The 72089-nt window shown below is 40.3% G+C and overlaps 1 protein-coding gene, 1 non-coding gene and 1 pseudogene across 2 annotated transcripts in view; all 3 read left to right on the top strand.

Moving 5' to 3' along the window:
• LOC120106117 overlaps positions 1–1279 on the top strand; it is a 2790-nt gene extending 1511 nt beyond the window's left edge. The window contains exons 3-5 of the mRNA XM_039119004.1: positions 121–204; positions 309–443; positions 995–1279. Coding sequence (XP_038974932.1) covers positions 121–204; positions 309–443; positions 995–1003 — 228 coding nt within the window. The 3' untranslated portion in view covers positions 1004–1279. The remainder of the gene's footprint in view (positions 1–120; positions 205–308; positions 444–994) is intronic.
• Positions 1280–32095: 30816 nt separating this feature from the next.
• LOC120106120 lies at positions 32096–32201 on the top strand. Its single transcript, XR_005508358.1, has one exon. It is a non-coding gene; the product is annotated as a small nucleolar RNA R71 (small nucleolar RNA).
• A 26769-nt stretch (positions 32202–58970) lies between these two features.
• Positions 58971–59068, top strand: LOC120106119 (annotated as a pseudogene).
• Positions 59069–72089: the final 13021 nt, after the last annotated feature.

The following is a 72089-nucleotide window of genomic DNA, read 5'->3' as shown; positions in this document are numbered from 1 at the left end:
TTATATTTTCAGTTATAGCCATAAACCTGTGGACTCACGTTCCTCAGTCATTTTCCCTGTTCAACATAACTTGTGTATCCATAAAATTTGTGTATTTATAAGATGTTGCTATTTCTCCAGCTGGCAAGATTGTCTGATCAGCTTGAATCCTTACAAAGAGAGAACTCAAGCATAACCATCGAGCTTCAAAGAGCGGATCTGGAGGTAAGATAGAACAAGTTTTCTCTTGTGTTACCAATCATAGAAGTCTAAGTTTTTTTTTCTTCTTACAAATCATAAGCATCTAAGTTTCTTAATTTTTATCCAAGGCCGAGGCACTAAGCAAAGAGATAACGGACCTGCAGATGCAGCTACCTGAAGAAAGTGACTGCCTCCTACCTATTGAAAAGATAAACATATCTCCAGCATCTGAGAGCAAGCATTCCACAAGTGCTTCTGCTGAAGTGAGAAATATTCTAGACATAATGTGTGTGAAGTCCTTTTCAGCAATGAATTTGTTTCGAGAGTGGTGCATCTGGGGCTCGTATCTTGCTCTTCATAGATTTAGACGGACTCCTTTTCATGTGAAAAATTAAATCATTAGATTCTTCAGAGAGAAATTGTTGATAATCACTAGTGGTAATAATTCTTGGAGTAACAATTTTCCAGCAAAGAATAATAAGTAGATTTCCTTCATGCTAAACATTAGTTGCATCCAATCAGTGATATAATTAGACTACTGTGAATCACACGTTTATGCTTCCCTCATGTGGTTAAGACTCTTGGTATTGAATGATTAACTGAAGTATCACTTTATTTTCTCTTCTGACTTCATCATTGACTCTTGACTTCATAAATATAAGTTATGATGCCTAACACTTCTAAAAGAGTTGCAATGTCCAAATAATATCAGGAACCCAAAATAGGATAAGAAATGGGAGATATACTATTATTCCATTGCCTCATCATGATGCTTTCTTGTTTAATTTTAATTCTATGTCCAACTGGTATGCAGGGGATGTGAACTCAAGCCTAAGTGAAAGGAATCCAACCGAGAGGGCACTATATAGCGGTGCAGTAGAGAGCCACTTATACCTCCGTAACAGTACCATGGTTTTATACTGAGAAGTGCGACTTGTTCTTTGAGCAGTGTCTTCTATGCCATGTGGAGCTCTTCGACAGATATTTGAAGAGTGCTAGTGCTTCTTGTAGTGTTTTCTAGATTCAGCTTCATTTCTACTTCTTAAGTCTCCGTTTGGAGTATTTGTTCTTTTACATTCTTGCATCCACAGTGATAAATGAAAATGAATACCAAGCTATATGTTCTTGTCAATGTCTCATCATTGGTCCATGTTTTACTATACGTTTGTGTGATGGAAGCACTTGGTTGCCCAGTTTGGTTTGATACTTTCTTGATCCATGTGTTGTGTTGGAGTTTTAATTAAAAAAAAAGATTTAAATTTTTTTTATCTCCTAACCTTTAGTTGTTTTAAATGTTTTGAAATACTGTTATGTGAGACATCTCTTTCAGAAGAGTTGTGACTCTTCGGAAGAGAATGCTGGCTTCCGGAAAGATACGATGTTTTCGAAACATTATGTATTTTCGGAACCATTGCGTCTCTTCAGTCTTCGGATAGAGTCTATAATTAGACTTCTCCAGGATTAATCCTAATTTAATCTAATCTTTCTCTCTCACTGGTACTTTGTCTCTCGAGGATTTCTTCCACAGACAAAGTTCTTATAATTTTCTTCTATTTCTATATTTTTTTATTTTTTTTGGGTAATTGAAAGAGACGGTTAGGTCAAGCCTTCCTAGCGATCGTATTCGTCAGAAGATAATCAGGCGGAACCGAGTTATTGTTCTTTAGGGATGAGATCGCCGCAAATCTGCACGTAGGGGGCAAATCACGTTTTTAGAGCAGTGTATATCACACGCCTCGATCTAGGCAAGCTCTTTTCAATCTTCAGAGTTTATTTTAGTATATTATTCATTTATAATACTTCTATAAAATAATGATATAACAATTTCTAAGCACTATTTCTCCAACAGCTTAAGAACGTGATTTTAATAGAGAATTGTTGTAGCAACATTGTTATTGGAAGCTTGCTTGATATACAATTTTTTTTTTCTCTTTTTTTTTTTAATAGGATGATTCCATGGCCTATGACATCTGATGATTTACTATATAGTACAAAAGGTGGCTGCATGCAGGCAGTATCCCAGCTTCTGGGATCTGCTTTATGCCTCTTAATTCACCCAGCATCCCCATTAGTCTTTTCCTTACCGAGCATGCGATAAAAGATGTCCGTGGGAAAGGGAGATGCCAGAGAGGTGAATATAGATAAAATGTTTTGTTCCTGATTAGAAAGGGAATGGACAAGAAAGCCATTTACTTTCCTAAATTAAGAGGTTAATTTTGGATTAATTCCACTACTCACATGTCCTGAGAATGTTATTAACAAATTATCCAATTTAAAATGCAACAGTTAACTGTAAACACAGTACCAGACTTGGCTTCTATACATAGACAATGTTATCACATCATATGTGCATGCTTACCTACACAAAATACACAGTAACGGAGACTGGAATATCATATGCATGCAAATACATACAAATAATAAACTATAGCAGAAATGATGACAATCAGGCTAACATGTAAACAAAATTACTGCTGTAACCTGGTTCAAACGAACGAGTCATGCCAAGATTTTTGTTCCTGAGTGTAACCCAACCCATTGATAAATTGAGCGAACCTAACTACAAATGGGTCAACAAGAAAATTGGTCAATCTAACTTGATGTGCACCGCAGATGGAAGTGACTTAAACGTGTAAATTAGAGAACTGCGCGGCTACCAAGAGAGCTACGTAAAGCACTGGCCTGTCCATGACCGTATAAGCTGCATTAAAAAACAAGGACCCCAACTGGGAATGTGGTTTAACTATAAAGAAATCCTTAAGAGATAACACAGTTTACCAAGTCAACCATTTAGTCAATGATGTGAAAGCAGCGTTGCTTACAGGTTGACAAGGTTGGTGAAGCAAGGTACCAACATAGTGATTAAGAAAACTACCTAGATGACAAAAGTCAAAGGTAACCCAAATGTTGCAAAAGATTATAGGCCAAAGTTGGCTTGTTGAATTCTTTAACTCTGCAGTTCTTTGTCCAAGTGCCCAAGGTTCAATCTGTCATATGATTATGGCATTGACTGACTAAGAAATTTCAGTCAAAAATGATATGCTGTATGTATGGCAGTTGGTCTGAGAAAGGCAGCCTGTATGGTGCCAGATAATGGAGGAGCAATGGAAACCGAGTTATGTTGGTGATTCGTTTTTATGAGTGAGATATCTTAATTATGGTAAACTTGCAGATGGATATAGTTACCATCTGCTTAATAAAGGGCTACATGGTGTTTCATTATATGTAAAAATCTGTGATAAAAAAAGAGCACATGGAACTACCTTTGGACAAGATTATAATCAATTAGATAGTCTTTGGATATTTGTAACTGAGAAATGCATTTTAAATGAGATTATATTTGGTTGTAGTTGTTGCATTTACAAATATAATTTCAATGCTTGATGTAGTGGTTTTGTAGTTGCAGGAAAATAACATCACATATTTGTTTTCCCATATATAATAACTGTAGATGTATTTACTTGTATTACAAAATTGGTATTAATTATGTCTGCACCGCCCAGTAACCTTGCTAGGATTTAAACCTATCATAAAAATGCTTCCAAAGATTTTTCTAGTCGCAGTAGTTTGTCCTATGGCTAATTTGGCTATAAAACAAAATACCACAAATGGATCTCTAAATGTAGTTTGACCTATATAAAAGTCATATTGCTCTAAAAATTGTGCAAACAGATTTTTTGCAACTTTAAAAACTATACAGAAATTTTCTATAGATTTCAAATATTTGTAGAATTTTTTCTTCAACTTTAAAATCTGTGCAAAATTTTTTTGTAGATTAAAAATCCATATAGAAAATTACTGTAGCTTTAAAAATCATGGAGATTTTCTACAACATTAACTTATGTGCAATCTATTTTCTGCAATCTTTAATTTCTATGCAGAATTTTCTGCATTTTTAAAATTTGTGCAGAAACTCTTGCATTTTTAAAAGCTATGCAGAAATTATTATTGCTTTAAAAACTGTGCATATTATTAGCTATTCTTAAAATATATACTGTTGCTTTGAAAAATATACAAAAATTACAAAGTTACATTACTTGTTATATTTCTTCGTGTGGTTATTTAATTTTATTTATATTATTGCTCTTAATTGCATTTATTTCAAAATTTAGAATCTTACTTAAAATCTTACAAATCAAAAGAGTACTAACAAAAAGATGAACTGGCATATCCGAATTCATCATAAATTTGTAAGACAACTCAAAATGAGTAATGCCATTTTCTTGAAATTTGTCAAGTCTAAAAATACTTGGCAGATCTTATAATTAAGGGTTGATCTAGGAGTGGAGTCCTAGATTCATGGAGGGGGATAGGGCTTAAGTCCACTATTTGGTCACCAATAGTGGAAATCTAACCTCTGTGATTGAAAATCTCATGAAAGAGGTTCAATGTGGTAGAAATGAAGCTGATTGAGTGATTGTGTTCGGACTTATTTTTTGACGTATATCTTCTCCCATCCCTATGATGAGTGATCTTATCAGTGACAAAAATATATATTGAAAAGATTGAGTTATACTCTTAATAAGTCCAAGATATAAAATTTGTAGGGTATTAGGTCACAAATACCCTTGGAGGACTTACCTATGTAAGAAGTATTGTTTAGGCTGTGACTACGAGGTTGGGCAACTGAAGCGCAAGGCCTTTAAATGGCACTGACCACATAAAGATCCAATTTATCTGTACTATGTATGTGATCAGTAGAAGTCTGAGTCAAAGGACCTAGTTCAAGGTCTAATTCACTATAGTTTCTTCAAATAGATATTATCAATACTAAGTGAGGTTCAAGTCCATGAGACACCTCACCCATTGCATAATATAAGTTGCCTAAATATTCTACTATATGATGTTCAAAAAATTTAAATCTTTTGTGGGGGATTGTTGGAGTTTTAATTAAAAAAAGATTTAAATTTTTTTATCCCCTAACCTTTAGTTGTTTTAAATGTTTTGAAATACTATTTTGTGAGACATCTCTTTCAGAAAAGTTGTAACTCTTCGGAAGAGAACGCTGGCTTCCGAAAAAATACGATGTTTTCGAAATATTACGTATCTTCGGAACCATTGCATCTCTTCAGTCTTCGGATGGAGTCTATAAATAGACTCCTCTAGGATTAATTCTAATCTAATCTAATCTCTCTTTTACTGGTACTTTGTCTTCCGAGAGTTTCTTCCACAGACAGAGTTTTTTTTTATTTTCCAACTTTTTACTTTCTATATTCTTTTAAATTTTTTGGGCAACTGAAGCAGTCGGTCGGGTCAAGCTTCCCCAGCGATCGTGCTCATTAAAGCAGGATCGGGTTGAGCCAGGTTGTTGTACCTTGAGGACGAGATCGCTGCAAACCCGCACGTAGGGGGCGAATTACGTTCTTAGGGCAGTCTATATCACACGCCTTGATTCAGGCAAGCTCTTTTCAATGTTCAGAATTTATCTAGTATATTATTCATTTATAATACTTCTATAAAATAATGATATAGCAATTTCTAGGCAACTATTTTTTCGAACAAGTTGTATCAAAGCTAGTTGCACTCCTAACCATATTTGCACCTCCTCTTAATCTGCTTGCCACTCTCAACCAGCAACATGACATTGAATAGGCTTCATACAGTCAAACATTACGTGTATCAAAATGCTTTGATGCCAGAGCTCTGGTTTTGTTGGAACATTTAGGGTTTATTAATTTACACGGAGGGAAATATTTAAGGTTCCTTTCCATGTGGTCATTTACGTGAATTTATCCAACAGGTTCATTCATCTGTCATCTTAACTAATCTATTAATAGCCCAAGTCTATGATGGATCAGTCATAGCTAAATTGCCGATTTTTTTGCTGAAGCTCAAAATTTCAGGCTCGCTGCCAAGTTCACTTCCTTGTAGACAATCTGGAAATATGCACCTGCACTGAGAAGAGGTTGATATCGTCTCACCATCTCCATAGTCTGTTTCTTCTGGGAAGACAGAAACAATAGGGTCTTCAACAACCTTTCATCTTTGATTGGAGACTGCATTAGGAAGTTCTCATAATTTTAATGCAATATTTTACTTCTCTGTACCTGATATTTTAGCTTTTCTGATTCTTCCTGTCTGATCACTTCTCTAACCATCCAGACCCCTAACCCTGTTTCCTCCTTTCCCCCTTCATTTTACTTTCACTTTATGCTTATTCCATTTGTTGCTGGAAATTGGACCCGGGAGTGACCGCTCGGCTGAGAAGGAGGAGCTCCGGCGCGAGATGGCGGGTGGCGGTCTGTCGGCGGGCGGCGTCCTTCGGAGGACCTGCAAAAAGCCGGTGGCCGGGGTTTCTGGCGCCGGCCCTCCGATGCTCAAGTCGGAGGGAGCAAATATGTGGAGGGAGAGAAGAATATCTCAAGAGTTTCCGAGTTTTGCCAACCCCCTCTCTCGGAGGAGGGGTTTTTCTTTTATAGAGGGATATAGGTATACCTGTGATGTGACGGAGCGAACGGGTTACCGTATGATTGAGCATGTCGTATGAATTAATGCATGATCGTGTGAATTAATGCCTTGCCATATGAGATCAAGCTGACGGCAATGAGTCGTCGTGGTTGATCAGATGCAGCCGAGCGGACTTGCCGTGGAGGGCTTGAGATCCATGGATGGCATTAATTGTTGAGTGAACCGAAAATCAGCAGAGGCCATGCGCTTTAATGGTTGAGTGAACCGGAGATCAGCAGAGGCCATGCGCTTTAATGGTTGAGTGAACCGGAGATCAGCAGAGGCCATGCGCTTTAATGGTTGAAGGCAGTGGCAGGGCATGTTCCCTGGTCGAACTGCAGGAGGATGTGACCGCAGCAGGTGCGGTCGGGGGGCCGGGCTCTCAGGGTCGAGGATGCCAAGGTTGAGTGTTCAGACAGGGCGTCTCGAGGTCGGCCACCTGGTCGGGCGCCTGGACGGGCGCCTCCAGGTCGGCTTTTGATCGGGAGCCTGGTCGGGCGTCTTCAGGTCGGCTTCGATCGGGCGCCTGGTCGGGCACCTTCAGGTCGGCTTCGGGCCGAACGCCTGGTCGGGCGCCTCCAGGTCGGCTTTCGGTCGGGCGCCTGGTCGGGCGCCTTCAGGTCGGATGTCGTCAGGTACATGCTAACCGCGTGCCCTTATGTTTTGGAGTGGCTCATTTTTCCCCAACACTACCCTCCGTCTTCTGAGTTCGAGCCGCTAGTGGGCTCGGGCGTGGGAAGTAGTTGTTTCTACCGCATTGATGCGGGCCGGAAGATTTTGAATTATTTCGGCGCTCCGCGCGCTTTAAGGCGCTTTTAATGGGAGGAAATGGAGCGACACCCTTTCGCTTTTCGAAGTGTTCTCGCTTCGTGAGCTCATGATGGGGCTTCGCGATCCGATACGGCGCTTCCCTGATTCTGTATTCAAGGCGTCGGTCTAAATTTAATATGTCGTTTCGGTTTTCGGGGCCGATGCGTGGCACGATCTAGGCGGGGAGCGGGATCCTGTTTCGCCAATCCGGACCATCGGAGAAGTCTATATGAATGCCCTTTCTGGCCCCAGGGGCCTTTATTTGGCCGCCGCTATAGTCGCTCCTTGTTCCTTCTCTTTCCGTCCTCCTGTTCCTTTCGGCGACATCCTGAGGCGACCATCGCGTCTTTCTCTGATTCGTTGATATTTCCGGTGAAGATTTCAGTAGGTGCCTTCTCCCCCCTGTCTGCTCGGAGGTTTTTGTTTTTCTTCTTTTGATCATTTTTCTAGGATGGGTCGTGGTCCGGATGAATTCGGGTCCACTATGAGCGGTGAGGAAGTGGAGATGGCTGAGGAATGGTTTTTCCCTCAGCGGGGGTTCCATCTGGAACCTGCAGGGTCGGGGGATCGAGTGACAAGACCTCCCCCGGGTCGAATCGGGGTGTATCTAGAAATACTCTAGGCCGGCCTGCGGTTCCCCCTCTACGCGTTTGTGAATGAGCTCCTGACGACTTATCAACTTGTCCCAGCGCAGCTTGCCCCAAATGCGTGGAGGACAATCGTCGGTTTTTTATCCTTGTGCCTTGCGCACGGGATACCAACTTCTATCAATGTCTTTCGGTGGTGCTTCTTACTGAAGTCCAACCCGAGAGACGGAGAATGGCTTTATCTTGCCCTTCGGGGTGGTCGGTCATTCTTTCGGGGCGCTCCGACATCCATTCATGGGTGGAAGGAGAAATTCTTCTTTTTGTCCTCCGAGCGGTCATGGGGATTCAACCCCAGGTGGGGGCAGGCCCGGCACAAGAATGCCAACAGACTCCCCAAACTATCCGAGAATGAGCAGAGGATCCTCGATGCTCTTTACGGCCTCGAGGAAAACATCCTTCTGAACGACCTCGTAAGTGAGGACGCGTTAGTCAACGTAGGCTTGAGCTCGGCGCGCCCTCAGGGTAAGGGTGATGGTTTTTGTCGTTTGTTCTGCTCTTTGTCTCTTCTTTTCTAATATTCGAACTATCCTTTTTTTTTTCTCAGACATTCCGAAGATGGTGACCAAGAATGCGGCTCTCTACGCTCGGTTTCGGAAGAGGGCAGCTGAGACTGGTGGGGCTCCGCCCGAGCCTAGGAAGAGGGCCAGGTCTTCGGCGGGCGCAGCTGTCGAGGCTACCGCCCCCCAGGTCGGGTCTTCCAGGTCTGCTCGGCAGGAGGTCCCGAGCTCCGACCGTGGGGGCTCGAGCTCTGCGGGGGCTTCTGCGGCGCTCGCGTGCCCGGCTCCTATTTCTTAGCACCCTGGACGACAGCCTGTCGAGCAGCGGCGCTAGGTCCCCGAGCTGGGGAGCAATCAAGGGGCTCCGAGGTCGTCCCCGCCGAGCCTAGCAAGGCTTAGTCTCCCGGGTGGTGAGGCCCGACCGGAGAGGAGGTGTTACCATCCCGAGTGGGAGGTTTTTGAGGACGACTCGGCCCTCAACAATGCTGCAGTAGCGCGCCAGATTTTTCGGGTCACACTGCTCCCGGCTGACCAGGCCGAGATCCGGTCCATGAGCTACAACAGCTTCTTGGACGGAACTTACTACTCCGCAATCTGGGTAAGTTTGCCTTTTTGACTTTCGTATCCAGTTTTTAGCTTTAACTTACTCTTCCACTTGCTGTTTACAGCATCTCCACGAGGTCGAGACCTTGATGCACATTGCAACAGACTATCGGGAGCGGGCCCGAAGATGTCTGAGGGGTCAGGAGGAGGCCGAGAGGAAGCTCGGCGAGGTCGAGTTTTCGCGAGGGTGGAGGCCGCCGAAGACGAGCTTCGGGCTCTAACCGTGGAGCTCGAGGAGGAGAAGGGCACACATACCTTGGCCAGATCGGAAGTGCGCTCCGCAGAGGCTCGTCTGGCCGAGGCCCGCTCCATGCTTGTCGTTCATCAGAACGAGGTAAGAGCTGCTCAGCTCAAGGTCGAGCTGCTTGAGGCTCGGAAGAAGAAGGCCGAGCAGCGAGCTGAACAAGCGGTGCAACTCTTCCGGAAGTCGGAAGAGTTTCACGAACTGATGGAGGAGGAAGCCGTGGACGAACTTATCCGTGGCTTTGAAGATTTCTGAAATCAGCTTAAGCGGCTCTGCCCCGAGTTCGATCTCAATCTGCTTCAGCCGGGAGCGGGGATTGAGGGGGGCGAAGATGGGCCCGAAGGCCTGACTGAGGCCGAGGTTGAAGCGGCCGGGGAGGCCACTCGGGAGGCTTCCGCCGAGGGGGCTCTCGAAGGAGTTCCTGATGCTGCTCCTGAAGTTGCCGGCGACGTCTTAGCCGATGCCTCCACGATCGCGGCCGGGTCGACAGAAGAATCTGGGGGGGGCTCCAGCGGAGAGCGTCGAGGCGGCCGTTGTGGACAACCTTGGAGCCGAGCCCGCTCCGTAGGGTTTTGTTTCGGTCTTTTTCTTTTTGTTTTGTTTTGTAAGCAAGGTCGGCCCCCAAAATAGTATGGCCGAACCTCAGTTTTGTACTTAGCCTTCAAACTTTTATCAATAAAAAAAAACTTTCTTCTCCTAAATTTGCGCTTCTCTCTCTGTGTAGTAGATATTTAGACTAAAAATTCTCTTCAACGAATTCCTTGGGCTCGGCTAAGTTCGTAGATTTAGGGTCCGTAAACTTAGGCCCTGATTATGTTCGCTAAATTGTTAAGCTCAGATCCGATAGGGAAGGTTCCGAGCTCGGACTTTAGGAGTTTTCCGAAGTCTCTGAGCTCGGGCTTGAATCTTGCCGAGCTCTTGAGCTCGGCTCCCAAATTGCCTGAGTGCTAAGCTCGGACCTTGGACCCCGAGGGGGTTTTGCCCAGCCTTTAGGCTCAGCTTTTCGGGTGTGGGCTTACAAAAACTTTAAAGTTGGTTCCCGAGGTCGAGGGAGATTGGGCTTACTGTCGACACATGGAGGGAGAATTGATGAGGACGAGTGCGGGCTCGAAGGCCCGACCGGAGTCGAGTTTGAAGCGGCCGAGGAAGCTGTTCGGGAGGCTTCCGCCGAGGGGGCTCCCGAAGGAGCTCCTGATGCCGCTCCTAAAGCTGCTGGCGGCGTTCCGGCCGGGGCTTCTGCAACCGTGTCCGGGCAGGGGGAGGCCGAGGATCCTGAAGTGGTCGTCGTGGACGACCTCGAGGCCGGTGCTGAAGCTGCGCTGTTCATCCGATTCCTGTTTACCTAAAAATATGCTAAACAGATCGTTGTTAGAACTGACAAACAAAATTTAAATTAATTTTACTCTTACCTGTTCTACTTGAAGAATAGTGGTCGTAAGAAGTCGATCCACAGGAAGGCAGTTGGAGTTGCATAAAAATTAGAATATTCACTCGGATTCAAAATCGATTTTTGAATGATAAAGGAAAAACATTATTTCGGGGATGTGGAATGATTCTCGAGTCTATTAGAGAATGGTTTCTATTTGAAAATAAACAAAGGAAAGAAAGAAAACTTGCAATTGAAATTTGATGCAGAGTAGGATTCGATTTCTAAAGACAGAATATAAATTAAAATCGTCAATCGAACTGCAAAGATTCATTCCAAGGTTAAGAATTCTAGAATGCATATAATAAATTGTAGAATATTAAATTAAAACTTAGACATGTATTGCATAAAAGAAATTAAAAGATTGCATAAAAGCAGAAATTAACTTGAACCTAGAACAAGGATTGCATAAAAGAAAATTCATTGATTGCATAAAAAGGACAATTGCAAAAGAAATAAAATGAAGTTTGGAAGCCTAGTGCCTCCTCCTTCTACAAAATAAAACATAAAAATCAAAGGAAGGAATAAAAGAAATTAGAAAACTCCTCTTTCTTCCCTCCTCTATTTTTTTATTCTTTCTCTCTCCCCAAAACAGAGCATTTCTTTCTCTCTTCTCTCCCCATGGCAGAGCTCCCTTGTTTCTTTCTAGGACCTGCCGGCCACCACCCCGAGCTCACCTTCCTCCCCCTCCTTATAGATCGCCACGGCATGGAATGGAAGGCAGCGATAGATCCCGGGAGAGGAGGAGGGCGCGGTCTGCGGCCGTGTGCGGGATCACCTCACGGACGCGGGATCTCGACTGCATCATGGTGGAAGCAGAGGCGGAGGAGGCTAGATCGGCTCCGAAAGAGATGCGGACGGCTGGTAGGAGCCGACGTGGGAGGCTTGGATCACGGGAGACGGGCTGGCCACGGAACGGTTGCTGGAGGAGGAGGCGATCATCCGGGATCGCACATGGAATGGAAGGCGATTCGGGATCGATGGGAGGACACCGTGGACGCTGGGATTTGGGCGTTGAATGCCGATGGCTGGAATGGAGGAGATGGTGCTGCATCACGGGCGCTGATGTGGGATGCTTCGATCACGGAGAAGGGGGTCGTCCGGGATGCGGAAGGAGGGAGGAGCTTTCTCGGATGATCGGGACTTTGATCCGGAAAGGAGGAAACACGGGAAGTTGTCGCGGGATGTCTGGACGCGGAGGCTGCAGTGGCGGGATCGTCGGGAGCTCGTGTGCAGTGCTGGGAGGTGCGGTTGGGGTGCGCTGGTAGCGATGCGGATGGGGCGGACGGAGGCTTGATCCTGGGATTTTCTTTGCCCTCGTGAGATGGAGCTGGGAGACACCAAGTTCCATCCAATCAGTCATCTAGATAAAAATAAAAAGAAATAGTGTGATATGAAATTTGGCTTGTAGACGGACGGATTCAGTTCGTCACGGGTCATCTGTTCTGATTGGAGGTCAAGTGCAAGTCTTTCAAGTCATGGGTCACCCAGCACCTCATAGTTATGATATGGCCAAATTAGATTTACCCAAAATTCTTTCTCAAAAGCATAGAAAAATTGGATCCGATTCGGACCCGAACCCGACTCGGACCCGACCCGATTCGGATCCGAACCCGACTCGGACCCGACCCGATCTTCAACCGGGTCGGATCTGGAAAGGAATCCTTCTGAAGTCAAATTTGTACTCAATATGCATTTTATCTCTAATTTATGAAAATCTGTGTCAAACCCAAATATAATATTAATCCAGTAAATTTATCATTATCGATTAGCAATAACACTAATTTAGGTGACATGTAGGTCGCACTTTTGTGCTCTCATCACACCCCCCAACTAGCTTATTGCTAGTCTCTAGCAATTAACAAGCAAACGATAAAATGAGGGCACAAAAAGATGTAGTCTAACTTATGACTTTTTTTTTTAATTGAATCTAAATACACAAAACTAAGATATGTACCCATTTTCTTAGGGAGTCACGATTGCACTTAGCACGTGCAACAAGCCTTTAAACCCCTACGTTACCCTAGTGGACGAGTGTTGTCTCGTGAGGGTTTGCAGTGAAGTTACCCACAAACTTCATTAGTCAGGAATTTCTAATGTTTAACTCAAAATTTGAATAAGTATTATTGTATGAACTTAGAATTGCAAGGACAATAAAGACTTATTGCTATCATATTTAAGCAGACTCTAACTCAAGTTCCATTACTCCCCATCTATCTGCTAACAAGTCAAGAATGTAGTGAGGTGCAAGATAGTATCATATAAATGAGTGGCTTTTACTTACTTCCAACATGATCACTCCAATTTTCAAGACTTTTTAGAGTTAAATGGTAATGAACGCCCCAGATTTATTTATTTTATTTATTTATTTATTTTATTATTATTATTATTTATCAGACTGAATGCTAAGAAGAATGATTTGTGCAATATCTAGCCTTATTAAGCTTTCTAGCTGACCCATGTAGCGAGTGTTAGGCCAATGATTCCCGATCCAGATGGCTCAGGGCACTAGGTGTAGAGACACCCTAACAAGCTTAATAACTCAAGTTAACTAGGCTTCAAGGCCAAATTAGTCACTCAGAGTTTAATCTCAATCATCCTCACCTTTTTACGCGAACACTCGCTGCTTGCCAGGCAAGAGGCCCGGTTACTCAGTGAGAAGACTTAAAATAAACTCATTATTTTATTTTATTTTATCTCTTTCTTTTTTTTTCTTTTTTTTTCTTTTTTTTAATTAGGGTGTTCATCACACATATAACTTTAAATTATCCCGAAGATTAAAAGTATTCATATTAGTTGTAAGTATACATACTCCACTATTCATGTGCTTATGGGTAGGTGCTAAATCATCTTATTTTATGTTAGCAGAAGATAGGTGGGACGAAAACTCAAGATAGAACTGCTATCATATTCCTTAACTCAAAGCTATTGTCAAAGCAATTCCTAGTTTGTATAGCCAAAAAGATTCGAGTTTGAGTTAAAAATTTGAACTCCCCTTTTTTTAATTTTAATTTTAATTTTAATTTTAATTTTTAATTTTTTTGCATAAAAAATCAAAAATATTCTCACCCCCATACCTAAGTCTAACATTGTCCTCAATGTTAAAAAAAATTTAAGGCAATAATAGGACAGAGGAGAAGTTACCTGATATGGGTGGGTAAAGTGACAATTGGGGCCAAAAATCCCCAAACCTGCATGTTAATAAAATTATTTATTTATTTATTTATTTTTATGATTTTTTTATAATATTTACATGTTGGGTTGCCTCCCAAGAGTGCTAAGTTTTATGTCTTTAGCCAGACAAAATGTGGATTCATTTTTTTTTTAACCATTATCTAAGAATGGTTTTGGAAGAGTCCGAGGAAGAACAGTTGGCTGATGACGATCTATGCTCATGAGGGGAACAGAATTAGGGAGCGCATGCTCGACCCCTTCATCGGAATGGGCAAGGTAAGCTTCGAAAGGGTCCTTACTATAAGTTTGAAAGAAAGTCTCTTGAACCAAACTTTCAATCATGTCAACTTCATTGATTTTTTCATCGTCTGGTGGTTGTTTACTTATGTTAAAGACATTAAGCTCGACTTTCATATTGCCAAAAGATAACTGTAGCATCCCATTTCGACAATTGATCACAGCATTTGCTGTGGCTAAGAAAGGTCTCCCTAAAATTATAGGTGTGTGAATGTCTGGATGTATTACAGGTTCGGTCTCAAGGATAACGAAGTCCACAGGATAGTAAAACTCGTTTACCTTCACATTACATCCTCTACAATCCCCTTGGGGTACTTCACCGTCCTATCTGCTAAGGAAAGGGTAAGATTTGTGGGTTTTAATTTTTCCAAACCTAACTTTTGGTATACATAGTAGGGAAGTAAGTTCCACTGGCTTCTAAATCTAATAGGGCTCTCTAGATGATCGTCTCTCCTATTTTTATTTCAATAGTTGGGCAACCAGGGTCTTTGAATTTCGGGTTCTAAATCTAATAGTTGGACTTCATAGGTCGGATTTCCATTAGAATTGATTTGATACTGACCTATCTGACCTTGATTTTGTTGTCTACTAGGGTTAGGCACTGGTTGACTAGGTAGTTCACCTTTCTTCCTATCCCCTAGAGAGTTAGCTATTTGGCTCAGACTAACCTCAAGTTTTGCAATTACTTGCGTATGGAATTGGTTAGTCTGGACTTGGGCTGTATTGGTCTGTTGTTGTTGCTTGACAAAATCTTGTTGTTGTTTCATCATATTGGCCATTATGATTTCTAATGGTGAAGGTTGCTGTAGGATAGGGGCATTATAAGGAGGTACAGATGGAACCAAATGTTGGTTCATTTGTGATGGACCTATCCTGGGGTAGTTGTTCTGAAAATCTGGTGGACCACCTTGATGCTGAATAGGTTCGTTCTGCTTGTATGAAAAATTTGGGTGGAACCTATTATCAAGGTGGTAAACTGGGCTGAACGATTTGGGTGTGGGCTTCTTAAAGGCACTATATGAATTTAGAGCATTTGCTTGCTCGGCCTTTATGGTGGGCAGATTAGGGCAGCACTCCACTAAATGCTCCGAACTGTTACACAAGACATACAAACTATATGACTCGTGATCCACTTTCATGACAGGATTTGACTCTTTATATGACCCTGAACTAGTGGACACAGTGAAAGCATCAAACTTTTTGCCTAAATTGTTTACTCCAGTCATCAGATTGGATATAACATTTTTGAGATCTGGGTCTGTTTTTATTTCATAATTATCTGATTTTCTAGATCCGAACTCATCTCTATTTACTTCCTCACCATAGCTACTCCAATTTTGGGCGTTCTCGGCTAAGTCAACAAGAAATTTATAGGCTTGATCTGGGGTTTAGTTCATGAACCTACCCTTGTTCATGGACTCAATCATGTTTCTATGTGCCGGAGTTAGTCTTTTATAAAAGAAGTGGACCAGATCAGCCTGATCAAGCCCATGGTGCGGGCACTTGACCAAAAGATCATGGAATCTTTCCTAAAGTTGGAAAAATTCCTCTTCAGATTTTTCTCTAAAAGTTCTGATGGCATCCTTAAATTTTTCGGTCTTTACCATGGGATAGAACTTAGCCATGAACTTCCTAGATAGTTGTTCCCATGATGTGATGGAATTAGAAGCAAGAGAATACAGCTATGCAGCAGCACGATCCTCTAAAGTCATGGAATACAACCTTAATTTAATACCCTCTTCATCTAAGTTTTGATTTCTAAACGATTGACATATTGTCAAAAATTTGTTTAGATGAATGTAGGGTTGTTCACTTTCAAACCCATAAAATTTGGGTAACATGTTTATTGTTGCAGCCTGAATCTCGAATTGGGCTGCATTATTAATTGGTAATACTATGCAAGTAGGGGGACTAGCAGATGCGGGTGCGAACAACTCATTCAAAGTTCTAATGTGTTCACCCATTGTAGAGATTGACAGTTGGTTTACAGTTCGCAAGTTGTGATGAAAAGTTCTGTCAATCTCAGGATCAAGTGGGGTGAACTTATCCCTTAATGACCTTCTACCATACATACATTATCAACAATTCATTAGGTTTGACTCCTAAAATGAACGAAATCCTAAGAGAAGAGAAGGGCTAGACACAGATGACCACAACCAACACCACACAACAATTTGACCCTATTAGTCTTAGAATTAAGTGAGGTTTAGTAGCTTCTTAAATCTAGTTGCACAGAAATTTATCAAGTTAAAAAGTTCCTGAAATTCTCTCTAGATTCGACAGCTCCTAATCTCCCTTTCAGATTAAGCTTGAGCTTACCAGTTAAGCGATCCAGTAACTAGTGACCAGAAAAGTTCCGAGGTGTGTGGTGGTGCCAGAAGGGATACACCGATACCACAATACCCGTAACAGTTCTCACTGTTGTAAAACTTTCCTAGACATCACCAATTACTAAATTCTCACTGGAGTGGCTTTCAGCCGCTTCTTTTCAAGAGCCTAATTGAGCTCGAAAATCCTAAGGTCAACGTCTAATTGATTTTAATTTAATTTGGCTTAGGATATGTATGCAAGGTGGTGATTTTTGGGCTAAGGATAGGTAATGACTTTCCGACCTTATCTTTTTAATGGATTTTGCCCTTAAATTATTTTATGCAAATGCTTAATACTAAATGCAGCAAATAATCAATAATTTTTTTAAAGTTTATGCAATGTCATTAGGTTGTATTGACTAAATGAGCGAGCAATTTTTTTTTTTAATTTACTATTTTTTTAAATTTTTTTTATTTTTATATAGCAATAACTTGAATGTAAACTAAACACAATCCTTATGTGTCAGTCAATCTCCGAATGCCCATTGAATAAGCTTTGGAGATTACTCCGTTAGGAGCCCCAATATAGGTATGATAACCTCGGGGGATTGCACCCTATCAATTACTAGCAAAAATAATAAATTTTTTTAATTTTTTAATTTAATTAATTTTTTTACCTTTTTTTTAAATTTAAATTTCAAATTTTGAATCTCAGAATTCAACTTTTGAATTTAAATTTTTCAATTTTTGAATTTTGGAAATTTTTTTCATTTTTTTTGAATTTTATTTTTTTTACTTTTTTTTAAAAAAAACTTTAAATTTCGAATTTCAAATTTCAGAATTTAATAACTACGAAATTATTAACTAAAAATAATCAAAATAAGGAAAAAAATAAAAACTTACTACCGGAGTGCGTTCACTCCGGGCATCCAAAATCCGATTTGATCTTCGTGATCGTTTTTTGCTTCTCGATTTGCCTCTCCGGCAACGGCGCCAAAAATTTTGTTCGTCCGATTTCTGTTTACCTAAAAATATGCTAAACAGATCGTTTTAGAACCGACAAACAAAATTTAATTTAATTTTACTCTTATCTTTCCTACTCGAAGAATAGCGGTTGTAAGAGGTCGATCCGTAGGGAGGCGATTGGAGTTGCATAAAAATAAAAACGTTCACTCGAATTTGAAATCGATTTTTGAATGATAAAAAAAAAAATTACTTAGGGGATGTAGAATGATTCTCTAGTCTATCAGAGAATATTTTCTATTTGAAAATAAACAAAGGAGAGAAAGAAAACTTGCAATTGAATTCTAATGCAAAGTAGGGATTGATTCCTGAAGACATAATATAAATGAAAATTGCAGATCGAATAGCAAAGAAAAATTTTAGAGTTATCTTAAAACTAAGAATTCCAAAGTGCATAAAATAAATTGCAGAAATTTAACTGAATCTTAGACACGGATTTCAGAAAATAAAAATTAAAAATTTTATAACAAGAAATGATTACAGAAGTAAAAAAATGAAGATGAAGCCTAATGCTTCTTTTCTTCTGCAATTAAAAAAAAAAAAAACAAGGACTAAAAGAAAATCAAATAGAAATCTCCCCTTTCTTTTCTTTTTTTCCTAATTTTTTATTCTTTCTTTCAAACGAAACAGAGCCATGCTCTATTTCTTCCCTTTTCTTTTGACAACAGAGCCTTTCTTCTTCCTCCAACCGAGCCGAGAACCCGTGTCTCCTTGGCCTCGCCGGCCACCACCCAGCCAAGCTCCCCCTGTTCTCTGCCGTCCTCCCCTTTATATAGCTTGCCAGAGCCTTGAAGCCGGCGAAGGATCAAAACGGTCAAGGGATCAATGGGTGCTTGATCACGGTTGGCTGGTCTTGGGGGATCCGATTGCTGGGAGGAGGCTTCCCCCTAGCATCACGTCCAAGCCGCATCAAAATCCCACACTGCAATCAAGCTTTTTCCGTCCGTTTGCAAGGCGTGATCCCAGACGCCTAATCCAGCATCACGCGTGATCCCAGCAGACGTCCGCTCCTCCCAGCAGTCCGCATTCTTCACGCGATTCCAGCGTCCGTGATCAATCCCAGCCTGCATCACGCGTCCGTCTTCCTCTTACGCTTCATCATCAGCATCCGTAGCTCCCTCCCGAGATCCCGCGGCCAGCCCTTCATCCGAATCAAAGATCTCAGCCTCCTTTCCAGCGGCCCAAGAATCCGTCGGTATTCATCTTCCGCGCCCCAGCTCCATTCTGTGATCAACGCCCCCAACGTCCTCTTCCATTTCGATCCGCCCAAGGAGCCCGTGATCTAGCCATATTCCACGGATTGACGCCCTCCACCCCATCTGTTCGCGTCTGCCTTCTTCTTTCATTCCGAAACTCCAGCAACCCAGCCATTCCGTGATGCAGCAGTGCACGATCCTCCAAGCTTCTTCTGTCCGACTCCAAACGGTGATCAATTTCCACCTCCCGAGATCTCGCGCCCGTTTCTCCTCCTCTCCATGCGCAATCAAGGGCTTCAAGGTTCTGGCGAGCTATACGAAGAGGGAAAGAAGGCAGGCAGGGGGGGAGAGTTCGGAAATGAAGAAGAAGAGAGCGGTCACCTGTTTTTCAAATGCTCTGTTTTTCCTTTTGAAAATAGAGCATGTTCTTTTTTTTTTAGTTTTTAGTTTTATTAAAAGTTTTATTTTGAGAGCATGTTGTTTTGGGATTTTTAGTTTTAATAGAGAGTTTTATTTATGCTAAAGTTGTAATTTCTGTTGTTTTTAATTTTCGTTTTTTAAATTTTATAATCTTTCTTTTTTTTTATGCAATACATTAAAATTTCTTTCATGCAATCGATGTTCCAGTCTTCAATATTCCTAGCACTGTTTTCATCTATTTTATGCCAAGAGCTTTCTTTTTCATTAAATATATAAATGCTTTTCAAATTTAAGTACCTATCTTTCCGTTAATTTCAAGTAGAAAACATTTTCCGGTAGACCAGAGAATCCGTCAACACCCCCGACGTAATGTTTTTCTTCTATCATTCAAAAATTGATTTCGAATCCGAATGAACGTTTATATTTTTATGCAACTCCAACCGCCTCCCTGTGGATCGACCTCTTACGACCACTATTCTTCGAGTAGAACAGGTAAGAGTATAATTAATTTAAACTTTGTTTGTCGGTTCTAACAACGATCTATCTAGCATATTTTTAGGTAGACAGGAGATCGACAACAAAATTTTGGCGCCGTTGCCGGGAGGCAAATCAAGAAGCAAGAACGATCACGAAGATCAAATCGAATTTTGGATGCCCGGAGTGAACGCACTCCGGTAGTAAGTTTTTGTTTATTTCTATTTAATTTTTCATGTTTTGATTATTTTTAGTTAATAATTTCGTAGTTATTAAATTCTGAAATTTAAAATTCAGAATTTAAAATTTTGAAAAAAAATTTAATTAAAAAAAATTAATTTTTTTCCCAAAAATACTAAAATTTAAAAATTTAAATTCAGAATTTGAATTCTGAAATTCGAAATTTAAAATTTTTAAAAAAAAATTGCTATTAATTGATAGGGTGCAATCCCCCGAGGTTATCATACCTCTATTGGGGCTCCTCACGGAGTAATCTCCAGAGCTTATTCAACGGGCATTTGGAGATTGACTGACGCATAAGGATTAGTTTTAGTTTACATTCAAGTTATTCCTATATAAAAATTTAAAAAATATAAAATTTAAAAAAAAATTGTTTGCTCATTTAATCAGTACAACCTAATGACATTGCATAAGCTTTAAAAAAATCATTGATTATTTGCTGCATTTAGTATTAAGCATTTGCATAAAATAATTTAAGGGCAAAACCCATTAAAAAGATAAGGTCAGAAAGTCAGTACTTATCCTTAGCCCAAAAATCACCACCTTGCATACATATCCTATGCCAAATTAAATTAAAATCAATTAGACGTTGGCCTTAGGGTTTTCGAGCTCAATTAGGCTCTTGGAAAGAAGCGGCTGAAAGTCACTCTAGTGAGAATTTAGTAATTGGTGATGTCTAGGAATGTTTTACAACAGTGAGAACTGTTACGGGTATTGTGGTATCGGTGTATCCCTTCTGGCACCACCACACACCCTGGGACTTTTCTGGTCACTGGTTACTGGATCGCTTAACTAGTAAGCTCAAGCTTAATCTGAAAGGGAGATTAGGAGCTGTCTAATCTAGGAGAGAATTTCAGAAACTTTTTAACCTGATAAATCTCTGTGCAACTAGATTAAAAAGTTACTAAACCTTCTTTAATCCCAAAATTAAAGAGCCAATCCATTGTGTGGTGTTGATTGCGGTCATCTTAGTCTAGCCCTTCTTCTTCTCTTTTAGGATTTCGTTTAGGAGTCGAATCTAATTACTTGTGGATAATGTATGCATGGTAGAAGATCATTAAGGGGTAAGTTAACACCATTTAACCCAGAGGTTGGAAAAAATTATCGTCACATCCAACAAATTATTAATCAACCACCAATTTCTACAATGGGTGATCATATTAGAACCCTGAATGAATTATTCGCTCCTGCATCCGCTAGCCCACCTACATGTATAGTGTTGCCAATAAATAACGCAGCCCAATTCGAAATTCGGGCTGTAACAATAAATATGTTACCCAAGTTTCATGGGTTCGAGAGTGAACAACCCTACATTCTTCTAAACAAATTTTTGACAATCTGTCAAACGTTTAGAAATCAAAACTTAGATGAAGAGGGTATTAAATTAAGGTTGTTTCCCATGACTTTAGAAGATCGTGCTGCTGCATGGCTGTATTCCCTTGCTTCAAATTCCATCACATCATGGGAACAACTATCTAGGAAGTTCATGGCTAAGTTCTATCCCATGGTAAAAACTGAAAAAATTAAGGATGCCATCAGAACTTTTAGAGAAAAATCTGAGGAGGAATTTTTTCAACTTTGGGAAAGATTTCATGATCTTTGGGTCAAGTGCCTGCACCATGGGCTTGATAAGGCTGATCTGGTCCACTTCTTTTATAAAGGACTAACTCTGGCACATAGAAACATGATTGAGTCCATGCACAAGGGTAGGTTCATGAACCAAACCCCAGATCAAGCCTATGAATTTCTGGTTGACTTAGCTGAAAATGCCCAAAATTGGAGTAGCTATGGTGAGGAAGTAAATAGAGATGAGTTCGGATCTAGAAAACCAGGTAATTATGAAATAAAAGCAAACCCAGATCTAAAAAATGTCATGTCCAATCTGGTGACTCGAATGAACAACTTAAGTAAAAAGTTTGATGCTTTCATTATTTCTACTAGCTCGAGTTCATATAAAGAGTTAAATCCCATTATGAAAGTGGATCACGAGTCACATAGTTTATGTGTCTTATGTAACAGTCCGGAACATTTAGGGGAGTGCTGCCCTAATCTGCCCACCATAAAGGCCGAGCAAGCAAATGCTCTAAATTCATACAGTGCCTTCAAGAATCCCACTCCCAATTCATTCAGCCCAGTCTACCACCCTAATAATAGGTTCCACCCAAATTTCTCATACAAGCAAAATGAACCTATTCAGCATCAAGGTGGCCCACCAAGTTTTCAGAAAAAATTTTCCAGGATAGGTCCACCATAGATGAACCAATCATTAGCTCCACCTATCCCTCCTTATAGTGCCCCTATCCCTCAACAGTCTACATCGTTGGAAGCCATGATGGCTAACATGATGAAGCAGCAACAAGACTTCATCCAACAGCAACAACAGACCAGCATGGCTCAAACCCAGACTAACCAATTCCATGCGCAAGCAATTGCAAAACTTGAGGTTAGTTGATGAGAGCACAAAAGTGCGACCTACATGTCACCTAAATTAGTATTATTGCTAACCAATAATGATAAATTCACCGGATTAATATTATATTTGGGTTTGACGCAGATTTTCATAAATTAGAGATAAAATGCACATTGAGTACAAATTTGACTAAGGATCCCTTCCCAGATCCGACCCGGTTGAAGATCGGGGCGAGTCCGAGTCGGGTTCGGGTCCGAGTCGGATCCAATTTTTTAGGCTTATTGAGAAAGAATTTTGGGCAAATTTAATTTGGCCATATCATAACTATGAGGTGCTAGGTAACCCATGACTTGAAAGACTTGCAATAGACCTCCAGTCATAACAAATGATCCGTGACGAACTGAGTCCGTCCGTTTACAAACCAAATTTCACATCACACTATTTGTTTTTTTTATCTATATGACTGAACTTGGTGTCTCCCAGCTCCCATATCAGGAGGGCCAAAGATCGCACAACGCCCAGCCATCTCGTCTGCCCACGTGCATCTCCTCCTTCATTCCGTGATCGATCTCGCGCTCGCAGCTCTTCCGTGATCAACGCCACAACTCCTCCGCCTCAGCCCGCGCCTCCTTCAGCCCGTGATCCGGCGATCCCGCACCGCACCCCCCTCTTCCAGAACCGAGAGTCCCAGCATCACGCGTCCGTGAATGGCATCTCCGGTGATCCCGCAATGTCCCAGCTTCATTCCATGGCAGCCTCCGTGTCCGGACATCCCGCAACCAGCCGAGAAATGCGCGGCATTCAACCTCCAGCCCGTGATCTAGCACGGATTGACGCCCTCCGCCCCATCCAAGCCGTGATCGGACTCCCAGAAATCGGAACCCCCAAGCATCCCGTCCGCCCACTGCATCTCCTCCCTTCCGATTTCAAGCATCCCAGCTCCTCCCAGCATCACGCGGCCATGAATGGTGTCCTCCCGAGATCCCGCATGCATCAGCTCCCGGAATCCAAGCCTCCCGTGATGCCAGCAGCGATCCCAGCAACGATCCCGCAGTCAAGCCTCCGAGTCCGCCCCTTCCGAAATCTCAAGCATCCTCACTTGACCTATAAATAGGGGGCCATCGGAAGAAGAAGAGGAGGAGGCGGGGAGCTCTCGGCGAGTGGCCGGTAGGTCCAAGGCGGGTGGTCGGCGAGCCCAAAGAAAGGAGAAAGAAGAAACAGAGCATTGCTCTGTTTCTCTTGGGAAGAAGAAAGAATAAAAAAATTGTTATTTTATGTTGAGGGAGAAGCTTATTTGTTTTATTTTTTTTATTGTTATTTGTAAAAGGGAAGAAACATTAGGTTTCTAATCTCCACTTTTATTTGTAATGAATTTTCTTTTTATCAAATCTATCATTTCTTTTTCATGCAATCCTTGTTCTAGGTTTAAGTTAATTTCTGTTTTTTTTTAATGCAATCTTTTAATTCTTCTTTGATGCAATATATTAAATTTTCTTTTATGCAATTTATGTTCTAGGGTTTTGATCTTCTTAGCACTTACTTTCATCCATTTTAATTTATGCCAAAATTTTCCTTTGAATAGTTAAACATTTCATGAATTTATAAATGCTCTTTGATTTCTAAGTACTTATCTTTGTTATTTTTAAATAAAGAAAATTCTCTGGTAAATTAGAGAATCTATCATCATCCCCGACATCATGTTTTTCTTTTGTTATTCAAAAATCGATTTTGAATCCAAGTGAATGTTCTAATTTTTATGCAACTCCAATCGCCTCCCTGTGGATCGACCTCTTACAACCACTATTCTTCGAGTAGGAAAGGTAAGAGTAAAATTAATTTAACTCTGTCTAGCATATTTTTAGGTAGACAGAAATCGGACGAACAGAATTTTGGTGCCGTTGCCGGAGAAGGCAAATCGAGAAGCAAGAACGATCACGAAGATCAAATCGAATTTTGGATGTCCGGAGTGAACGCACTCCGGTAGTAAGTTTTTATTTTTATCTTTATTAATTTTCCTTATTTTGATAATTTCTAATTAATAATTTCGTAGTTATTAAATTCTGAAATTTGAAATTTAAAATTTAAAATTCAAAAAAAAAAATAAAATTAAAAAAAAATAATTCAAAAATTCAAAAATTCAAAAAAAAATTTAAATTCAAAATTTGAATTTTGACATTCGAAATTTGAAATTTAAAAAAAAGAAAAAAAAATTAATTAAATCAAAACAATAAAAAAATATTATTTTTGCTAGTAATTGATAGGGTGCAATCCCCCGAGGTGATCATACCTCTATTGGGGCTCCTCACGGAGTAATCTCCAGAGCTTATTCAACGGGCATTCGGAGATTGACTGATGCATAAGGATTAGTTTTAGTTTACATTCAAGTAGGGCTGTTAACGAGCCGAGCCGAGCCCGAGCCTCCGCAGGCTCGGCTCGGCTCGTTTCACCAACTTCCCGGCTCGGGCTCGGGCTCGGGCTCGGTACCGAGCCCAGGATTGGGCTCGGGCTCGGGCTCGGGCTCGGGCTCGGGCGGCATAGCTCGGGCTCGGGCTCATGAAGCTCGTTTGCCCGAGCCCGAGCCCGAGCCCGAGCCCGCCCCATCCCCAGCCCCATCCGGCCATCCCCGTCCCTGTCTCCGTCGACCGTCGGAGAGAAGAACGAGCAGCCGCCAGCCGAGCTCAGTTCCGGCGGTTCGTCGGAGATGAATGAAGGAAGGAAAGAGAAGAAGAAGAGAAGAAGGATAGAAAGAAATTAAAAAAAAAGGAGAAGAATGACTCACCTTCATCTTCTGAGACGAACGAAGGGCGGCGGAGGGAGCTCGGATCTGGAGAGCTCGCGGTCGTTAACAACCCTAACGACCGGTGCCTTCTTCTGAGACGAACGAAGGGCGGCGGAGGGAGCTCGGATCTGGAGAGAGGGAGAGGGAGAGACGAACGAAGGCGACTCAGAAGAAAGAAATAAAAAAAGAGAAGACGCACCTCGTCGGCCGGTGCCTTCTTCTGAGACGAACGAAGGGCGGCGGAGGGAGCTCGGATCTGGAGAGCTCGCGGTCGTTAACAGCCCTAACGACCGGTGCCTTCTTCTTCTGAGACGAACGAAGGGCGGCGGAGGGAGCTCGGATCTGGAGAGCTCGCGAAAGCGACGATCGCCGGTGGAGGAGTCGGCAAAGAGGGGAAAAGAGAGAGGGGAGAAACGGAACCGAGCTCGGCATCGGCGGCGGAGGGAGGCAGCGAGTCATCGGCGGCGAAGGAGAAAGGCGAGAGGGGAGGGGAGGGACACCCGGAGGGGAGGAGGGGAGGGATACCCGGAAGAGGGGAGGGGAGGGCACCGGAAGCTTCTGGAGAAACCCAGAAGAAAGGAGAAGAAAAAAAGAAAAAAAAAAAGAGGAGGTGGTCAGCCAGTCAGGTGGGAGGGAAGGATTAACGAATTGGGTTTGGATTAACGGGCTAAGTCCCAACCCAAACCAATCCAATTCGATTTTGGAGCTCTCTTTTGGGCTCGTTTGGGCTCGCGAGCTGCTCGGGCTCGAGCTCGGGCTCGGGCTCAGATTTAAACGGGCCTCATTTTGGGCTCGGGCTCGGGCTCGTTTGACTAACGAGCCGAGCTCGAGCCGGGCTTTTACCGAGCCGGGCCCGAGCCGAGCCCGAGCAGCTCGGCCCGTTTGACAGCCCTACATTCAAGTTATTCCTATATAAAAAATTAAAAAAAAACAACATAAAATTAAAAAAAAATAAGAAAAATAAAAAAAATTGCTTGCTTATTTAATCAGTACAACCTAATGACATTGCATAAATTTTAAAAAAATCATTGATTATTTGCTGCATTTAGTATTAAGCATTTGCATAAAAGAATTTAAGGGCAAAACCCATTAAAAAGATAAGGTCAGGAAGTCATTACCTGTCCTTAGCCCAAAAATCACCACCTTGCATACTTATGCTAAGCCAAATTAAATTAAAATCAAATTAGACGTTGGCCTTAGGGTTTTCGAGCTCAATTAGGCTCTTGGAAAGAAGCGGCTGAAAGCCACTCTAGTGAGGATTTAGTAATTGGTGATGTCTAGGAAAGTTTTACAACAGTGAGAACTGTTACGGGTATTGTGGTATCGATGTATCCCTTCTGGCACCACCACACACCCCGGGACTTTCTTGGTCACTGGTTACTGGATTGCTTAACTGGTAAGCTCAAGCTTAATCTGAAAGGGAGATTAGGAGCTGTCTAATCTAGGAGAGAATTTCAGGAACTTTTTAACCTAATAAATCTCTGTGCAACTAGATTAAAAGCTACTAAACCTTCTTTAACCTCAAGATTAAAGAGCCAATCTATTGTGTGGTGTTGATTGCGGTCATCTTGGTCTAGCCCTGATCAGTTCTTTCAATTTTGAAAATAAACCACGCAATAGCACGTATCCTGTAGGATAGTGATTACGGGCGTCGGTCCACAGGGATTGGAGACAAGTTATTTTTCTTTTAAAAATAAATCACGAAGAAGAATTTGTTAACTTGATTTAACTAAATTAATCTATGAGTACGAATTGAAATTTATCAAAGTAGATGGATCTAGGGTTTGGAATCCACTGCGTAGCGTTGCATTAGGGACTGTGTTCTTAATTTTTATCTTTTGGAGGCATGCAAATTGGCTACAAGCCTTTTAAAATAAAAACATAAAGAGTTTTAGGAAGATCCATCTTCGGTATAGCATGAAGTGTCTACCTAAGTATGCTAATCTAGGGTGCAGCACACCTCATCTTCCTAGGCATGGATCATCTTAGACTACTTTAGCAAACATGAATAGTAAATGGCATGCTCAAGGTTTAAACATCATAAAAGAAATATTTTCTTGAAGATAAGAATTTAAACAAGCTCCAAAATAATAAAAAAGTAAGAACTACAATGCCCCTGATACATTGCTAGGGCTTCATCTAGCCCTAGATTGGACGTTTAGCTGCGCATGGCTTCCGGACGACCTTCCATCTTCAAGTAAAAGTCTTTCCCTCTCATTCTTCCCAAAATATCACAAACTATTCTCTTTCCCCCCTCCTTTCTTTTTTTTTTTTATTTCTTTTCTCTGGTTCGGCTCTCTTCTTCTCTTCACCGAAACAGGGTCTCCCCTGTTTCTTTCGAACCGAGCTCCCTCCCCCTCTCTCGATGGCCACCCTCCTCCTTTTAATCTCCCCGGGCGCCGGTTCAGCATCGAATAAAATCGGATCTTCCCCGATTTTGGGCGTGGGGATGGAAGGGAAGGAGCTGGACGTGCTGAATCTCGGATCTTGCTTGGAACGGCAGCTGTGAGGAGGCGGGGATGTTGGGATCGGCTGATGCGGAAGTCATCCGGCTAGCTGGAGATGTTGCTGGCTGATACGCACGGTGATCGCAGGAGCTGGGAAGATGTGAGGCGTGATGGCACGATCTCTACTGATCTGGGCGTGATTGGGAGCTGACATCCGGGACGCCATGGCTGTGTTCGAAATGGAAGGAAATCCGGATGGCCGGAGACGCGCTGCAGATTACTCGGATGAACGCCTGATTTGCTGGCTGCATCGCGGGATGAGAGGAGATCTGGAAAATGGTTGGATGCACGGAAGGGGGGCTGGTTCATCGTGGGATACGCTGGGAGAAGGGCAATTTCCCCTGCTTCGGATCGCCTGATGCAGAAGATATTTTTTGTTTTGAAGCAGGGGGAAAACATGTAGATTTGATCCGTGAGCTGGGTGTTATTCGTGGAGGGAGATAACGAGAGGATCTGGGAGGATTAGGAGAAGACGAGGCTTGACTCGCGGATGCTGGGAGCTTCGGAGAAGGAAAGAGATGATCTCGGCTTTTGTTCTGGAACAGGGGATTTTGCATTTGATTTGGCTTGGCTGGGATCAATCCGGGTGTTTGTGTTGTTGCCGTTGGATGAGAGGAAATCTAGGGAGAATCCGGAAGAAGATGAGGATCAGTGGTTTGTTCTTTGTTGGGGACTTGGTTGGCCACGGGATAAGGGTGGTTACGAAAGGTTTGAAGCAGGGGAATTAATCCTATTTGGCTTGGGAAGAGACCAATGACCACAATTTTCTGATATACTTTGATGTCTTAGAAACAAATGATTGGACAGTATGGGAAGAGAATTAGGTGAATTTGTGAAGAGATAGGAATTAATGGAAAACACAGAGTTTTTTTGGAGGAGAGTTCTTGGAGTCGACTCCGGAGGATGTGGAGTTGTGAAATGATGCAGTGTAGGTTTAGACTTTATTTAATTGAGCTTGACTTGACTTGCATACATTAGGCTCAATCAATAATCAAAATCGAATTAAAATGCATTGACGAGGGTGAACATATTTCTTATGTTTAAATTTAGAATATGTGCATAAAAATAAGAATAAGTGCTATGTAAAATAGATTAATTTATACATTATTTAGCACTTATCATACCCCCAAACCTGCATTTTGCTAGTCCTCGAGCAAAATAAAACTAGAAAAGAAAAAAAAACTCTAACTCACTTTCGCAGGCATCGCGATTGCATTTACCATATGCAATAAGGCTTTAAACCCCTAGGTTACCCTAGTGGACGAGTTATAGTCTCGTGAGGATTTCCAGTGAAGATACCCACAAACTTCAATCTTAAAATAAATCATTTATTATTATTGTTATTATTATTATTTATTATTTATTTATTTATTTATTTTTTAGATCGATTGATCTATGAAGTGAAAATCAAATTCCAAATGCATACTAGCTAAGAATTTCAATAACTCTCTTCTCTTTTTTTTTTTAAATCTAATTTAAGATACATAAATGATAAGAATTTCAAAGCACACACGGTTTTATTTACTAAGTCAGCCCAAATCCTAAGTCAAGATGCAATTCAAGTTGAAGTCATCAAGTTCCGTTAGGAAAGTTATAAGACTCATTTATACCGGAGCGCTCGGTGAAATCTGGACCGTTCCCAAGCTAAGGATTTGGATCTCCAAAATGTTGCTAATACCAGTAGTTTCCAAGGATTGGTCGAAAGAACCTGCTCACTGATTCAAAATCATCTTATCTGCAGGATTTCGAGAGTTGTGGATGTTTATTTTAGTACCTCACGGGCTTTATCTGTAATATTCCAGTTTACTCGAATTTTTATAACGACGGCTTTCACACTGTTGTCTTTTTCAAGGTCAATACAGAGTTTTTTTTTCTCATTGAAGGTAAGAATTTTTTCAAGAAAGATATATAAATTGTGCACTTTTACTCTTGTGGTGATTTCTCCGTGTAACGAGCAATCAGTCGACAACTCTCACACCAGTTGGCATAAGGTGTCGGGCATCAAGACTTTCCTACGGACTTATGCTCGAAGTCCTCATCACAAGCCCACTTGACCTTTGACAATAGGTAGCCCTTTTCGATGTTCCTGACTAAATCCATTTTCATTGATGATTTTTTTTTTTTTTGGGATTAGATAAGTATGATTCATCAGGGTCCAAGGTTGCTACCATACTCTCAACATAATGTCGAGCCTAGACCTTAGAAGAGTTGGCCAGTGTGTAGTGAAATTCCAAAATATTAATTAGCTTATAACTCCCTAAGAGAGACTTAATAAAAAGAACTTAAATTTGTATTACTTCCGACTAGTCATTGGGCTTTTTAGATTTTATATACGCTGTGTGTTTATCATTCTCGCATTCATGTATAGAAATTAGGTAAAAAAAATAAAAAAAATTAAATTATAAAAATGAACACAATTTTTTTAAAAGATATTTTATATTTTTATATTTTTATTTCTTTTGATAAACCTGACATTATGAAGTGAAAACGAATGCAAGAGATGCAAACAAAACAAAAAATGATTAAAAATACTTAAAAATACCTCCAAACCTAAACCTAACATTGTCCTCAATGTTAAAGAAAACTAAAAGAATTGGATTGCCTCCCAACAAGCGCTAAGTTTATTGTCTTCAGCCAGACAGTGAGGTAGTTTTTGCATCTCCTTCTATGAGTTCATCTATTTTGTCTATCATAAAACACTCAACTTTCCTCGCGGGTTGGTCGTCCGCATTGAACACATTTAATTTTACCTTCATGTTCCCAAATGATATGTTCATTACCCCCGTTTTACAATTTATGCACGCATTGGCTGTTGCTAAAAAGGGCCGCCCAAGGATCACGGGGATTTGTTTCTTAGGATTAGGTTCATGTTCCATATCAAGAACAATGAAATCTACTGGAAAATAGAATTTGTCTACCTTGACAAGAACATCTTCAATTATCCCACGTGGTGTTTTTACAGATCGATCAGCCAATTGAAGGGATACTGAGGTTGGTTTTAACTCACCTAACCCAAGTTTCTCATAAACTGAATAAGGTAAAAGGTTGACACTTGCCCCTAGATCTAAGAGTGCTCGATCAATGAAATTATTTCCTAAAACACAGGAGATGGTGGGAGCACCAGGATCTTTGAATTTCGGAGTGATGTTGTGTTGGAGAATAGAACTCACTTGCTCAGTTAGAAAGACTTTTCTGGGCACATGTGTCCTAAATTTTCGCTTTTGGGTGCACAGGTCTTTAAGAAATTTGGCATAGGAGGGAACTTGTCTAATAGCATCAAGAAGCGGAAGGTTGATCCTCACTTGTTTGAAAACCTCCATCATTTTCTCTAGTGAAGTTTCCTTTTTGCCAAAGGGAGAGGGTGAATTAAGAGCTTCAGGAAATGGGGCCTTTGGAATGTGAGTTTTGGCAGAAGGTGGACTAGCTGAAGAAGAAGAAGGTTTTAGAGTTTCATCTGCCACATGTCTATTCTCTTCTCCACCTTTCTTATTGTTATCTTCCCCAATCTTATTGTCTACTACACGTCCACTCCTTAGGGTAGTCAAAGCATTGGCTTGTTCATGATGAATTGCATTTAATTGATTTTCTTGAGCCATGTATTGTCCCCTAGGATTACTTAGTGGTTGGCTTGGAAGCTTTCCTTCCTCTCGCTTGTTCAGTGCATTAGCTAGTTGCCCCATTTGGGATTCTAGCTTGACGATGGATTGCGTGTGAGAGTGCACCAATTGTGTAATGGTTTCCAAACCTTGAAGGGCGTTCAACACTTTCTCCTCAAAGGCTGTGTTTCTTTGGGGTGGAGGAGGAGTGTGTTGAAATTGAGTCGAGGGACGGTAAGGATGAATATTTTGTGGGGTTTGAAAATTCTGAGGGTTTTGAAAATTTTGGGAGTAGGGTTGGGCAGTATTCGAAGCTTGCTACCTCCAAGAAAAATTTGGATGATTCCGCCATCCCGGATTATATGTATTGGAAAATGGGTCATTACCCGGTCTAGGCTGTGTTTGAGCAACATTGATGTGTTCTTGCACGAGTTCGGGGAATTGGGGCGCTGAAGGGCACTCATGAATAGGGTGGGATGGGCTAGAACAGATATTACACACTTGTGCTTGGGAAGAGTTCATGTAATACCCACCTATCATCAGTTGATCAATCTTATGGGACAATGCATCTACCTTGCTAGAAAGGTCCATAGAATGACTTATTTCACAAATGTTCCCTTTTCTTTGAGAACTCAGGGGTGCTTGACGAGAACAAGAAGCATGGTGGAGGGAGTTTTCATTAAGATTTTCAAATAATTGCCATGATTCATGCTCATTTTGAAGCATGAATGTCCCCCCACATGCGGCATCAATCATCTGACGGTTTCGTTCAATCAATCCGTCATAGAAACATTGCACTAGTTGCCATTTAGGTATAAATGATGATGTGGGCATTTACGGATTAGGTCCCGAAATCTCTCCCAAGTTTCATGAAATTCTTCTCCCTCAGTTTGGGAGAAGCTTGTGATGGCGCGTCTAAACTGGTTCGTTCTTCCAATGGAAAAGTATTTTTTTAAGATTTCTTGTTGCATTTGATCCCAAGAACGAATTGAGTTGGCTTCTAAAGAATTCAGCCATTGTTTGGCTCTATCTTTAAGGGAGAAGGGGAATAATCTAAGTTTTAGAGCATCATCAGTAAAGTTCTGAATCTTGACAGTGGTGCAAATCTCAAAGAATTCATCTAGGTGTTTATATGGGTCTTCATTGGTGAGCCCATGAAAAGATGGGAGCATTTGGATCACACTAGATTTTATTTCATATTGTACAGCTGCTACTTCAGGTAATCGAATGCAAGATGGGGAAGTGTAAGTGGTGGGAGTAAAGTACTCCCTCAGGAGTTTGGGTTGTTCTTCAGCCATCTCAGGAGGTTTCGATGATTCTATTGTTCTAATCTTAGCTCGAATATTTCTAAGGGTCCGTTCTATTTCAGGGTCAAAAGGTAATAGGTCACGTACTCTAGAACGACTCCCTTGCATACACTAGTACTTGATCAGTCAAGCATGCAATAAAAGAAAAACACATCAATCCTTGTATTTGTCCTAAAATCACTAGACAGCTCCTAACTGGTTTGAAGAGGGCACCTAAGCCTCCAATCCGGTCTAATGAACCGAGTTGACCAGATAAGCTCCCAGGTAAGTGGAGGGGTCACGATGCGTTTGCAAAGGTCCCACTTAAAACCCACTTGCCTCGAACAGATGAATTGTCTCCCTTATAGGGACAAAGCTTGCCTAGACATCAACTAAGCCACAGAGCGAAATTGGTGCAACTTTCGGTGATCTTCGTCATATTGAGCTCGAATGTCCCTAAGAGCCAACGTCTAATTGATTTTAATTAAGCTGACACTATGTGAGATTGAGTTCACCTAAGTTGGGCAAGAGTCCGGTGATGAAATCCGGCTCTTATCTTGTTGGGGTGATTGCCCTTACTATGTGCGGATTAATTTGTGTATGTGTATCAAGCATGCATTCACACTTTTACTGAAATTAAAATCAAACAATCACCACAAAATTTCAAGCTAATAATTAATTTAAATAAGAAAGGTTTAGAGGTTACCAAAGAAAATTTTCCAGCGACTATATATATATATATATATATTTTGGCAAACCTCTATAGCATTCTCTTTCCAGCAGTTCTCCTTTTGATCATCCCAGATTTTTTTTCTCGATTCCTGATCAAATAATACAAAAAGAAAAATTAAAAATTAGTAAGAAAGAAAAAAGAGATAAGAAAAGTAACAACAATCGAAAATAATTTTTATTTTATTTTAGATATATATATATATTTTGAAAGTTTTTTTTTAATTAATTTTTTTTTAATTTTTTTTTAATGATAGCAAAAATAACTATGCTAGCAATCCCCGGCAACGGCGCCAAAAATTGATCGGTTCTTTCAATTTTGAAAATAAACCACGTAATAATACGTATCCTGTAGGATAGTGATTACGGGTGTCGGTCCACAGGGATTGGAGACAAGTTATTTTTCTTTTAAAAATAAATCACGAAGAAGAATTTGCTAACTTGATTTAACTAAATTAATCTATGAGTACGAATTGAAATTTATCAAAGTAGATGGATCTAGGGTTTGGAATCCACCCGTAGCGTTGCATTAGGGACTGTGTTCTTAATTTTTATCTTTTGGAGAGGCATGCAAATTGGCTACAAGCCTTTTAAAATAAAAACATAAAGAGTTTTAGGAAGATCCATCTTCGGTATAGCATGAAGTGTCTACCTAAGTATGCTAATCTAGGGTGCAGCACACCTCATCTTCCTAGGCATGGATCATCTTAGACTACTTTAGCAAACATGAATAGTAAATGGCATGCTCAAGGTTTAAACATCATAAAAGAAATATTTTCTTGAAGATAAGAATTTAAACAAGCTCCAAAATAATAAAAAAATAAGAACTACAATGCCCCTGATACATTGCTAGGGCTTCATCCAGCCCTAGATTGGACGTTTAGCTGCGCATGGCTTCCGGACGACCTTCCATCTTCAAGTAAAAGTCTTCCCCTCTCATTCTTCCCAAAATATCACAAACTATTCTCTTTTCCCCCTCCTTTCTTTTTTTTTTATTTCTTTTCTCTGGTTTGGCTCTCTTCTTCTCTTCACCGAAACAGGGTCTCCCCTGTTTCTTTCGAACCGAGCTCCCTCCCCCTCTCTCGATGGCCACCCTCCTCCTTTTAATCTCCCCGGGCGCCGGTTCAGCATCGAATAAAATCGGATCTTCCCCGATTTTGGGCGTGGGGATGGAAGGGAAGGAGCTGGACGTGCTGAATCTCGGATCTTGCTTGGAACGGCAGCTGTGAGGAGGCGGGGATGTTGGGATCGGCTGATGCGGAAGTCATCCAGCTAGCTGGAGATGTTGCTGGCTGATACGCACGGTGATCGCAGGAGCTGGGAAGATGTGAGGCGTGATGGCACGATCTCTACTGATCTGGGCGTGATTGGGAGCTGACATCCGGGACGCCATGGCTGTGTTCGAAACGGAAGGAAATCCGGATGGCCGGAGACGCGCTGCAGATTACTCGGATGAACGCCTGATTTGCTGGCTGCATCGCGAGATGAGAGGAGATCTGGAAAATGGCTGGATGCACGGAAGGCGGGCTGGTTCATCATGGGATACGCTGGGAGAAGGGCAATTTCCCCTGCTTCGGATCGCCTGATGCAGAAGATATTTTTTGTTTTGAAGCAGGGGGAAAACATGTAGATTTGATCCGTGAGCTGGGAGTTATTCGTGGAGGGAGATAACGAGAGGATCTGGGAGGATTAGGAGAAGACGAGGCTTGACTCGCGGATGCTGGGAGCTTCGGAGAAGGAAAGAGATGATCTCGGCTTTTGTTCTGGAACAGGGGATTTTGTATTTGATTTGGCTTGGCTGGGATCAATCCGGGTGTTTGGGTTGTTGCCGTTGGATGAGAGGAAATCTAGGGAGAATCCAGAAGAAGATGAGGATCAGTGGTTTGTTCTTTGTTGGGGGATGCTGGGACTTGGTTGGCCACGGGATAAGGGTGGTTACGAAAGGTTTGAAGCAAGGGAATTAATCCTATTTGGCTTGGGAAGAGACCAATGACCACAATTTTCTGATATACTTTGATGTCTTAGAAACAAATGATTGGACAGTATGGGAAGAGAATTAGGTGAATTTGTGAAGAGACAGAAATTAATGGAAAACACAGAGTTTTTTTGGAGGAGAGTTCTTGGAGTCGACTCCGGAGGATGTGGAGTTGTGAAATGATGCAGTGTGGATTTAGACTTTATTTAATTGAGCTTGACTTGGCCTGCATACATTAGGCTCAATCAATAATCAAAATCGAATTAAAATGCATTGACGAGGGTGAACATATTTCTTATGTTTAAATTTAGAATATGTGCATAAAAATAAGAATAAGTGCTATGTAAAATAGATTAATTTATACATTATTTAGCACTTATCAAGCCCTTCTTCTCTTCTTCTAGGATTTCGTTTAGGAGTCGAGTCTAATTAAGTTGTGGATAATGTATGCATGGTAGAAGATCATTAAGGGGTAAGTTAACACCATTTAACCCAGAGGTTTGAAAAAAGCATCATCACATCCGACGAATTATTGATCAACCACCAATCTATACAATGGGTGATCACATTAGAACCCTGAATGAATTATTCGCTCCTGCATCCGCTAGTCCACCTGCATGTATAGTATTGCCAATAAATAATGCAGCCCAATTTGAAATTCGGGCTGCAACAATAAACATGTTACCTAAGTTTCGTGGGTTCGAGAGTGAACAATCCTATATTCATCTAAACAAATTTTTGACAATCTGTCAAACGTTTAGAAATCAAAATTTAGATGAAGAGGGTATTAAATTAAGGTTATTTCCCATGACTTTAGAGGATCGTGCTACTGCATGGCTGTATTCCCTAGCTTCAAATTCCTTCACATTATGGGAACAACTATCTAGGAAGTTCATGGCTAAGTTCTATCCTATGGTAAAGACTGAAAAAATTAAGGATGCCATAAGAACTTTTAGAGGAAAATCTGAGGAGGAATTTTCCCAACTTTGGAAAAGATTCCATGATCTTTTGGTCAAGTGCCCGCACCATGGGCTTGATAAGGCTGATCTGGTCCACTTCTTTTATAAAGGACTACCTCCGGCACATAGAAACATGATTGAGTCCATGCACAAGGGTAGGTTCATGAACCAAACCCCAGATCAAGCCTATGAATTTCTTGTTGACTTAGCTGAAAACGCCCAAAATTGGAGTAGTTATGGTGAGGAAGTAAATAGAGATGAGTTCGGGTCTAGAAAACCAAGTAATTATGAAATGAAAGCAGGCCCAGATCTCAAAAATGTCATGTCCAATCTGGTGACTGGAATGAACAACTTAAGCAAAAAGTTTGATGCTTTCACTGTTTCTACTAACTCGAGTTCATATAAAGAGTTAAATCCCATCATGAAAATGGATCACGAGTCAAATAGTTTATGTATCTTGTGTAACAGTTCTGAGCATCTAGTGGAGTGTTGTCCTAGTTTACCCAACATAAAGGCCGAGCAAGCAAATGCTCTAAATTCGTATAGTGCCTTCAAGAAGCCCACTCCCAATTCGTTCAGCCCAGTTTACCACCCTGATAATAGGTTCCACCCAAATTTCTCATATAAGCAGAACGAACCTATTCAGCATCAAGGTGGTCCACCAGGTTTTCAGAACAACTTTTCCAGGATAGGGCCACCACAAATGAACCAATCTTTGGTTCCATCTGTACCTCCCTATAATGCTCCTATCCCACAGCAATCTTCACCATTAGAAACCATGATGGCTAATATGATGAAACAACAACAAGATTTTATCAAGCAACAACAATAGACCAATACAGCCCAAGCCCAGACTAACCAATTCCAATCGCAAGCAATTGCAAAACTTGAGGTTAGTCTAAGCCAAATAGTAAACTCTCTAGGGGATAGAAAGAAAGGTGAACTACCTAGTCAACCAGTGCCTAACCCTAGTAGACAACAAAATCAAGATCAAAAAGGTCAGTATCAAATCAATGGAAATCCGACCTATGAAGTCCAGGCAATTACCACTCTAAGGTCTGGCAAGCAAGTGGACAATAAAGTCCAACTTTCTAAACATGAAAAAGAAAATAAAAAAAAATCCGATAAAAACCCAATTCAGAAGAGAGGTCAAGAACAGGACAAATCAGAAAAAAGGGAAGAACCTATAGAAACATACAAACCCAAGGTTCCCTTCCCCAGTATACTTCAGGACTCCAAGAAACAATCTAACTTTGATGAAATCATGGAAGTCTTTAAAACTGTTTGGATAAATATACCTTTTCTCGATGCCATAAGACAAATTTCCTCCTATACAAAATTCTTGAAAGACCTCACCACGGTCAAAAGAAAAACCAGCATTCCTAGGCAAGCTGTTATGGCTGCACAAGCCTCATCTCTCATTCAACAACAGATTGCCCCGAAATACAAAGATCCTGGTTGCCCCACCATTGAAATAAAAATAGGAGAGACGATCATCCAGAGAGCCCTATTAGTTTTAGGAGCCAGTGTGAACCTACTTCCCTACAATATATACCAAAAGTTAGGTTTGGGGGAATTAAAGCCCACAAATATTACCCTTTCCTTAGCAGATAGGACGGTGAAGTATCCCAAGGAGATTGTAGAGGATGTAATACTGAAGGTAAACGAGTTTTACTATCCTGTGGACTTCGTTATCCTTGAGACCGAACCTGTAATATATCCAGACAATCACACACCTATAATTTTAGGTAGACCCTTCTTAGCCACAGCAAATGCTGTGATCAATTGTCGAAATGGGATACTGAAGTTATCTTTTGGCAACATGAAAGTCAAGCTTAATGTCTTTAACATAAGTAAACAACCACCAGACGACAAAGAAATCAATGAAGTTGACATGATTGAAAGTCTGGTTCAAGAGACTTTCTTACAAACTTATAATAAGGACCCTTTAGAAGCTTACCTTGCTCATTCCGGGGAAGGGGTCAAGCATGCGCCCCTTAGTTCTGTTCCCGTTATAAGCATAGATTGTCATCAGCCGACTGTTCTTCATCGGACTCTTCCAAAACCATTCTTAGATAATGGTTAAAAAAAAGGGGGGATTTACATTTTGTCTGGCTAAAGACATAAAACTTAGCGCTCTTGGAAGGCAACCCAACATATAAATATTATTAAATAATAATAATAATAATTAAAAAAATTCAATAAATTACTAACATGCAGGTTTGGGGGTGTTTGGCCCCAATTGTCACTTTACCCATCCATATCATGTAACTTCTCCTCTGTCCTATTACTGCTTTAAATTTTGTTTAACATTGAGGACAATGTTAAATTTAGGTATGGGGGTAAGAATATTTTTGATTTTTCTACCTAAAATAAAAAAAAGATTTTAAAATCGAGAATATTTTTCAAAAAAAAGAAGATTTTTTTTTTAAAAAAAAAGAGAAGGGATTTCAAATTTTTAACTCCAGATCTAATCTTTTTGGTTGTACAAACTAGGAATTGCTTTGACAATAGCTTTGAGTTAACGAATATGATAGCAGTTCTAGCTTGAGTTTTCGTCCCACCTATTTTCTGCTAACATGATACAAGATGATTTAGCACCAACACGTAAGCACATGAATAGTGGGGTATGTATACTTGCAACTAATATGAATACTTTTAATCTTCGAGATAACTTAAAGTTATATGTGTGATGAACACCCTAATCAAAAAAAAGAAAAAAAAAGATAAAATAAAATAAAAATAATGAGTTTATTTTAAGTCTTCTCACTGAGTAACCGGGCCTCTTGCCTGGCAAGCAGCGAGTGTTCGCGTAAAAAGGTGAGGATGATTTAGATTAAACTCTGAGTGACTAATTTGGCCTTAAAGCCTAGTTAACTTGAGTTATTAAGCCTGTTAGGGTGTCTCTACACCTAGTGCCCTGAGCCATCTGGATCGGGAGTCATTGGCCTAACACTCGCTACATGGGTCAGCTAGAAAGCTTAATAAGGCTAAATATTGCACAAGTCATTCTTCTTAGCATTCAGTCTGATAAAAAAAATAATAATAATAATAAAAAAATGGGATGTTCATTACCATTTAACTCTAGAAAGTCTTGAAAATTGGAGTGATCATGTTGGAAGTAAGTGAAAGCCACTCATTTATATAATATTATCTTGCACCTCACTACATTCTTGACTTGTTAGCAGATAGATTGGGTGTAATGAAACTTGAGTTAGAGTCTGCTTGAATATGATAGCAATAAGTCTTTATTGTCCTTGCAATTCTAAGTTCATACAATAATACTTGTTCAAATTTTGAGTTAAACATTATAAAACCCTGATGATGCAAAAATAAAATTGTTCTCCCAAGTGCAGGAGAATCGTACAAGTAGTAAAATCTCGGAAGTCCGAGGTCGAATCCTCAGGGAACGAAATTTATAGATTATTAGCGTAATTTTCAGATTAATTAATTAAATAAATTTGTGGATTAAAATAATGTTTTGATTTTCAGAAATTAAATGCAAAGAATAATAAACACAATTCAATGAAATAAAAATGGTAGGGATCTGAAATCCCTCTTGATGATGTTGCATCCAAGGAATAAACTCTATGGTTCTTGATTAAAGATTAAATGTAGGATAGATCTAATCATGGTATATGTTTCATGAACATATGAACTCAATTTCTAAGCATTCATCGTGCTTTTTACGTCTACGACGAATTAAATACTAAAGCCATCCATATATCAATAATCATAATCCATTAAAGATCTATCTATGAGATAACTACGCATGGATCAAGAACATATCAATAAATATAAATCATTGAAAGCAAAAGTTTAGAATTTACTTCAAAGAGAAATACATCAAAGGTTCCTCCATCTCCCTTCCTAAGAAATCAGCCACTCATTTTAAAAATGAGTCCCCCTTTCATTCTCCCCTTTTCCTTTCTTTCTTTTCTTTTCGGAAACAGGGGAGGCCCTCCTCTGTTTTTTTTTTTTTCTTTTTTTGGATGGCAGAGGCCCTCCTCTGTTTTTTTTCAATGGGAAAGAATGATAATCCCAACTTCCCAGCCGAGAGGGATATCAAGCTGGCCTTCGATCCACTCCTCACACGCGATGGAGATCAACGGATGGATGCTAATCCGGAAGAAGTGGATGGATGCGAACGGGAGATGATCGCTGATGTTGAGATCACGGGATGCCGGGATCTTCGGACGCGGACGTGGCGGATGGGTGCGAGGAGGATCGTTAGGAAGCACGGACGCGGGTGATGCCTCGCAGGATGCTGGAAACTCGGACGATTTGCTGGATGATCACCAAGCTGGAGATGAATCTTGGACTCAAGAGGCCTGGACGGATGGAGCTTGATCGTTGGAGCTAGGACGCGAGGACTGCGAGGAAGACGGAAGCCGCGGACGTGAACAGATGCTGAGATACGGGATGCTGGGAACTCGGCTGAACACGTGGACTCGGAATGGATTAGGAGAAGATTTGGAATCGTGTGACGGGCTCGGCTGAAGATGCTTGCAGATGGCTGCACTGGATGAGGTCGGGGCGCAGGGAGAAGCTGGGACTTCGGTTCCTGTGAAGCTTGGGACGCGAACGGATGAACTCAGATTCGAAAGAAGCGGACGGAAGCTGGATCTTTGCTGGGATGAGGTGTGCGCTTGTGAGGAGCTCGGACGTGGACGGCTGGGCAGCGAGTTGCTCGCGGAGGCTTGAATCTGGGCTCTGTTCTGCAGCTGGGAAGAGATGATGCTTCGCGGGAGGGAGCTAACAGCGGAAGAATGTGGAGATGGAGCCGGCTTGCGGACGACTGGATCATCCAACGCTGAGATCACTGAAGCTGGGAGGCGCTGTGAACCGGGATGACAGGGGGAGGAAGGAGATCCGAGAAGAGCTGCATGCGGACGTGTGAAGGAAGCTGAGAATCGCACGGACACGGGATGCTTGGGAGCTGGGACGCGTGGCTTTGGACTCATGGATGAGCGGAAGCGAGCTGATCACGGGAGAAGGCTGGGAGGTTTTGTGAACGTAGACCCGGATGCTTCGTTTTGGGAAGAAACAGAGGAAGAACAACTCGGCTGGGAGAGCTGTGGGTGCGGGAGATTGCATACGGAAGAATTGGAATGTTGGCACCTGGGCTTAAGATGCAGAAGAAGCTGGGATGCACGAGATGCTGGGAATTAATTGCAGTGAACTGTTTTGCTGAACTTAGACTCCTTCTAATGTGCAACTGGGGTTGAACCATGCGGTTGACTGGTCACCTACGGTGATGCATCTTTTGGACCCAATGCTCATTTTAACTTTGATTTACGATCACCTGCACCCAACAAAAATAAAATATTAATGCAGCACTGTTATCATTATTTGTTAGCAATAATGCTAATTTAAGTAATGTGTAGATCGCACTTTTGTGCTCTCATCACACCCCCCAACTAGCTTATTGCTAGTCTCTAGCAATTAACAAGCAATTGATAAAATGAAAGTACAAAAAGTGTTGGTTGGTCCTTTGATGTTTTATTAGAACTAATTGCTTAAAATTAAGATAAGTACTCACTTTCGTAGGAATCACGATTGCACTTAGCACGTGCAACAAGCCGTTAAACCCCTAGGTTACCCTAGTGGACGAGTGTTGTCTCGTGAGGGTTTTCAGGGATGTTACCCACAAACATCATGAATTATATGACATGAGATTCTAATAAAAATAAACCCTAAGCTAATACACATGTAATTAATTGACAAATATGTTGCCCAGTGGATACAACCCAAGAGGGGGGGTGAATTGGGTCTTTTAAAACTTTTAGGCTACTTCTAACACTTTTCAATTAATTATGCTAAGTTGTATAGATGCACAGTGGAATTTAAACTTAGCAACAGTTTGATTTATTGAGTGAGACTTGATTAAGTAAATTGATATGCTTGCAACTAAAGGATGCGCGGATAAGAGTTAAGCAAGCAATTTATCTAAGTAAGTAAGTGAGCAAGTTAGACAATCACAAACACAACAAACATATAGTGGTTCAGTGCACCCCAGCACCTACATCCACTCCCCAAGACCTCTTGGGAATTTCACTATAATCCTCCAGATTACAGTCCGGTAGTTTTGCGAGTGCACTACCCAACTCGTTGTTTTACACTGGGCTAACAACGAACCCTACAATCCGGTAGTTTTTCGAGTGAACTACCCAACTCGTTGTTTTACCCCGGGCTAACAACGAACCCTACAATCCGGTAGTTTTTCGAGTGAACTACCCAACTCGTTGTTTTACCCCGGGCTAACAACGAACCCTACAATCCGGTAGTTTTTCGAGTGAACTACCCAACTCGTTGTTTTACCCCGGGCTAACAACGAACCCTACAATCCCCCAATTTTAACTTAGGCTTGGGACACCTATCCCTTGTTCCAAGTCCCTTGACTGAAACAAGCTCAATATTCAAACGTTTTACAAAAGATTTGAAAGCTCTTAAGAAGCAAATATAACAATGAGAAACAATAAAATCGGAAGAACCCTTTTTGCCGTTGGAAGCGTGGATGATGGTGGTTCTTCTGATGTGGATCACGTTGGCTTGAATGCGAGCTTTGATTGCCAAGTGGGAGTGAGTAGATGAGCTCGAAATCAGATGGGAAAGCTTGAATGCACTTGATTTCTCCTCTTGAAAGCTCTAACTCCCTTGAACCTCTTTTTCTTTCTTCTCTCTTGAATGATCTCGTGTTGGGTTGGTGAGAAGTTGTTGAGAAGCACTTAAGAGGTCCCTTTTATAGCCCAAAAAGCAAATATAGCCGTTAGACACAAAAAAGAGACGTTTGAAATTCAAATCAAACCTGAAAAAGTTGTTAGTCGCGTCCCAGGCGCTCCGGGGACGTCTCCGCGCTTTACGGGGACGTCTCCGCTTGTTTGCGCTTTTTGCATGGAGACGACTCCGCTTCTTCGGGGACGACTCCGCGCTCCGGGGACGTCTCCGCGCTTTACGGAGACATCTCCGCCGTTATATCTCCGAAAAACAAGTCTTCTGGAATTCTCTGAGAGAGTCGACTCCGCTTTTTCAGGGGACGTCTCCGCGCTCCGGGGACGTCTCCGCGCTTTACGGGGACGTCTCCGCCGTTATATCTCCGAAAAACAAGTCTTCTGGAATTCTCTGAAAGAGCCGTCTCCGCTATCTAGGGGACGACTCCGCTGGTCTGCTTTTTACTTGCGGGGACGACTCCGCAGGTACCGGGGACGTCTCCAGACGTGCCAGTTCTTCCTGTTTGTGCCAGAGACGTCTCGGAGACAACCCGGAGACGTCTCGGCTGTCCCTGAACTTTTTCTTTCATCTCAAAAATTCTTCAATAAGTTCTTAAAAATCATGGGAACTTGCCTAGACATTTCTTAACAATATTCTTAATTAACCAACTAAAATCCTCAAATAACTTGTTAAGATAAAGGGAATTATGCTCTAGTGTTTTGTATTCATCAAAATCCATTAGAGGGTCAACAATCTCCCCCTTTTTGATGATGACAAAAACTTGGAGTATGTGCAATATAAAATATACTGTGTTCTAGGACTAATGCATAGCTAAGTTGCATGAAGTAGAAAACATAAATATTTAAAACATACTTCATGATAATGCTTTAGATTTAATCAGCTTAACACAATCAACCTATTTCAGTTTAAGCTGAGTTGGTATTCAATATAAAATACAAAGCATTATGAGCATATACTTAGATAATTCTCCCCCTTTTTGACAACATCAAAAAGATAGTGGAACATTAAGCACAAAGATAAGAATACTCAGATATTTCTTTTTCTTATTGTACTCTGATTTGCATGTCAAGTTATTGCAAGAATATGAATCATATAACTCAAGGCAATAATGTTAGAAAAAGATTAATGAGCATAGATCAGAGCCAATTAAGATAATTCCAGAGCAGAACACATCGAATGTGATTTCAAGAAATTTTCTAATTTGATACCACAGATAGTTTTCTAATCAAGTGTAGGTGGAATCTTCCTTAGGTTAATTCAAGAAGTACCACAAATGATATTCAAGGAAAGCACGAATGGAAATCTGACCTCTCTTCAATAATAAGTGGGAAAGCTTGTTCATTTAAGACCTTTTGCCTAATCTATTAAGTAATTTATCAATAGGAGAGCAATTCAATTGATTTTCAGAGTAAAAGATCAAAACTTATATATTTGAAAGACATATCATCCTGTTGGATCATTAATTCTTAATGACTTCAAAGTTCTTTTATGATAATAAGAGCATTGGGGCACAAATACCAAAATATGAATTCATGCAATTTTTGATACATCTTAGAACTCTTTTAAAGACTTTCTTTTATTTCTTTAGAGAATAAGCACAATTTGATACATAAAATAATGAATTGGCACAAAATTGAAGTTCTAAAGAGCAAGCCAATTAGGACTCATTAGTGAAGTTCAAAAATAGATTTTCTAAGAGATACTCAAGAAAATTTAACACATTATTCTCCCCCTTTTTCATTAAATTAGAGGCTCCTAAGATTTGCAATTTGGTTCAAGAGTGATGCATGAGATATACTAACCAAATAACACGCCTCAAGGTGTATCATAAAGATTTTCAGATTTAAATTTCAGATGATACATATTGGAGAGTATTAGGATCACTTTTCATTTAGTATTCTTTCCCTCTCCTTTAGTTATAGATTTATGCGATTAAGTTCCATAAGATCTTTCCTTCTGAAATTTTCTTTCTCCCCCTTAATTGATCATTCCATTTTAAGAGTTTAGAATTTGTAGATAATGTTCAATAAAATTGTCAATCTCAAAAATATGTTTTCTATAAGTTTCAGCTTATTTTCATAAGACTCAAGGTTTGAGATAAGACAACCTTTATAGAACTCATCTTAAGGTATAAACTTATAATTAAAGCATGTATTGCAATATAAGGATGTTCATCAAAATCAATCCATAAAAATCAAGGTATGCATCAAATTAAAGTAACTTTAGGATAAGATATCTAAAGCTCTCCCTCAAAAGATGCATTCCTCTTCAATCATTCTTTTCTTTTGTTGAATTTCAGATTTTAATGACAAGCGTGAATAAAACTGAAATTCTATGATATCGAGAATGTCGAGTGATCAAGAATTATTCAAAATTTATAGCAATCACCCTTTTTAATCTTTTAAGCACAAGTTATGCTTTCTCCTAATCTTAGAGAAAATGTATAGAGATATTAATCAGAAAATGATTCATTTGAAGCTCAGTTTTTTTTTTTTTCAAAAACATTTACATTTTCTTTCTTTTAAGAATCATTTGAGTGAGCTGAAATATTTCTAGCTTTAAGATCATTCACTCTCTATATATATTCTGATGGAAGTCTTTAAGAATGTAGGAGAGAAAAACATATAGATGATCATTGAGGTATATATATTTATAGAACTCAATTTCTTAATCATAGTTTTTCACCAATGTATATATGAAACACAATAAATCTTTTTAATATCAAGATAAGATCATATATTTAGAAATTTTTGTTTGCAACCAAAATCATCGAAAGACACATCATTTGGACCAATATTAGTACACTTTAAAGATAAGAAATGATATGTTTCGGATGCGTATCGGAGCAATCAACCAAGGCATCAAAATTTTAATTCTATTTTTCTTATATTAAGATTTTATTTAGAAATCATATGAGTTTAAGCTTTTATACAAAATCAGATTTTGAATTTCATAAAGATTTTCAATAGAGCCTTTCAAGGTCATAATTTGAGATATGTATCTTCCACATTATAGCTTATCTTAAATCATTACGATTGAAAACTTATATTTCAAACATATAAGAGCATATTCAGAATCTTTGTATTTAATGTGAGTTTTGGTATGAATTAGCACATTATATACCAAAGTTAAGCAAGTTGAAAGATAAAACAAACTCAATTCATTTTGCCTAAATAGAGATATCCTTCTCTTCTCCTTTTTACAAATTTATTTAACTTTCAGATTTTAACGATGATTGTGAACGACAAATCTGAAATTTCTTTTCAATAAAACCAAACACAAGATGTTATGTAGTATTTCAAACATTCAATCAAATTGTCCAAGTATGAGGCATTACAAAAATATTGAGAACCCATAATTCAAGACATCATGCCACATGCAAAATATATTATGTGTTAAGTCATGCATTAAAATAATAAGAAAAAAGAATGTCAAGGATCAAAATCAATTCTTTTCAAATAAACTCCCTCTATATAATTTTGCACTGATTTCATCATTAAAGTGTGTTTTCAAGTGATTAAAAATTTGACTTGATTCTTCTTATATACTTTCATTTACTTTGTTATTCATTTTTACTTTCTTATGCTCTATACTCTATTTGCTCCCTATCCGGTGGAGTTGGAAGGGGCACGAGGTACTACCACTAGCCTCCCTCTTGTGCCGTCCCTAATATGCCCTACACCGAATAGTTGGGTCAAATAGTGCCGGGTACTACCACTAGCCTCCCCATTGGCACCATCCCTATGATGAGCAATATAGAAAGGTTAAAATATTTACTTTAAACTCTTCCTCTATTTAAGTATAATTCATCACGGATTTTATCCTTCCAAAAGAATGCTCACACAAGTCTTACAAATGTGGTGAATATATTACGCTTGTTTTGCTTTTTCTTAAGATTGGAGTATTTGCCTTTACTTAGATTTTACTTTTCTTGAATAATATCCATTATCTCTCTTTTATCTCTCTTTCTTTTTGTTATTCTCAAGTAATTTTCTTGAAAGAGCAGAATAAAGAAATAATCAAATGTATCATATAGAGGTATATCATGCAAACACATTTTCATTATGCTCAAGAATTCATAGCTTCTCACAAGTCATTTTAAATCAAAATTCTAAGTATAAACTTGTGTAGTTCATGGTTATGACATAGGTAAAGATATATTTTAGTTTGGGCAAACCATGAAACAATTTCTAAAAGCACAAGTCAATCAATACATATATAGACATGATATCAAGAAATTAATAATTAAAGACTTTAATCATGCCATAGTAAGATTTAAGTTAATGACTTTGCTCAGCTAATTTATGAGAGAGGTATCTAAAATTACCGAATCATTCTGCATTCTTCAAGTCAAATACCTACTAGATTTCTTATGTGTAACCTTTTGGCTAAAGAAAGTTCTCTCTCTTGTTTGCATGTGAATGTTTATTGTACCTTTTATGGAGGTGTCATTCAAGTTGAAATCTCCCATTTTCTTGCTCAAGGATCCTGCAAACTCCTTTTCTTTCTTGAAAGAAAGTCATTAGTTTCTTCAAGATACAAAACATTCATCTACCATATTTTTAACTAGATGACTCAATACAAGATATGACACTAGTTGAATGTTGAGTCACTTTACTCAAGAGATTGCCTAAGTATAAGCAAGCACATATCACTTGAACTAAAGAGATAGTTTCATTAACCAAGATGGTTCAAGGACAAGCATGTGAGGCAATATGAAGATTTATCAAGGTCAAACCAATTTCTTATTTTCAAAATCAATTTAGTTTAGATTTTATTTGCTTAAGATAATTATCAATAAGACACGCTAGCTAAGTTTTAATCAACTTATCTTAAACAGTTGTTTCTATCAAAATTCAGATTATGATTTATTTGTTATCAATAAATTATGATTCATTAGAGTTAGATTAAAATCTTGCTTATAATGAGCATACAATCTGGTCTACTAGCTGTATGATAAAATAAGTATTCTATCATGCTTCAATACAGCTTTAAAAACAATAGATCTACCTTGCTCATTCTTTTCAAATTCTACAAGATGAGGTCATAGAATACCTTCTTCATGCCAATCTTCTATAAGAGTTTTCTTGTGGACTAACTTTGGTCAATGAAGATCCTCTTTCTTGTTTCTCTTAATTTGGAGTTTGAGAGAAGATGTTAATTCATTCATCATACATTTTTCAAACTCACCTTGCATGAGCTTAGTAAAATCTTCATATAAATCCTCGTTTGTAGAACCAAAAAGTGATATCATCAATGTATACTTTGAGCAAATAAGATATCACAAATTCTTCTTTTTGATGCATAGATTTATCACTATTACTTTCTATCAAAAAGTTACTCAAGCTTTTATATCATGCTTTTGATGCTTGTTCCAAATCATATATTGCTTTATCATATTTGTAATGAGTGTTTTCAAATATGGTGGTTATTTAACATATATCTTCTTTAATAAAATAAGCACCTAGGAGTGCATTCTACACATTCATTTGATAGAATATAAAGCTCATAAAGCAAGCAAATGATAATGGTGATCTTTACTTCTAATCATGCAAGAATTTCATCAAGATCTATTTCATCTTTTCTTAATTTAGTCTTTTAGTAATCATCAATTTTACTTCATTAAGTGTATTTCTGAAAAACTCAATTTGGTTCTAATTATTAACAAGTTTTTAGATTGTTATATGTAAAAGATTAACCATATACATATATAATTTAATTTTAGTATCTTGATAATAAATCATTAGTCTCATAAAGAATAAAATGAGTTGATATTTCTACAATTCGAATCTTTTCATTGAATGTTCTATATGCATTGCTTGATGAATGATATCCAAAGATAGAAATATCTTTATCAGATTTGGCATTATTTTCAAAAGAACATATCAAGCATAACGTGTATGACTGAAAAATATGAAAGATATGCAATGGTTCATTTTCCATTTTTCAGAAGATCAAAAGGAGTTTTCATAAAAAAAATAGATCTAATAGAAATCATATGTATGACAAGCAGTGATGATAGCTTTTAAAAATTATTTAAGTAGATGACTATCATACACAATTGTCTTTTTCATTTCTTCAAGAATTCTATTAACCCTATTTTACTTAAGGTGTCCTTGGTGCTGAAATAATTAATTTCTGTATAAACTTTATCAGGATTTTGGTTTTCAACACTGTGTCATGATACCTTCACAGTTTGGAAACCTTTATCATTTGAAACACTTTTACAAGATTTAGCAAATACAGAAAATATTTCAATTTTATTTGCCAAGAACAAATCCAATGTAAGCTTTTGAAAACTTAGTGATGGAAACAACATCTTTAGATTTAGAAATTGATTCTTGTTTGTTTCCTTAGTTAACATGCATAGCAAACTTTGACCTTTCAGAAGATAATCTAAGTAAGGCAATGGCAAGGTCTTTTGAGATTAAGTACATACTAGCATGAGTTGATTTTATATGCCAAAGATGGTTTCTTTAATCTTGGTATTCATAGTGCATATATTCAAAAGCATACCAAGTACACATTATCATATCTATGATCAATAAACAATAATGCCATGGATAAAAACTCTCAATCAAGCATATAGAGAATTCATAGAGTTATTCTTAATAAATTGATTAATCATTTAGCAACTTATCCAATAGTGAGTAAAGCATACTATAAAATGAAGTGATTTGATTATATTTCCAAAAGTATTTTTTATATCACAAAATTGATCAATACTTGCAATTCAGATTTTAATCAAATACTAAAGCAAAATAATGATGAGATGCAAGGATTACTGATTTCATTATTATTATTTTTTTATTTAAAATTACTTTTCATAAGTATATTTTAAGTTTCATTTTTAACGTGTGTCTAGAGCACCCATTTGTATGAAAGTTCTATTTGTTCCATGGGTATCTTGGTACACCTATGTCTACATCCTCATAATTTCATTTTGGGTACCCAAGCTTGCTTGGGTCCTTGAGAGTTAGGACATATGGTTCCTTTTGGAACCCAAATCTGTTTAATAGTAATAACTTTACCATTTGATTTAATTGTGTTAGAACGATGGAAAAAGTTGTTATGCCCATTCTTTTCATGTTTGAAATAAGTTATCTTATTTAATGGTTTGCTTGATGCATTGATAACCTTTTTCTCTAGAGATTTATTGTTAAGTAAAGGAGTCAAGCCAAGTTTTGATTTATCATAAGCAACATATTGGCTTTCAAACATCAATTTTAATCGTTCTGAACTTACAGTGAATTTGTTAATAAGAGATTTTGATTGGTTAATTTCTTCACTTAAGTTTTGATTTTCTTTAATTAAATTCTGATTTTTCTGAATCAATTGTTCTGAATTTAACCTTAAGCTTTCATTTTCAGAATTCAGTTTGTCATATATTTTAGCAATAGAATTTCTTTCTTTTGAGATTTCCAGATTTAGCTTTTTAAGATTTTTATTTTTGATAGCTAATTTTCTACATTCATCATACAATCATGAAGAGCATTTAATAGTTCATCATAAGAATATTCTTCATAAAATTTATTTGGTGTAAAATTAGATTCAGATTCTACTTTATCTTCTAATGCCATAAAACATAAGTTAGTTACCTCTTGTAGTTCATTGTTGCTTCTAGCTTTCAATTTTTTGCTTGACTCTTCCTTGGTCAAGGCTTTCTTGCTTTTTATCTCTTTCTTCCTTTCTTCTTGCTTCCTCTTCTTCTTTGTCTTTAGGAAGCTTTTGAATCTTTCGGTGTTCGGAAATGGATCCTTGTTTCCATCACCGTACTCTTTATTTTTTGAACTAATCTGCCTCTGAGTCGACTCGGGCCTTGTTGGAGTCGACTCGGCTATTGTGGAGGATTCTGCAATCTCATTGTTAGTACGCAATTGAAGCACATGTGAGCTAATTTGAGATTTGTCATAAATAATTGTTAAAGTATCCCAGATTTCTTTAGCAGATAAGCATGCAGAAATCTTATGAAATATGGATTCATGGATAGCACAATATAGAAAGTTCATAGCATTAGCATTCAATTGTGCTAAGTCTTTTTCATTGACATTTTGAGAAAGTGTGTGAGGTCCATTTATAATAATATTCCACATTTTATAGTTTTGTGATTGAACAAAAATTTTCATTCTAGCTTTCCATTGAATATAGTAAGTTCCATCAAACAGTGGAGGTCTGTTTATGGAAAGTCCCTCGGCAAATAATATGTTATGTGGGGTTGTCATAATCTTTAGCTCTAGTCGGTTAAGACTATAATCAATAGAAGAGCACCTGCTCTGATACCACTTGTTGCCCAGTGGATACAACCCAAGAGGGGGGGTGAATTGGGTCTTTTAAAACTTTTAGGCTACTTCTAACACTTTTCAATTAATTATGCTAAGTTGTATAGATGCACAGTGGAATTTAAACTTAGCAACAGTTTGATTTATTGAGTGAGACTTGATTAAGTAAATTGAATATGCTTGCAACTAAAGGATGCGCGGATAAGAGTTAAGCAAGCAATTTATCTAAGTAAGTAAGTGAGCAAGTTAGACAATCACAAACACAACAAACATATAGTGGTTCAGTGCACCCCAGCACCTACATCCACTCCCCAAGACCTCTTGGGAATTTCACTATAATCCTCCAGATTACAGTCCGGTAGTTTTGCGAGTGCACTACCCAACTCGTTGTTTTACACCGGGCTAACAACGAACCCTACAATCCGGTAGTTTTTCGAGTGAACTACCCAACTCGTTGTTTTACCCCGGGCTAACAACGAACCCTACAATCCGGTAGTTTTTCGAGTGAACTACCCAACTCGTTGTTTTACCCCGGGCTAACAACGAACCCTACAATCCGGTAGTTTTTCGAGTGAACTACCCAACTCGTTGTTTTACCCCGGGCTAACAACGAACCCTACAATCCCCCAATTTTAACTTAGGCTTGGGACACCTATCCCTTGTTCCAAGTCCCTTGACTGAAACAAGCTCAATATTCAAACGTTTTACAAAAGATTTGAAAGCTCTTAAGAAGCAAATATAACAATGAGAAACAATAAAATCGGAAGAACCCTTTTTGCCGTTGGAAGCGTGGATGATGGTGGTTCTTCTGATGTGGATCACGTTGGCTTGAATGCGAGCTTTGATTGCCAAGTGGGAGTGAGTAGATGAGCTCGAAATCAGATGGGAAAGCTTGAATGCACTTGATTTCTCCTCTTGAAAGCTCTAACTCCCTTGAACCTCTTTTTCTTTCTTCTCTCTTGAATGATCTCGTGTTGGGTTGGTGAGAAGTTGTTGAGAAGCACTTAAGAGGTCCCTTTTATAGCCCAAAAAGCAAATATAGCCGTTAGACACAAAAAAGAGACGTTTGAAATTCAAATCAAACCTGAAAAAGTTGTTAGTCGCGTCCCAGGCGCTCCGGGGACGTCTCCGCGCTTTACGGGGACGTCTCCGCTTGTTTGCGCTTTTTGCATGGAGACGACTCCGCTTCTTCGGGGACGACTCCGCGCTCCGGGGACGTCTCCGCGCTTTACGGAGACATCTCCGCCGTTATATCTCCGAAAAACAAGTCTTCTGGAATTCTCTGAGAGAGTCGACTCCGCTTTTTCAGGGGACGTCTCCGCGCTTTACGGGGACGTCTCCGCCGTTATATCTCCGAAAAACAAGTCTTCTGGAATTCTCTGAGAGAGCCGTCTCCGCTATCTAGGGGACGACTCCGCTGGTCTGCTTTTTACTTGCGGGGACGACTCCGCAGGTACCGGGGACGTCTCCAGACGTGCCAGTTCTTCCTGTTTGTGCCAGAGACGTCTCGGAGACAACCCGGAGACGTCTCGGCTGTCCCTGAACTTTTTCTTTCATCTCAAAAATTCTTCAATAAGTTCTTAAAAATCATGGGAACTTGCCTAGACATTTCTTAACAATATTCTTAATTAACCAACTAAAATCCTCAAATAACTTGTTAAGATAAAGGGAATTATGCTCTAGTGTTTTGTATTCATCAAAATCCATTAGAGGGTCAACAAAATATTTTCAAGTATGGCAACTGTCAAAGCAAGGAATATAAAAGTGTAGTGTCCATCAAATCATATGACTTTCTCAGAGTACTAATACCTCCACCACAACAGAGCACCACCTGAGTTTTAGGTGCACTACTCAAGTCCACAAATGTTTTCTACACTTTATTAGAACCTGATCCATCAAATTTTCAGAATATCACTTGTTGTCTAAATTTGTCAAGAATGGTTCGCATATAAAGAAAGAGCTATCAATCCCAACTAAACAACCCGGGTACACAGAGGTCCAATACAATGGAGTCAAACCAGCCATTACCACATGTCACTAGGTTCAGTCCAACCAACCTTATTCATGCTTATTTTTATTTCATTTCATATATATATATATATATTTTTTTTTCAATACACATGACAACTACAGCTATCCAACCCCATTAGGCTCTTGTAAGGTCCATGTAGCGAGCTTTCAGTCAATGACCCCCGATCCAGTTGGCTCAAGACATTAGGTGAAACACCCCTTGGACTTAATTACTCGAACCAGACTACGCCACGAGGCCAGACTTGTCATCATAAGTATTTTTTTTTTTGAATAATAATTATGCAAGAAAAGAAATGGTAGACTGAACCATATATATATTTTTATTATATATGTGACTGCATCGTGACTATAGGTCAACCAAGGTCGGATCATAAGGCACCTAAGTAATCTAGTCGGGATATTCAACCTCTATCTTTATGTGAAAACCAAATCCTGAACCTTATGGTACGAACAAGGATACTCATACTTCTTTTATGGATAAGGCTAACAAAAATGCAGTTAACAAATATGAACTCCTGAGGCCTTCCTATTGTCATTAAGTACACGTGTGGGGATCTAATAATAGGTCTCTGATCAGTCATAGTATGCATGTGTTCCTTGCCTTAATAGTTGCACACACTTAATATGAAAATACATGTGCATTTGCTCAGAAAAGAAAGTAATAGAATAAATCAATTGCAAAAACAAGTTTTTTTTTGTTTTTTTTTTTTGATCAAAATATTGCCCTCCCCCCAACTTAAACATTGCATTGTCCTCAATGTAAAAAAAAATGCAAGAAAACTATATATGAGAGACAATAGAGAAAATAATAGAGAGAAGAAGAATACCTTGAGCTGTTGATTTCCAGAAAAGAAGACCTACAAAATAAGAAGAAAACTAGAAATAAAAGAAAAAATTTAATTCTAACTAATATACACGTACCTTGGCCGTCATGCTCAGTCATAAGAAGGCTCCTCCAAGGGAAAGGAGTCCTCTTCATCTGCAAAATTCTCAAGAAAAGGTTTTAATCTTTGTCCATTTACCTTAAAAATTGTGCCATCCTGTGGATTTTCAATTTCAACTGCCCCGTGTGGAAAAACAGTTTTTACAATGAAAGGACCTGTCCATCTTGATCGTAACTTTCCAGGAAACAGATGTAAGCGGGAGTCATAACAAAGAACTTTTTGTGCAGGTTCAAAAAATTTTCTTAGAATTGATTTATCATGCCTAATTTTCATTCGTTCTTTACAAAGTCTAGCATTGTCATACGCATCCCGACGAATTTCATTCAACTCACTTAATTGTAATTTTCGAGCTAAACCAGCATCGGACAATTCAAAGTTTAATTTTCTAATGGCCCAATATGATTTATGCTCTAATTCAACAGGTAGATGACATGCTTTTCCATAGACTAGCCGATACGGGGACATACCAAGAATAGTTTTATAAGCAGTACGGTAAGCCCACAATGCATCAAAAAGTTTTAAAGACCAGTCTTTGCGTGATGGATTCACCGTTTTCTCTAAAATTCGTTTAATCTCCCGATTGGCTAGCTCTACTTGGCCACTAGTCTGCGGGTGATAAGGAGTTGCAATTCTATGAGTGATACCATACTTTCGTAATAGGATCTCAAAAGGCTTATTACAGAAATGTTTTCTCCCATCACTAATTATAACCTTGGGCATCCCAAATCGTGAAAAAATATTTTCTTTTAGAAATTTCAAAACAGGTTTGTGATCATTAGTTCTACAGGCAACAGCTTCTACCCATTTTGACACATACTCAACACCAACTAAAATATACTCATATCCAAAAGACGGTGGGAATGGGCCTATGAAATCAATGCCCCACATGTCAAAAATTTCAATAGCAGTAATGGGCTGAAGAGGCATCATTTGCCTACGAGTTAGACTTCCAACACGTTGACATGGGTCACATGTCCTACAGAACTCGTGGGCATCTTTAAATAGTGTAGGCCAATAAAAACCACATTGCAACACCTTAGCTGCCATTTTTTTAGATGCAAAGTGTCCTCCACAAGCACTGGCATGACAAAAAGAGAGTATACTTTGTATCTCATGTTCCGGAATGCATCTTCTAAAGATTTGATCATTGCAATACTTGAACAAATAAGGAGCATCATAATAATAATTTCTTACTTCACGCAAGAAATTATTCTTATCATTCGATCCCCAATGCTCCGGCATCCGGTTAGTGACAAGAAAGTTTACAATATCAGCATACCATGGCATAGTAGAAAGTGCAAACAATTGCTCTTCAGGGAACGAGTCCTTGATGGGCAACTGTGGCACCGAATCATTAAAAACTAGCCGTGATAAATGGTCAGCAACCACATTCTCTACTCCCTTTTTATCTTTGATAGTGATGTCAAATTCTTGGAGTAAAAGAATCCATCGTATTAAGCGTGGTTTAGCCTCTTTCTTATCCAGTAAATATTTTAGCGCTGCATGATCCGTAAAGATAACAATTGGAGCACCAAGGATATAAGAGCGAAATTTGTCTAATGCAAATACTACTGCAAGCAATTCCTTTTCGGTGGTGGTGTAATTCATTTGAGCATCATTTAAAGTTTTGCTTGCATAGTAAATGACATATGGCTTATTATCCTTGCGTTGTCCTAGGACAGATCCTATCGCATAGTCACTAGCATCGCACATGATCTCAAAAGGTAATGACCAATCGGGTGGTCGCACGATGGGTGCAGTGCTAAGCATAGACTTCAACTTTTCGAATGCCTCTTGACAGGTTTCAGTCCAATTGAACGGTGTATCAAGGGATAGGAGGTTACATAATGGTCGGGCTATGACACTAAAGTCCTTGATGAACCTCCTATAAAATCCGGCATGACCCAAAAATGATCTAACATCTCTAACCGTCTTGGGTGCAGGTAGCTTGGCGATTAAGTCAATCTTAGCTCTATCAACTTCCATGCCCTTCGATGAAACAATATGTCCTAGGACAATTCCCTTTGGCACCATGAAGTGGCATTTCTCCCAATTCAGTATCAGATTCTTTTCCATGCATCGAGCTAAGACTGCTTGTAAATGTGACAGGCAATCATCAAATGAATCGCCAAAAACAGAGAAATCATCCATAAACACTTCTAAAAATTTCTCGTTTATTTCTTCAAAAATACTGAGCATGCATCTTTGGAATGTTGCAGGTGCATTACACAACCCGAATGGCATCCGACGGAAAGCGAATGTGCCAAAAGGACAAGTGAAGGTAGTCTTCTCTTGATCCTCAGATGAAATTTCGATTTGGTAGTACCCGGAATAGCCATCGAGAAAATAATAGAATTTGTGTCCTGCAACTCTTTCCAAAACTTGGTCTAGGAAGGGTAGGGGAAAGTGATCTTTCCTAGTGACCAAATTCAATTTTCGGTAGTCAACACACATGCGCCAACTCGTCGGAACACGAGTTGGAACTAGTTCATCCTGGTCATTTTTGACTACCGTCAGACCTGCTTTCTTGGGCACAACTTGAGTAGGACTCACCCACTTGCTATCGGAAATTGGGTAAATAATATCCACGTCAAGCAACTTGAGGACTTCTGTTTTAACCACATCTCTCATCGTAGGATTCAACCTACGCTGCATTTGCCTTGTGGTTTTGGCATTGTCCTCCAAATATATCCGGTGCGTGCAAATTAAAGGGCTAATCCCCTTCAAGTCGGCAATAGACCATCCTAAAGCTCCCTTATGATTCTTTAGAACACCAAGTAATTTTCTTTCTTGGGCATGATCCAGATCAGATGAGATGATTATAAGAAAAGTGTCCTCGGATCCAAGAAAGGCATACTTGAGTTCTTTCGGTAAAGGTTTCAACTCGAGCTTAGGTGCTTGTTCATGGGATGGTACTATCTTTGCTCTTTGAGATGGCAAATGTTCAAATTTCTCTATTCTCGGTGTCCACCCATTGACCATCATGACATCCGAGTTATCTAAAGTAGGTGGGACCGTATCATCAGTAGTACCTTCAGAACACCAATCTATCAAACCATTGTCGGCCGATTCAGTAAATGTTTCTTTTAACAGATATTCTTCCGCAATGGTTTCAACCCATTCAACTTCTTTACTTTCTTCATGTTCACTGGGTTGTTTGCCTATACTAAATACGTTCAGTTCCAAAGTCATATTGCCAAAAAAAAGCTTCATGACACCATTCCTACAATTGATCAATGCATTAGAAGTTGCAAGAAATGGGCGTCCTAAGATGACCGGAATCTGAGATGGTGAATTGGAAGCCGGATGTGTGTCCAGTACGATAAAGTCAACAGGAAAATAGAACTTGTCTACTTGGACCAACACATCTTCAATAATCCCTCTAGGGACCTTCACTGACCTGTCAGCTAATTATAAGGTCACAGTTGTTGGCTTCAACTCACCCAAACCGAGTTGCTCATATACCGTATATGGCAACAAATTCACACTCGCTCCTAAATCTAGCAATGCTCGCTCAATCCTAAAATTGCCAATGATGCACGAGATAGTTGGACAACCTGGATCCTTATATTTAGGAAGAATGTTATGCTGTAAAATTGCACTCACATTTTCAGCCAGAAATGCCTTCTTCTTGACATTTAAACGACGCTTGACAGTGCACAAATCTTTTAAAAATTTTGCATAGGAAGGCACTTGTTTGATTGCATCAAGAAGAGGTACATTGATTTTTACTTGCTTAAAAAGCTCAAGAATTTCAGAGTTTGGTTCAAGCTTTTGCAAGAGCTTTAATCTTTGTGGAAATGGTGCAGGAAAAGGACATTTGATTTTTTCAGTAGATGTTGGTGCTTCAGTTTCTTCGTTATCCTTTTCTTTTGTCTTTAAAGGGTCAGAATCAGGTATGGCTTGAGTTTGTTCTGGGACTGGTCGGTCAATAATCTTTCCACTTCGCAATGTTATTATACTCTTTGCTTGCTCTTTATGCGAAGTTGAAGATGATGCATTGCTACCGCCGTAGACTTGAGGGTTAGGTTGTGGTTGAGCTGGTAGCTTACCCTTCTCTTGAGCACTTAAAGCAGTGGTCAGCGTTGTCAGTTGATTTCTTAATTCATCATTGATTTTAGCTTGACCTTGCATGAAAGATTGTAAAGTTTCTTCGAGACTGGGTTTTTGAGGGGGTGCGTGTGCATAATGAGGGTGCGGAGGTGGAGGAGTTGGGTTATATACTTGTTGAGGTTGGTCATTCCTCCACCTGAAATTTGGATGGTTCTTCCATCCAGGGTTGTAAGTACCCGAAAAAGGATTATTGAAAGATTTTTGATAGGTATTCATAACATTGGCCTGATCGTGCAAGACTTCCTTGAATGTGGATATTGTGGGGCAATCAGTGATGAGATGGCCAGGCATCTCGCAAATCCTACAACACTCGCTGTTATGTTCTACGGTCTTGACGGGTTCAATCCTTCTAAGTTCAATTTTCTCTACCTTCCTAGTAAGGGCTGTCATTTTAGCTTAAATATCATCCTGAGTATTAAGGTTGTAAAGGCCCCCATGTGGAATGCCAGTAGGCTTAAACAAAGGTTTATTCACTCTATCTCCTGTATCCCATAATTGTGCAGTCTCTGCGAGAGAGTCTAAATAGTCCCATGCCTCATCGGGTTGCTTTTCCAGCAATAGACCATTGCACATAGTCTCTATAAATTGTTTCAACTATGGGGACAACCCTTCGTAAAAGAAACTAATGGTTCTCCATGTTTCAAACCCATGATGAGGACAAGAGAGAAGCAAATCTTTAAATCTCTCCCAGCATTCATAAAATGTTTCATGGTCTTTTTGTTGGAAATTACTAATGTGCCTTTTCAAAAAATTAGTCCTTTGTGCGGGAAAGAACTTTTGTAAGAATTCTCTTTGCATATCATGCCATGTTCCTAGCGATCTAGGTCTCAAGGAGTTCAGCCATGTTTTGGCTTTATCCTTTAAGGAAAAAGGAAACAAGGTCAATTTAAGGACATCTTCCGATACATTTGGCACTCTAAATGTGATACTAATTTCCTCAAAATTCTTAAGGTGAAGATAAGGGTTCTCGGATATTATCCCATGATACTTGGGCAGCAATTGAATTACTCCTGGTTTGATTTCAAAGTGTCCTACATTTTCAGAAATAATCATGCATGAAGGTTGACTAGTCCTAGTGGGATGTAAGTATTGTCGAAGTGTCATAACTGGGGGTCTACCTTCATCACCATGGTGACTTCCTACATCATCAGGAAAATTTGCCATCTCACAAGGTGTGAGATACTGCGAAGGAATTTCAAGGATGTGTCCTAAGGGATGATCTAAAGTTGTACGACTGAATCGACCAGTGTCGTCCCTATCCCAACCTAGCATACAAAATTTAATTAATTAATTTTTTTTAAATAAATATAAATATAAGTACCAACTAAAGATACCCTAAAACTATACCCTAAGACAAAAATCTATTAACAATCAAACATGCAACTAAACATTACACCTCAATTTCTAATATTTTTCTTAAATTTCTAGACAGCTCCTAACTGGTTTGAAGAGGGCACCTAAGCCTCCAATCCGGTCTAATGAACCGAGTTGACCAGGTAAGCTCCCAGGTAAGTGGAGGGGTCACGATGCGTTCGCAAAGGTCCCACTTAAAACCCACTTGCCTCGAACAGATGAACTGTCTCCCTTATAGAGACAAAGCTTGCCTAGACATCAACTAAGCCACAGAGCAAAATTGGTGCAACTTTCGGTGGTCTTCATCCTATTGAGCTCGAATGTCCTTAGGGGCCAACGTCTAGTTGATTTTAGTTAAGCTTAGGATATTTATGCAATGGGGTGATTTTTGGGCTAAGGACGACTGATGAAATCCCGATCTTATCTTTTTAAATGGGTTCAGCCCCTAGAGTATTTTATGCTGATGCCATATACTATATGCAACAATCAAGAGATTTTTTTTTTTTAATATTTTATGACATGACATTAAATTTCATTGAATAGGTGATCAAGCAAATTATTTATTTTTTTTTTAAATTTTCAATTAGCAACAAGGGTTAATGAGATATGATAACAATAAAATTCTGATCTAAAACAATTAAATGCAGAAAATTCAAAACAGACAGCAGCAAGTTTTCGTATTAATCTGATAGTCTTAAAAGTTTCAGAATATCAATCAGACCGTTCCGATGAAAGAAACACAGGTCCTCTACTTGACGACCAAATTTGAGTTCAATCCGACGGTTAATTTTTTTGATATCAAAGTTTGATGCAGACTGTGCAGGGAATAAAAAAACAGCAGTAAAGATTTTTTTTTCTTTTTCGAAACAAAAAGACTAACTACTAAAGTACTAATTAAATCTAAAAATTATACTAATAAATCAGCCGTTCCCCGGCAACGGCGCCAAAAACTTGATGCAAAAATAAAATTGTTCTCCCAAGTGCAGGAGAATCGTACAAGTAGTAAAATCTCGGGAGTCCGAGGTCGAATCCTCAGGGAACGAAATTTATAGATTATTAGCGTAATTTTCAGATTAATTAATTAAATAAATTTGTGGATTAAAATGATGTTTTGATTTTCAGAAATTAAATGCAGAGAATAATAAACACAATTCAATGAAATAAAAATGGTAGGGATCTGGAATCCCCCTTGATGATATTGCATCCAAGGAATAAACTCTATGGTTCTTGATTAAAGATTAAATATAGGATAGATCTAATCATTGTATATGTTTCATGAACATATGAACTCAATTTCTAAGCATTCATCGTGCTTTTTACGTCTATGACGAATCAAATACTAAAGCCATCCATATATCAATAATCATAATCCATTAAAGATCTATCTATGAGATAACTATGCATGGATCAAGAACATATCAATAAATATAAATCATTGAAAGCAAAAGTTTAGAATTTACTTCAAAGAGAAATACATCAAAGGTTCCTCCATCTCCCTTCCTAAGAAATCAGCCACTCATTTTAAAAAATGAGTCCCCCTTTCATTCTCCCCTTTTCCTTTCTTTCTTTTCTTTTCGGAAACAGGGGAGGCCCTCCTCTGTTTTTTTTTTTCTTTTTTTGGATGGCAGAGGCCCTCCTCTGTTTTTTTTCAATGGGAAAGAATGATAATCCCAACTTCCCAGCCGAGAGGGATATCAAGCTGGCCTTCGATCCACTCCTCACACGCGATGGAGATCAACGGATGGATGCTAATCCGGAAGAAGTGGATGGATGCGAACGGGAGATGATCGCTGATGCTGAGATCACGGGATGCCGGGATCTTCGGACGCGGACGTGGCGGATGGGTGCGAGGAGGATCGTTAGGAAGCACGGACGCGGGTGATGCCTCGCAGGATGCTGGAAACTCGGACGATTTGCTGGATGATCACCAAGCTGGAGATGAATCTTGGACTCAAGAGGCCTAGACGGATGGAGCTTGATCGTTGGAGCTGGGACGCGTGGACTGCGAGGAAGACGGAAGCCGCGGACGTGAACAGATGCTGAGATACGGGATGCTGGGAACTCGGCTGAACACGTGGACTCGGAATGGATTAGGAGAAGATTTGGAATCGTGTGACGGGCTCGGCTGAAGATGCTTGCAGATGGCTGCACTGGATGAGGTCGGGGCGCAGGGAGAAGCTGGGAATTCGGTTCCTATGAAGCTTGGGATGCGAACGGATGAACTCAGATTCGAAAGAAGCGGACGGAAGCTGGATCTTAGCTGGGATGAGGTGTGCGCTTGTGAGGAGCTCGGACGTGGACGGCTGGGCAGCGAGTTGCTCGCGGAGGCTTGAATCTGGGCTCTGTTCTGCAGCTGGGAAGAGATGATGCTTCGCGGGAGGGAGCTAACAGCGGAAGAATGTGGAGATGGAGCCGGCTTGCGGACGACTGGATCATCCAACGCTGAGATCACTGAAGCTGGGAGGCGCTGTGAACCAGGATGACATGGGGAGGAAGGAGATCCAAGAAGAGCTGCATGCGGACGTGTGAAGGAAGCTGAGAATCGCACGGACACGGGATGCTTGGGAGCTGGGACGCGTGGCTTTGGACTCATGGATGAGCGAAAGCGAGCTGATCACGGGAGAAGGCTGGGAGGTGCTGTGAACGTAGACCCGGATGCTTCGTTTTGGGAAGAAACAGAGGAAGAACAACTCGGCTGGGAGAGCTGTGGGTGCGGGAGATTGCATACGGAAGAATTGGAATGTTGGCACCTGGGCTTAAGATGCAGAAGAAGCTGGGATGCACGAGATGCTGGGAATTAATTGCAGTGAACTGTCTTGCTGAACTTAGACTCCTTCTAATGTGCAACTGGGGTCGAACCATGCGGTTGACTGGTCACCTACGGTGATGCATCTTTTGGACCCAATGCGCATTTTAACTTTGATTTACAATCACCTGCACCCAACAAAAATAAAATATTAATGCAGCACTGTTATCATTATTTGTTAGCAATAATGCTAATTTAAGTAATGTGTAGATCGCACTTTTGTGCTCTCATCACACCCCCCAACTAGCTTATTGCTAGTCTCTAGCAATTAACAAGCAATTGATAAAATGAGAGTACAAAAAGTGTTGGTTGGTCCTTTGATGTTTTATTAGAACTAATTGCATAAAATTAAGATAAGTACTCACTTTCGTAGGAATCACGATTGCACTTAGCACGTGCAACAAGCCGTTAAACCCCTAGGTTACCCTAGTGGACGAGTGTTGTCTCGTGAGGGTTTTCAGGGATGTTACCCACAAACATCATGAATTATATGACATGAGATTCTAATAAAAATAAACCCTAAGCTAATACACATGTAATTAATTGACAAATATTTTCAAGTATGGCAACTGTCAAAGCAAGGAATATAAAAGTGTAGTGTGCATCAAATCATATGACTTTCTCAGAGTACTAATACCTCCACCACAACAGAGCACCGCCTGAGTTTTAGGTGCACTACTCAAGTCCACAAATGTTTTCTACACTTTATTAGAACCTGATCCATCAAATTTTCAGAATATCACTTGTTGTCTAAATTTGTCAAGAATGGTTCGCATATAAAGAAAGAGCTATCAATCCCAACTAAACAACCCGGGTACACAGAGGTCCAATACAATGGAGTCAAACCAGCCATTACCACATGTCACTAGGTTCAGTCCAACCAACCTTATTCATGCTTATTTTTATTTCATTTCATATATATATATATATATATATTTCATTATTGCTAGAGACTAGCAATAAGCTAGTTGGGGGGTGTGATGAGAGCACAAAAATGTGACCTACATGTCACCTAAATTAGTATTATTGCTAACCGATAATGATAAATTCACCGGATTAATATTATATTTGGGTTTGACACAGATTTTCATAAATTAGAGATAAAATGCACATTGAGTACAAATTTGACTAAGGATCCCTTCCCAGATCCGACCCGGTTGAAGATCGGGTCGGGTCCGAGTCGGGTTCAGGTCCGAGTCGGGTCCAATTTTTTTAGGCTTATTGAGAAAGAATTTTGGGCAAATTTAATTTGGCCATATCATAACTATGAGGTGCTGGGTAACCCATGACTTGAAAGACTTGCAATAGACCTCCAGTCAGAACAAATGATCCGTGACGAACTGAGTCCGTCCGTTTACAAACCAAATTTCACATCACACTATTTGTTTTTTTTATCTATATGACTGAACTTGGTGTCTCCCAGCTCCCATATCAGGAGGGCCAAAGATCGCACAATGCCTAGCCATCCCGTCTGCCCACGCGCATCTCCTCCTTCATTCCGTGATCGATCTCGCGCTCGCAGCTCTTCCGTGATCAACGCCACAACTCCTCCGCCTCAGCCCGCGCCTCCTTCAGCCCGTGATCCGGCGATCCCGCACCACGCCCCCCTCTTCCAGAACCGAGAGTCCCAGCATCACGCATCCGTGAATGGCATCTCCGGTGATCCCGCAATGTCCCGGCTTCATTCCATGGCAGCCTCCGTGTCCGGACATCCCGCAACCAGCCGAGAAATGCGCGGCATTCAACTGTTAGATGTATGCCCTAGAAGCCAATCTGGCTGACACATTGTTAATTCTAGGGACATAATTTTATACTTGACTATTTATTATTGAATAAATAAAAGGCATCTTATCATTCATATTATTTATGTGTCTATGAATCGTCCAAGAAATTAATAAGATGATGATGCATATTCTCAAGAGTTGAGAATTTGAGCCATGTATCATTAGTGATTAATTTCTAAATGCTCCTGATCAATGGATCATCACGAGGACGGTGATCGATCCGATTAGTGCACAGATCACTTTTCTTCTGGATGGACGAGACTTGAGTCCATAATGTAGGGACACTGAAGTGATAGTGCAGGTGCTTGTTAGAGAACAAGGGTACTGAGCGTGACCAAGACAAGAAGTCACTTGGATGTCTATCCACTCGTCAGTGACTTGCTTGATGTTGCAGTAGTATGACTGGTCCTTTGACCTGCGGTGCTTCAGCTACTCACAGTGAGGTTATTGTAGTTTGACTACACGTATGCATGGTCTCTAGTCATATGGGTCCTTGTAGTGTAGATTGGTTGCAGTAAGTTTACTGTAGGAGTAGGGTATGCACTTACATGGAATCTATCGACCTTGATAGAAGAGGAGTGATCCTATGTGATTTGTTAGACTGAGTTCTAAGACCTTGGCCAGGGCAGTAATAGAAAGTGGAGAAAGAGTTTTTCACTATCGAACGCGAGTCGAATAAATCTTGACATATGACAGACGAAGGGGTTTGACGAGTTATCCATGACCTCCGTCCTGTAGGGATCCACGATACTAGGACTGTATCACATGATAACTGCACCTAGAGGTTCATCATTCTATTCTACTGGATAGCCACTACATGCTGCTAGGTGTCACTGGTGGATGGTGGGACTCACAGGGATTATCTCGATGATCGATAAACCCTAATGAGTAGAGTTGGAATCGTTCCAATCCATTGAAAGGAGTTTTCAATGATATTGTGATAGAGATCATAATATATCTCACTACCAGTCAGAGTAGAACCTATGGGGTCACACACACTAGAAGTATTGACCGATCCGATGGTTGAATCGTGATTAGGAATCACAAGTAATCAATTAGATTGATATTCAGTTGAAGAAGGAACAAAGGAAATTAATTAATTGGACTTAAACACAAATCCTACTTCGAGTAGGATTTCTAGAGTCCTAATTGGATTAGGACTGGAAGTCCTAGTTGGAGTAGGACTGGAATTCCTACTTGAAATAGGATTCCTACAATCCTAATTAGATTAGGAGTTTTGAATTAAAAATGGATTCCTACTTGGAGTAGGATTCCTAGAGTCCTAATCGGATTAGGACTCCGGATTCAAATTAGAGTCCTAATTGGATTAAGACTAAAATTAAATATGTCCTAATTTGGATTAAGGGTTTCTTAAGTCACAATTAATTATTAATCAAATGAATCAATAAGACTCCTAATTGGATTAGGATTGAAGAGTTCAATTGAGTCAAAATTAATTTAAGTTCTAATTGGATTAGGACTTACCTAGATTGAACCCGATTGATTCATGATTTGGTTAAACCCTAATTGGATTAGGGCTAAACCAAATTAGGGCCACCCAATCCTCATTAGATGAGGATTAGGGCAACACAAAAGGGAGGGGCTCACGCCCCTCCCCTTTCTCCTCCTTGGTGCGGCAACACAAGAGGGGCCGGCGCCCCTCTTGGAAAGCAATCAAGGGCTCCTAACTTGTAGGAGCCCTTCATGCTTTAAAAAGTGGTGAGGACGGCAGCTAGGGCATCCCAAAAAGTAATCCTCTTCTTTGTGCCGTGGCCACCCTCTCCCCTTCCCTTGGTTCAGCCGAAAGCAAGGAGAGCAAAGGTCCAAGATGTTGGCGGCTCTTTTCTTCCACCCTTCCTTCATCCAACGCAGGGAAAAGAAAGGCTGCAGTGAGGGCTTTGGTTCTTCTTCAAGATCCCTCCTTCTTCTCCCTCCTCCCAAGCACAATCAAGGGTTGATTCAAAGGGAGGAAATCAGCCATCCAAAGTTGTCTCTGCAAGGGAGCTAGCACCCCGGGGAGACAAGGAAGCGTTGATCGGTTTCTGCTTCGTGCGGATACCTGTAGAGGCCGGGCACTTGAACGGCTTCAAGCGAACCTTCATCCTAAACCACGAACTTCAGTTTGCGGTGATCATCTACCCGCACAAGGTGAAGATCTGATCTTCTAATGTTTCTAAAAAGTTTTTAATCCTTATCTATCTACGAACGGTTTTTGAACAACGTTCATGCGATGAACGGTTAATCCCGCGCATGCCTCTTCCGCTGCATCTGAATTTTTTTTGAATTTTCAGCGACATGTGCGGGGTTTCTAACAGTGGTATCAGAGCCTAGGCTTCATAGATTAAGATAAGAATTAATTATTAGTAGGCTTATTAGATCTGAAAATTGAAAGATTATGCATGCTGAAAATTTTCTGCATGCAGATTTTTTCTAGGGTGCTGATTTTTGCATGCTGATTTTTATGTGATAAGATGATGATTCTAATTGCATTGTTAATGAGATTACAAAGTTTAGAATCATGATTAGCATGATCAGCAACCTATGTCATGAGATAATCAGTTAGTTTTCAGATCTGAAAATTATAATTGCTGCATGTGGTGATGATCATAGGATTCAAACTCTTTTGGTATCAAATGTAATGACCTGCGATGTGATCTGTGATGTCATGTAATTTTTCAGATGCTTGCATGCATCTTATTTGATGTTTTGAGAGGCCTGCGTGCCTCCTAAAAGAAGATGTAATTTATTATTATTTTTATTTTACATCTGGTTGTATTTCTGTGATGTGATGTACGTCAACGATCAAGTTGAAGACAAGGCATGAGATGAACAGGGGTCTAAGCGGTTGATGGCGATTGGATCAAGAGTTGGTCAAGGATCGAATCAAGGAGGCTTGGAACCAATTCAAGAGTTGAAGACCAGTTGATCGATTGACGTGCATGTGCTTGTAATATGACCTAATTAGAATCCATGATCATCACCTATTTAAAGTTTAGCTTTATTTTGATGCTGCGATTATAACTGCCTGTGATGTGCCGTTTGCATGTGATGTGAATGAGAGTCGGGTAGATAGGTTTACATGTGATGTAGCAAACCCAATTGAGACCTAAATTAAAACCTCCTCAATCAAGTCGAGAGTGAACCGACATGAGCAAGTCATATTAGATTAATTGATCTAATTGGTGTCTAGGAAAGCATAAAAGGTGGTTACTTAATTAGGACCTTACTCTCTGAGTAAGGGGAGCCTCCCACCTGCTTATCTGGCCAATTGTTCGATTACCTCTTATGAAGAGCTCAAGTTGCAAACACTAAGACATGATTAACCAATATTAAGTCAATTGGTCTTCCACTGTAGTAGAGCTGCTGTTGCTCAGAAAGACAACCCAAGAGGGGGGTGAATTGGGTTTTAAAATAATTTTGCAGTTAAAACGTTTGTGGATGACTAATTAATACTTTTGCAAGATGATTAATTAGTTGCTATGTGCTGTGAGTGAAATGAGAGTGAGAGAGAGAGACACAAGCAATCACAAACACAATGTTTATAGTGGTTCGGAGCTATCCCTTGCTCCTACGTCCACTCCCCAAGTCTCACTTGGGAATTCACTATAACCCCTTGGATTACAGCCGGTTGTTTTACAAGCTCACAACCCAACTTGTTGTTTTACGAGCTCACAACGAACTCGGTCGGTTTTCCCAGGCTCACCGACTAGAACCACCCCGATTGTTTTCCCGGGATCACAATCGAACCCTTACACGTTGTTTTTACCCTCGGCTCACCAACCAACCTCTACACTCTTGATTCAATCCCCTGATTGAATCAAGCAAAGACAAGATGGAAAGAACAAAGACAAATAGAAAAACAGAGCTTCTAAAAAGCAGATATGCAACAATATAAACTAGAGAGAAGTTAAGAGCCCTCAAACACGTTTGAGTTGGAGTAGAGTAGGGCTTCTTGAACTGTGAGTCTCCTCTTGAATGTCTGGTCGACTTGAAGGCAGGAGGAGACTTCTTTAAATGCTGGAAAGAGGTAGCTGGATGGAGTTAATGGCACTCTTCCTTCTTTTCTGTTGAAAACCAGTTGGCCGAGATAGGATGCTTGATTTCTTTGAGTGGAATAGTGCTTCTCTGCCTTGCTACAGTCCTCTGTGGCTATTTAAGCCATCTTCCATGGAAACTAGCCGTTAGACACTTTTTTTCTGCCCGTTCTGCACACTCTGCACATCCTGACAATATGTCCGTTGGGGTCGGAGTCGACTCGCGCGATCTGGAGTCGACTCGGCTGTAGCGAGAGTCGACTCATGCTTTTCTGGAGTCGGCTCGGCAACTGTTCCGGATTTGAATTAAAGTGACCTCCGCGACTGGGAGTCGACTCGACTTAACCCGGAGTCGACTCGCCAACTTCTGGAGCTGACTTGCCATTTTCGGAGTCGGCTCATCCCATGAAGTCCATGGAGCTAATTTTTCAACTTGGCCCACTCGAGTCGACTCGACAATCCTGGGAGTCGACTCGGCGCTCAGAGCCCGAACTTCCGATCTTCTGTCTTTTGGCTCGTCCAGTCTTGGAGTCGACTCGAACTGTTCCGGAGTCGACTCGGCTCTCAGTTTCCGAAACACAGCCTTCTGCCTTTTTGATGTAGCGCTGCCTTGGAGTCGACTCGAGCTGTCTGGGAGTCGACTCGGCTCTCAGAGACAATAATTCGGTCTTCTGTCTTTTTGGGGTCGCGCTGTCTCGGAGTCGACTCGCGCATTGCGGGAGTCGACTCGGATCTCAGAGTCCGAAAACTGCTCTCTGACTTTTGCCTTGTGTACCACTGAGAGTCGACTCTCGCTTTCTTTGGAGTCGACCTGCCAACCATCGGAGTCGACTCGCGTTCCACAGGAGTCGACTCGAATCTCAGGGTCAAAAATCGCTCTCTGACTTTTCTGTCTGTAACTCCTTGGAGTCGATTCATACTACTCCGGAGTCGACTCGGTAATCATCGGAGTCGACTCGCGCACTTCAGGAGTCGACTCGCTGACAGGTTTTGAGTTGAGTCTTTCTGTTCGTCTGTCAGTTCTCAGTCAGAGTCGACTCGTAATGATCCGGAGTCGACTCGAGCCCGTGCCAGTGATTCTGATACGCTTGGAGTCGACTCATAATATCCCGGAGTCGACTCGAGTCTCAGACTTTGGTTCTAACTGACTTCTTAACTTATCCAAAATATCTTGAACCAAGTCTAGAAACACTTAGACAAGATTTTCACTGAAACACTCAATTGAATTCATTAGTAAGCAAAAGATATACTCAAATGCTTTGAGCTCATCAAAATCAAATAGGGTTTTAATCAATCACTCACAATCTCCCCCTTTTTGATGATGACAAAACATTGAGTATATGTAAAGTGAATTGCTCAATAAACAAGGAAATACGATCTATAAATGAATTCAAGTGTCTGGTTATTTAATTTATCCAAGCTTGAAAGGTGTGAAACAATAAATTTTGGAGTTAAAACTCCTCCTTTCATTTAGAATTATATAAGCCTTCATGTCATGCACTCAATTGTTTGGCTTATATATATTTAATGATTTGACTTTCTTAAAAATTCAGATTATCTCCCTCAACATATGCATTCTACTTTGTTTTGATTCTCTGAATTTCCTTTTAATGCATTGAAGTTTTTGAACTGAAATTTTTGGTTTTTAGAGGGAAAATCTGTCAATTTGTTCTTGAGTAGGATTCAACTAATCTCCGAATATCCCTTGAATAGATTCTGGAGATTACTCCATTAGGAGCCCCAACAGAGAGATAATGAGCCTCGAGGTATCAAATCCACTAAGAACAAATTATTGTGTGTTTTAAAAGTTTTTTTTTATTGATTTTCATTTATTCCTTTTACATATCTATTACATATTTCTCCCCCTTTTTGTCATCGTATAAAAAAGGAAGTGAATAGAACACACAAGCAAGCAGAGATCAATTGGCACAGTATTGAAATGAATATGTCTACTCATTGTATTGATGTATATATAAATACATTTGTGAATACAATAAGTAAAGCAAAAGATACATGTCAAAATAAAACAAAAGCAGCTAGGGTCTCCTCGAGGATGTGGCTCCTCCTCTCGAGGATGTGGCTCCTCCTCTCAATCTGTTCTGTTCCATGAGGAGAGTGACCCCGTCTGTGACATTCCCAAGCTGGGGAGATAATGGCCGAAGTGGCCCTGCTGTGTGTGGTGGAGAGCTCGGTCAGGGTCTCCTGCAGTGTGTCCAACTTGGCGATCAGTACATTCGCCAAGCGCTCTGCCCCCTGGGTAGTGGTGCCCATATCCTGTCGGACGTTATCGCGCATCTTCCGAGTAGTGCTCGTGACTTCGCTCATGCTGTGGAGCTGGGCTTGGATCAGGAACCTTACATTGTCGATCTCTTCCCGCACATGGGCCATCATCTCAGCCATGGCGGACAGGGAAGGGACCAATGCTGAAGAAGGTGCAGGAGAAGGAGCAGGCACTGAACCCCGGAGCTCCCTAAGTAGGTCGTCCCGGAGATCTCTAACTATCTCCTGCCGCAACTCCCGGAGCTGCTCAGGAGCGATCCGGACCTCCATGGGCTGAGTAGGTGGAGCTGAGGAGGAGGGTCCGGCTGAGGTGGTGGGAGCAGAAGTGGAGGAAAAGGTAGGATAGTCTGAGTCTGGGTCAGGACTGGGGGAATGTCTGGTGGTATGTGTGGAGGTGGATGATTTTCTAACCCAGGTTCCCTCGACCTTCCGAAACCCCATCCTGTGTAGGGTTCCCGGACGCATGCGATCTGTCCATCGCAATGCGCGAGAGGGTTCCCCCTCAGGAATGGGAATCTCGGCCTCCCTAAACAGAAGGGTGAACATCATGCCATAGGGGAGGGTGAGCCTAGGTCTATCTAGTGGCTCACATAGGTATCTATACATCATCTTGGGAAAGTTGATTGGGGTGTCCTGGAGGATGTAGAACATAAGAGCTAGGTCTCTCTCAGATACAAAATCGAAGCGGCCAGTCTTCGGAAAGAGGGACCTAGAGATGATACTCAAGAGGAGCCGCATCTCAACAGAAAGTGAGCTAGTGGACACCTCATCTAAGGGGGACTGAGGTGGATGTCCTAGAATGGCCGTAAGGGCCTCAGTCCTATCCTCGGGGTGTGTGGGAGCTACCCCTACTTGTGGAAGGTGGAGGATTTGGGCTATGAAATCCTCGAAAATAAACAATGGGACACCGGCTACAGTTCCCTCTATTCCCCCATTGCCCCTATGGACAGTACCATAAAACTCTCTAACTAGGCCAGGGTATGTGGGGAGATCTAAGGAACAAAAATACTCTAAACCCTGGGCCCGCAATCTCTCTCCTATGGTAAAGCCCTCCCGGGAGAGATAGTCAAAATCGACGTATCTCCCGGTGGAGACCGCCTTCCCGGCGCACGGCCTCGAGGGAACCTCCCTTGGCGGGGAACGAGCCGGAGGTTGTGGCCTCACGGGATCGTTCCGAGCTTTGGACCGTCGCTCGGTGCCGCTCGCGGGTTGGGGCCTCTTCCGGCTTGGGACAACGGCTTTACGAGGCATGGTTGACCTAGAATGGGGTAGAACGCTAATGGACGGAGGAAGGTCGACGGAAAAAGTCCTAAGGACGGTCGGAGACGATCTAGGAGACGGCTCTAGGATTTTTTGAACAGTGGCGGCGGTGAATAGAAGTGTTGATAAAACGCTTGGATTAGGGTTAAAAACCCGGATCCCGACCTCGAGTCGACTCCACTGAGTCGCGAGTCGACTCGACCTCGAGTCGACTCCAAAGTATGCGCGAGTCGACTCCCCCTCAT

This window comes from Phoenix dactylifera, unplaced genomic scaffold, assembly GCF_009389715.1.
Source record: "Phoenix dactylifera cultivar Barhee BC4 unplaced genomic scaffold, palm_55x_up_171113_PBpolish2nd_filt_p 000467F, whole genome shotgun sequence".
NCBI classification, from domain to species: Eukaryota; Viridiplantae; Streptophyta; class Magnoliopsida; order Arecales; family Arecaceae; genus Phoenix; species Phoenix dactylifera.
Note: the sequence above shows the minus strand (reverse complement) of the source record. Positions and strands in the feature narration are given on the sequence as shown.